Source organism: Triturus cristatus, chromosome 11 (assembly GCF_964204655.1).
Source record: "Triturus cristatus chromosome 11, aTriCri1.1, whole genome shotgun sequence".
NCBI classification, from domain to species: domain Eukaryota; kingdom Metazoa; phylum Chordata; class Amphibia; order Caudata; family Salamandridae; genus Triturus; species Triturus cristatus.
The window spans coordinates 1,151,398,549-1,151,470,637 of NC_140594.1; positions in this window are offsets into that span (position 1 = coordinate 1,151,398,549).

Below are 72,089 nucleotides of genomic sequence, written 5' to 3' on the forward strand. Positions count from 1 at the left end.
GAAGGTTTGTAAATTAAACAGATTAACATTTACCTGCGTTTGAAATCGCAATGGTTGTGCTTTCAGACTCCACATTGGTGGATGCAGTAGAAGTGGGTTCTGTATGTGTTTCTTGTTACAAGAAAATAAAACGAAATGATTAATGTTTTTAAAATGATAAAAATCGATATATTAAGGATAAATATACTGTTAAAATGTACAACGGGTAATGGACTGTTCATCTAAATACTTTGTTGCATCACAAAATAAAATATACAAGAAATATAGATACAAACATTTATGACAGAATGTTAAATGAAAGAAATGAAGAATAGGCCAATGGATAGGAGATTAGCTGATGAAAGAAACACAAATTTGGACAAAATTAAAAATTCGAAGAACAGTGGTAAAAAAAGAAAAATCCACCTTGAATTGAGAGTCACCATAAGAGGGAGTGAGAGGGAAGAATTTTATACTAAAGTGGGTAGCTTTAATTGAAGTTTTTCTGACTCTACCTTCTTGTGTCACAGTTGATGTAGAAATAATTTCTGTTGTTGCTTCTACTGCGAAAAGAACAGATTCAAAACATGAATTTCATCAGTCAGTCTAATCTGTTCAGAAAATCTTGAAACAGGCAATGAATACAGCATTGTTTTCAAAATGTAATTTTATTTTTACATTCGTTGATAAGTCACTCCAAAAACAAATTAGAATACCTATCTAGTGTGTTACAATTTGCCATAGGATATAATGGACATACATTAAAGTGGACTGGAGATCCCCTATGTTTTTTTAACAGAGATTTGTATCACACACAACTTTAAATTAGATATATAGAGTATTATAAGAGATTAGTGGACTGTGTCTTCTATCCGAAAATTGACAAATATTTTCTCTGCCATATTACAAGTACGTTATAGCTGTGGCTATTGTAATGTTGCTGATGGGACATCTGCAACGCTTGTGCTACAGTCCATGCTTGCCAAACACAAAATAAGGCCCATAGTTGTTATATTTTAATAATAAACACACATTGGTAAAACGACAGGAGATGCACAAATATATAAATTGACAGAAAAAGAGCAAATGTTAAACTGAAAGTAAAAAAATAATTCCGTAAGAAATGTGATAAAGCAACAGTTTTTGCAAGTCATGCTTTGTGAGTGTTTGAAAGGTTTATGGTTAGCTAAACACATTATCTGTAGTTGTACTTGGCAAGTTTGTACTTTCTGGTGCCACCATGATGGTTGATGTAGAAGAAGGTTCTGTTGTTGGTTCTTGTTATGGCAGTAAAATAAAGGACAGTGTGGTAAATTAAATAAAGTAATATCCCATCAATGATATCAACCATACCTATAAATTAGCTAAAAGATGAATGGCTAAAGAGGCTATTTACAATCAGAAAACTGTGATATGAAATATATGCACCAACTCAGTTATAAATGCACCTGTAGCTTGTGATGCAAACTATGTACTAATACAATGACATACAGAATGGAGACAGAGATGATTACAGCGAGTAAGCAAACATTCCATCAATAGAATGTGGGAATTGATGAAAAAGTAAGTAAGCAGAAAGAAAGATAAAAGAAAGTTTTACATATAACATATGCTTGCTTGTCAAACTTTGTAACTGTAAGAAAGAAGGTTTGTAAATTAAACAGATTAAGATTTACCTGCGTTTGAAATTGCGATGCTTGTGCTTTCAGACTCCACATTGGTGGATGCAGTAGAAGTGGGTTCTGTATGTGTTTCTTGTTACAAGAAAATAAAAAGAAATGATTAATGTTTTTTAAAATGATAAAAATCGATATATTAAGGATAAATATACTGTTAAAATGTACAACGGGTAATGGACGGTTCATCTAAATACTTTGTCGCATCACAAAATAAAATATACAAGAAATATAGATACAAACATTTATGACAGAATGTTAAATGAAAGAAATGAAGAATCGGCCAATGGATAGGAGATTAGCTGATTGAAGAAACACAAATTTGGACAAAATAAAAAATTTGAAGAACAGTGGTAAAAAAAGAAAAATCCACCTTGAATTGAGAGTCATCATAAGAAGGAGTGAGAAGGAAGAATTTTATACTAAAGTGGGTAGCTTTAATTGAAGTTTTTCTGACTCTACCTTCTTGTGTCACAGTTGATGTAGAAATAATTTCTGTTGTTGTTTCTACTGCGAAAAGAACAGATTCAAAACATAAATTTCATCAGTCAGTCTAATCTGTTCAGAAAATCTTGAAACACGCAATGAATACAGCATTGTTTTCAAAATGTAGTTTTATTTTTACATTGGTTGATAAGTCACTCCAAAAACAAATTAGAATACTTAACTGGTGTATTACAATTTGCCATAGGATATAATGGACATACGCTTAGGTGGACAGGAGATCCCCTATGTTTTTTAACAGTGATTTGTATCACATACAACTTTAAATTAGGTATACAGAGTATTATGAGAGATTAGTGGACTGTGTCTTCTATCCGAAAATTGACAAATATTTTCTCTGCCATATTACAAGTAAGTTATAGCTGTGGCTATTGTAATGTTGCTGATGGGACATCTGCAATGCTTGTGCTACAGTCCATGGTTGCCAAAAACAAAATAAGGCCCATAGTTGTCATATTTTAATAATAAAGACACATTGGTAAAACGACAGGAGATGCACAAATATATAAATTGACAGAAAAAGAGCAAATATTAAACTGAAAGTAAAAAAATAATTCCGTACGAAATATGATAAAGCAACAGTTTTTGCAAGTCACGCTTTGTGAGTGTTTGAAAGGTTTATGGTTAGCTAAACACATTACCTGTAGCTGTACTTGGCAAGTTTGTACTTTCTGTTGTCACCATGATGGTTGATGTAGAAGAAGGTTCTGTTGTTAGCTCTTGTTAAGGCAGGAAAATAAAGGATAGTGTGGTAAATTAAATAAACCAATATCCCATCAATGATGTCCACCATACCTATAAATTATCTAAAAGATGAATGGCTGAAGAGGCTAGTTACAATCAGAAACATGTGATATGAAATATAAGCACCAACGCTGTTATTAATGTACCTGTAGTTTAGGGATACAAACTATGTGCTAATACAATGACATATAGAATGGAGACAGATGATTACAGTGAGTAAGCAAACATTCCATCAGTAGAATATAGGAGTTGATGAAAAAGTAAGTAAGCAGAAAGAAAGATAAAACTAAGCTTTACATATAACATATGCTTGCTAGTCAAACTTTGTAACTGTAGTAAAGAAGGTTTGTAAATTAAACAGATTAACATTTACCTGCGTTTGAAATTGCGATGCTTGTGCTTTCAGACTCCACATTGGTGGATGCAGTAGAAGTGGGTTCTGTATGTGTTTCTTGTTACAAAAAAATAAAAAGAAATGATTAATGTTTTTAAAATGATAAAAATCGATATATTAAGGATAAATATACTGTTAAAATGTACAACGGGTAATGGACGGTTCATCTAAATACTTTGTCGCATCACAAAATAAAATATACAAGAAATATAGATACAAAAATTTATGACAGAATGTTAAATGAAAGAAATGAAGAATAGGCCAATGGATAGGAGATTAGCTGATTGAAGAAACACAAATTTGGACAAAATTAAAAATTCGAAGAACAGTGGTAAAAAAATAAAAATCCACCTTGAATTGAGAGTCCCCATAAGAAGGAGTGAGAAGGAATTACTTTATACTAAAGTGGGTAGCTTTAATTGAAGATTTTCTGACTCTACCTTCTTGTGTCACAGTTGATGTAGAAATCATTTCTGTTGTTGTTTCTACTGCGAAAAGAACAGATTAAAAACATAAATTTCATCAGTCAGTCTAATCTGTTCAGAAAATCTTGAAACACGCAATGAATACAGCATTGTTTTCAAAATGTAGTTTTATTTTTACATTGGTTGATAAGTCACTCCAAAAACAAATTAGAATACCTATCTGGTGTATTACAATTTGCCATAGGATATAATGGACATACGCTAAGGTGGACTGGAGATCCCCTATGTTTTTTAACAGAGATTTGTATCACATACAACTTTAAATTAGGTATACAGAGTATTATGAGAGATTAGTGGACTGTGTCTTCTATCCGAAAATTAACAAATATTTTCTCTGCCATATTACAAGTACGTTATAGCTGTGGCTATTGTAATGTTGCTGATGGGACATCTGCAATGCTTGTGCTACAGTCCATGGTTGCCAAACACAAAATAAGGCCCATAGTTGTCATATTTTAATAATAAACACACATTGGTAAAATGACAGGAGAGGCACAAATATATAAATTGACAGAAAAAGAGCAAATATTAAACTGAAAGTAAAAAAATAATTCCGTAAGAAATATGATAAAGCAACAGTTTTTCAAGTCACGCTTTGTGAGTGTTTGAAAGGTTTATGGTTAGCTAAACACATTACCTGTAGTTGTACTTGGCAAGTTTGTACTTTCTGGTGCCACCATGATGGTTGATGTAGAAGAAGGTTCTGTTGTTGGTTCTTGTTATGGCAGTAAAATAAAGGACAGTGTGGTAAATTAAATAAACTAATATCCCATCGATGATATCAACCATACCTATAAATTAGCTTAAAGATGAATGGCTAAAGAGGCTATTTACAATCAGAAACATGTGATATGAAATATATGCACCAACACAGTTATTAATGTACCTGTAGTTTATGATACAAACTATGTACTAATACAATGACATACAGAATGGAGACAGATGATTACAGTGAGTAAGCAAACATTCCATCAGTAGAATATATGAGTTGATGAAAAAGTAAGTAAGCAGAAAGAAAGATAAAAGAAAGTTTTACATATAACATATGCTTGCTTGTCAAACTTTGTAACTGTGAGAAAGAAGGTTTGTAAATTAAACAGATTAAGATTTACCTGCGTTTGAAATTGCGATGCTTGTGCTTTCAGACTCCACATTGGTGGATGCAGTAGAAGTGGTTTCTGTATGTGTTTCTTGTTACAAGAAAATAAAAAGAAATGATTAATGTTTTTAAAATGATAAAAATCGATATATTAAGGATAAATATACTGTTAAAATGTACAACGGGTAATGGACGGTTCATCTAAATACTTTGTCGCATCACAAAATAAAATATACAAGAAATATAGATACAAACATTTATGACAGAATGTTAAATGAAAGAAATGAAGAATAGGCCAATGGATAGGAGATTAGCTGATTGAAGAAACACAAATTTGGACAAAATAAAAAATTCGAAGAACAGTGGTAAAAAAAGAAAAATCCACCTTGAATTGAGAGTCACCATAAGAAGGAGTGAGAAGGAAGAATTTTATACTAAAGTGGGTAGCTTTAATTGAAGTTTTTCTGACTCTACCTTCTTGTGTCACAGTTGATGTAGAAATAATTTCTGTTGTTGTTTCTACTGCGAAAAGAACAGATTCAAAACATAAATTTCATCAGTCAGTCTAATCTGTTCAGAAAATCTTGAAACACGCAATGAATACAGCATTGTTTGCAAAATGTAGTTTTATTTTTACATTGGTTGATAAGTCACTCCAAAAACAAATTAGAATACTTAACTGGTGTATTACAATTTGCCATAGGATATAATGGACATACGCTAAGGTGGACAGGAGATCCCCTATGTTTTTTAACAGTGATTTGTATCACATACAACTTTAAATTAGGTATACAGAGTATTATGAGAGATTAGTGGACTGTGTCTTCTATCCGAAAATTGACAAATATTTTCTCTGCCATATTACAAGTAAGTTATAGCTGTGGCTATTGTAATGTTGCTGATGGGACATCTGCAATGCTTGTGCTACAGTCCATGGTTGCCAAACACAAAATAAGGCCCATAGTTGTCATATTTTAATAATAAAGACACATTGGTAAAACGACAGGAGATGCACAAATATATAAATTGACAGAAAAAGAGCAAATATTAAACTGAAAGTAAAAAAATAATTCCGTACGAAATATGATAAAGCAACAGTTTTTGCAAGTCGAGCTTTGTGAGTGTTTGAAAGGTTTATGGTTAGCTAAACACATTACCTGTAGCTGTACTTGGCAAGTTTGTACTTTCTGTTGTCACCATGATGGTTGATGTAGAAGAAGGTTCTGTTGTTAGCTCTTGTTAAGGCAGGAAAACAAAGGATAGTGTGTTAAATTAAATAAACCAATATCCCATCAATGATGTCCACCATACCTATAAATTATCTAAAAGATGAATGGCTGAAGAGGCTAGTTACAATCAGAAACATGTGATATGAAATATAAGCACCAACGCTGTTATTAATGTACCTGTAGTTTATGATACAAACTATGTGCTAATACAATGACATATAGAATGGAGACAGATGATTACAGTGAGTAAGCAAACATTCCATCAGTAGAATATAGGAGTTGATGAAAAAGTAAGTAAGCAGAAAGAAAGATAAAACTAATCTTTACATATAATATATGCTTGCTAGTCAAACTTTGTAACTGTAGTAAAGAAGGTTTGTAAATTAAACAGATTAACATTTACCTGCGTTTGAAATTGCGATGCTTGTGCTTTCAGACTCCACATTGGTGGATGCAGTAGAAGTGGGTTCTGTATGTGTTTCTTGTTACAAGAAAATAAAAAGAAATGATTAATGTTTTTAAAATGATAAAAATCGATATATTAAGGATAAATATACTGTTAAAATGTACAACGGGTAATGGACGGTTCATCTAAATACTTTGTCGCATCACAAAATAAAATATACAAGAAATATAGATACAAACATTTATGACAGAATGTTAAATGAAAGAAATGAAGAATAGGCCAATGGATAGGAGATTAGCTGATTGAAGAAACACAAATTTGGACAAAATTAAAAATTCGAAGAACAGTGGTAAAAAAATAAAAATCCACCTTGAATTGAGAGTCACCATAAGAAGGAGTGAGACGGAAGAATTTTATACTAAAGTGGGTAGCTTTAATTGAAGTTTTACTGACTCTACCTTCTTGTGTCACAGTTGATGTAGAAATAATTTCTGTTGTTGTTTCTACTGCGAAAAGAACAGATTCAAAACATACATTTCATCAGTCAGTCTAATCTGTTCAGAAAATCTTGAAACACGCAATTAATACAGCATTGTTTTCAAAATGTAGTTTTAATTTTACATTGGTTGATAAGTCACTCCAAAAACAAATTAGAATACCTATCTGGTGTATTACAATTTGCCATAGGATAAAATGGAAATACGCTAAAGTGGACTGGAGAGCCCCTATTTTTTTTTAACAGAGATTTGTATCACATAAAACTTTAAATTAGGTATATAGAGTATTATGAGAGATTAGTGGACTGTGTCTTCTATCCGAAAATTGATAAATATTTTCTCTGCTATATTACAAGTACGTTATAGCTGTGGCTATTGTAATGTTGCTGATGGGACATCTGCAATGCTTGTGCTACAGTCCATGCTTGCCAAACACAAAATTGGGCCCATAGTTGTCATATTTTAATAATAAAGACACATTGGTAAAACAACAGGAGATGCACAAATATATGAATTGACAGAAAAAGAGCAAATATTAAACTGAAAGTAAAAAAATAATTCCATAAGAAATATGAAAAAGAACAGTTTTTGCAAGTCACGCTTTGTGAGTGTTTGAAAGGTTTATGGTTAGCTAAACACATCACCTGTAGCTGTACTTGGCAAGTTTGTACTTTCTGTTGTCACCATGATGGTTGATGTAGAAGAAGGTTCAGTTGTTAGTTCTTGTTAAGGCAGGAAAATAAAGGATAGTGTGGTAAATTAAATAAACCAATATCCCATCAATGATGTCCACCATACCTATAAATTATCTAAAAGATGAATGGCTGAAGAGGCTATTTACAATCAGAAACATGTGATATGAAATATATGCACCAACGCAGGTATTAATGTACCTGTAGTTTATGATACAAACTATGTACTAATACAATGACATACAGAATGGAGACAGATGATTACAGTGAGTAAGCAAACATTCCATCCATAGTATATAAGAGTTGACGAAAAAGTAAGTAAGCAGCTAGAAAGATAAAACTAAGCTTTACATATAACATATGCTTGCTAGTAAAACTTTGTAACTGTAGTAAAGAAGGTTTGTAAATTAAACAGATTAACATTTACCTGCGTTTGAAATCGCAATGGTTGTGCTTTCAGACTCCGCATTGGTGGATGCAGTAGAAGTGGGTTCTGTATGTGTTTCTTGTTACAAGAAAATAAAACGAAATGATTAATGTTTTTAAAATGATAAAAATCGATATATTAAGGATAAATATACTGTTAAAATGTACAACGGGTAATGGACTGTTCATCTAAATACTTTGTTGCATCACAAAATAAAATATACAAGAAATATAGATACAAACATTTATGACAGAATGTTAAATGAAAGAAATGAAGAATAGGCCAATGGATAGGAGATTAGCTGATGAAAGAAACACAAATTTGGACAAAATAAAAAATTCGAAGAACAGTGGTAAAAAAAGAAAAATCCACCTTGAATTGAGAGTCACCATAAGAGGGAGTGAGAGGGAAGAATTTTATACTAAAGTGGGTAGCTTTAATTGAAGTTTTTCTGACTCTACCTTCTTGTGTCACAGTTGATGTAGAAATAATTTCTGTTGTTGCTTCTACTGCGAAAAGAACAGATTCAAAACATGAATTTCATCAGTCAGTCTAATCTGTTCAGAAAATCTTGAAACAGGCAATGAATACAGCATTGTTTTCAAAATGTAATTTTATTTTTACATTCGTTGATAAGTCACTCCAAAAACAAATTAGAATACCTATCTAGTGTGTTACAATTTGCCATAGGATATAATGGACATACATTAAAGTGGACTGGAGATCCCCTATGTTTTTTTAACAGAGATTTGTATCACACACAACTTTAAATTAGGTATACAGAGTATTATGAGAGATTAGTGGACTGTGTCTTCTATCCGAAAATTGACAAATAATTTCTCTGCCATATTACAAGTAAGTTATAGCTGTGGCTATTGTAATGTTGCTGATGGGACATCTGCAATGCTTGTGCTACAGTCCATGGTTGCCAAACACAAAATAAGGCCCATAGTTGTCATATTTTAATAATAAAGACACATTGGTAAAACGACAGGAGATGCACAAATATATAAATTGACAGAAAAAGAGCAAATATTAAACTGAAAGTAAAAAAATAATTCCGTACGAAATATGATAAAGCAACAGTTTTTGCAAGTCACGCTTTGTGAGTGTTTGAAAGGTTTATGGTTAGCTAAACACATTACCTGTAGCTGTACTTGGCAAGTTTGTACTTTCTGTTGTCACCATGATGGTTGATGTAGAAGAAGGTTCTGTTGTTAGCTCTTGTTAAGGCAGGAAAATAAAGGATAGTGTGGTAAATTAAATAAACCAATATCCCATCAATGATGTCCACCATACCTAAAAATTATCTAAAAGATGAATGGCTGAAGAGGCTAGTTACAATCAGAAACATGTGATATGAAATATAAGCACCAACGCTGTTATTAATGTACCTGTAGTTTATGATACAAACTATGTGCTAATACAATGACATATAGAATGGAGACAGATGATTACAGTGAGTAAGCAAACATTCCATCAGTAGAATATAGGAGTTGATGAAAAAGTAAGTAAGCAGAAAGAAAGATAAAACTAAGCTTTACATATAACATATGCTTGCTAGTCAAACTTTGTAAGTGTAGTAAAGAAGGTTTGTAAATTAAACAGATTAACATTTACCTGCGTTTGAAATTGCGATGCTTGTGCTTTCAGACTCCACATTGGTGGATGCAGTAGAAGTGGGTTCTGTATGTGTTTCTTGTTACAAGAAAATAAAAAGAAATGATTAATGTTTTTAAAATGAGAAAAATCGATATATTAAGGATAAATATACTGTTAAAATGTACAACAGGTAATGGACGGTTCATCTAAATACTTTGTCGCATCACAAAATAAAATATACAAGAAATATAGATACAAAAATTTATGACAGAATGTTAAATGAAAGAAATGAAGAATAGGCCAATGGATAGGAGATTAGCTGATTGAAGAAACACAAATTTGGACAAAATTAAAAATTCGAAGAACAGTGGTAAAAAAATAAAAATCCACCTTGAATTGAGAGTCCCCATAAGAAGGAGTGAGAAGGAAGTATTTTATACTAAAGTGGGTAGCTTTATTTGAAGATTTTCTGACTCTACCTTCTTGTGTCACAGTTGATGTAGAAATAATTTCTGTTGTTGTTTCTACTGCGAAAAGAACAGATTAAAAACATAAATTTCATCAGTCAGTCTAATTTGTTCAGAAAATCTTGAAACACGCAATGAATACAGCATTGTTTTCAAAATGTAGTTTTATTTTTACATTGGTTGATAAGTCACTCCAAAGACAAATTAGAATACCTATCTGGTGTATTACAATTTGCCATAGGATATAATGGACATACGCTAAGGTGGACTGGAGATCTCCTATGTTTTTTAACAGAGATTTGTATCACATACAACTTTAAATTAGGTATACAGAGTATTATGAGAGATTAGTGGACTGTGGCTTCTATCCGAAAATTAACAAATATTTTCTCTGCCATATTACAAGTACGTTATAGCTGTGGCTATTGTAATGTTGCTGATGGGACATCTGCAATGCTTGTGCTACAGTCCATGGTTGCCAAACACAAAATAAGGCCCATAGTTGTCATATTTTAATAATAAACACACATTGGTAAAATGACAGGAGAGGCACAAATATATAAATTGACAGAAAAAGAGCAAATATTAAACTGAAAGTAAAAAAATAATTCCGTAAGAAATATGATAAAGCAACAGTTTTTCAAGTCACGCTTTGTGAGTGTTTGAAAGGTTTATGGTTAGCTAAACACATTACCTGTAGTTGTACTTGGCAAGTTTGTACTTTCTGGTGCCACCATGATGGTTGATGTAGAAGAAGGTTCTGTTGTTGGTTCTTGTTATGGCAGTAAAATAAAGGACAGTGTGGTAAATTAAATAAACTAATATCCCATCGATGATATCAACCATACCTATAAATTATCTAAAAGATGAATGGCTAAAGAGGCTATTTACAATCAGAAACATGTGATATGAAATATATGCACCAACGCAGTTATTAATGTACCTGTAGTTTATGATACAAACTATGTACTAATACAATGTCATACAGAATGGAGACAGATGATTACAGTGAGTAAGCAAACATTCTATCAGTAGAATATAGGAGTTGATGAAAAAGTAAGTAAGCAGAAAGAAAGATAAAACTAAGCTCTACATATAACATATGCTTGCTAGTCAAACTTTGTAACTGTAGTAAAGAAGGTTTGTAAATTAAACAGATTAACATTTACCTGCGTTTGAAATTGCGATGCTTGTGCTTTCAGACTCCACATTGGTGGATGCAGTAGAAGTGGGTTCTGTATGTGTTTCTTGTTACAAGAAAATAAAAAGAAATGATCAATGTTTTTAAAATGATAAAAATCGATATATTAAGGATAAATATACTGTTAAAATGAACAACGGGTAATGGACGGTTCATCTAAATACTTTGTCGCATCACAAAATTAAATATGCAAGAAATATATATACAAAAAATTTTGACAGAATGTTAAATGAAAGAAATGAAGAATAGGCCAATGGATAGGAGATTAGCTGATTGAAGAAACACAAATTTGGACAAAATTAAAAATTGGAAGAACAGTGGTAAAAAAAGAAAAATCCACCTTGAATTGAGAGTCACCATAAGAGGGAGTGAGAGGGAAGAATTTTATACTAAAGTGGGTAGCTTTAATTGAAGTTTTTCTGACTCTACCTTCTTGTGTCACAGTTGATGTAGAAATAATTTCTGTTGTTGCTTCTACTGCGAAAAGAACAGATTCAAAACATGAATTTCATCAGTCAGTCTAATCTGTTCAGAAAATCTTGAAACAGGCAATGAATACAGCATTGTTTTCAAAATGTAATTTTATTTTTACATTCGTTGATAAGTCACTCCAAAAACAAATTAGAATACCTATCTAGTGTGTTACAATTTGCCATAGGATATAATGGACATACATTAAAGTGGAGTGGAGATCCCCTATGTTTTTTAACAGAGATTTGTATCACACACAACTTTAAATTAGATATATAGAGTATTATAAGAGATTAGTGGACTGTGTCTTCTATCCGAAAATTGACAAATATTTTCTCTGCCATATTACAAGTACGTTATAGCTGTGGCTATTGTAATGTTGCTGATGGGACATCTGCAACGCTTGTGCTACAGTCCATGCTTGCCAAACACAAAATAAGGCCCATAGTTGTTATATTTTAATAATAAACACACATTGGTAAAACGACAGGAGATGCACAAATATATAAATTGACAGAAAAAGAGCAAATGTTAAACTGAAAGTAAAAAAATAATTCCGTAAGAAATATGATAAAGCAACAGTTTTTGCAAGTCATGCTTTGTGAGTGTTTGAAAGGTTTATGGTTAGCTAAACACATTATCTGTAGTTGTACTTGGCAAGTTTGTACTTTCTGGTGCCACCATGATGGTTGATGTAGAAGAAGGTTCTGTTGTTGGTTCTTGTTATGGCAGTAAAATAAAGGACAGTGTGGTAAATTAAATAAAGTAATATCCCATCAATGATATCAACCATACCTATAAATTAGCTAAAAGATGAATGGCTAAAGAGGCTATTTACAATCAGAAAACTGTGATATGAAATATATGCACCAACTCAGTTATGAATGCACCTGTAGCTTGTGATGCAAACTATGTACTAATACAATGACATACAGAATGGAGACAGAGATGATTACAGCGAGTAAGCAAACATTCCATCAATAGAATGTGGGAATTGATGAAAAAGTAAGTAAGCAGAAAGAAAGATAAAAGAAAGTTTTACATATAGCATATGCTTGCTTGTCAAACTTTGTAACTGTAAGAAAGAAGGTTTGTAAATTAAACAGATTAAGATTTACCTGCGTTTGAAATTGCGATGCTTGTGCTTTCAGACTCCACATTGGTGGATGCAGTAGAAGTGGGTTCTGTATGTGTTTCTTGTTACAAGAAAATAAAAAGAAATGATTAATGTTTTTAAAATGATAAAAATCGATATATTAAGGATAAATATACTGTTAAAATGTACAACGGGTAATGGACGGTTCATCTAAATACTTTGTCGCATCACAAAATAAAATATACAAGAAATATAGATACAAACATTTATGACAGAATGTTAAATGAAAGAAATGAAGAATAGGCCAATGGATAGGAGATTAGCTGATTGAAGAAACACAAATTTGGACAAAATAAAAAATTCGAAGAACAGTGGTAAAAAAAGAAAAACCCACCTTGAATTGAGAGTCACCATAAGAAGGAGTGAGAAGGAAGAATTTTATACTAAAGTGGGTAGCTTTAATTGAAGTTTTTCTGACTCTACCTTCTTGTGTCACAGTTGATGTAGAAATAATTTCTGTTGTTGTTTCTACTGCGAAAAGAACAGATTCAAAACATAAATTTCATCAGTCAGTCTAATCTGTTCAGAAAATCTTGAAACACGCAATGAATACAGCATTGTTTTCAAAATGTAGTTTTATTTTTACATTGGTTGATAAGTCACTCCAAAGACAAATTAGAATACCTATCTGGTGTATTACAATTTGCCATAGGATATAATGGACATACGCTAAGGTGGACTGGAGATCCCCTATGTTTTTTAACAGAGATTTGTATCACACACAACTTTAAATTAGGTATACAGAGTATTATGAGAGATTAGTGGACTGTGTCTTGTATCCGAAAATTAACAAATATTTTCTCTGCCATATTACAAGTACGTTATAGCTGTGGCTATTGTAATGTTGCTGATGGGACATCTGCAATGCTTGTGCTACAGTCCATGGTTGCCAAACACAAAATAAGGCCCATAGTTGTCATATTTTAATAATAAACACACATTAGTAAAATGACAGGAGAGGCACAAATATATAAATTGACAGAAAAAGAGCAAATATTAAACTGAAAGTAAAAAAATAATTCCGTAAGAAATATGATAAAGCAACAGTTTTTCAAGTCACGCTTTGTGAGTGTTTGAAAGGTTTATGGTTAGCTAAACACATTACCTGTAGTTGTACTTGGCAAGTTTGTACTTTCTGGTGCCACCATGATGGTTGATGTAGAAGAAGGTTCTGTTGTTGGTTCTTGTTATGGCAGTAAAATAAAGGACAGTGTGGTAAATTAAATAAACTAATATCCCATCGATGATATCAACCATACCTATAAATTAGCTTAAAGATGAATGGCTAAAGAGGCTATTTACAATCAGAAACATGTGATATGAAATATATGCACCAACGCAGTTATTAATGTACCTGTAGTTTATGATACAAACTATGTACTAATACAATGACATACAGAATGGAGACAGATGATTACAGTGAGTAAGCAAACATTCCATCAGTAGAATATAGGAGTTGATGAAAAAGTAAGTAAGCAGAAAGAAAGATAAAACTAAGCTTTACATATAACATATGCTTGCTAGTCAAACTTTGTAACTGTAGTAAAGAAGGTTTGTAAATTAAACAGATTAACATTTACCTGCGTTTGAAATTGCTATGCTTGTGCTTTCAGACTCCACATTGGTGGATGCAGTAGAAGTGGGTTCTGTATGTGTTTCTTGTTACAAGAAAAAAAAAAGAAATGATTAATGTTTTTAAAATGATAAAAATCGATATATTAAGGATAAATATACTGTTAAAATGTACAACGGGTAATGGACGGTTCATCTAAATACTTTGTCGCATCACAAAATAAAATATACAAGAAATATAGATACAAAAATTTATGACAGAATGTTAAATGAAAGAAATGAAGAATAGGCCAATGGATAGGAGATTAGCTGATTGAAGAAACACAAATTTGGACAAAATTAAAAATTCGAAGAACAGTGGTAAAAAAAGAAAAATCCACCTTGAAATGAGAGTCACCATAAGAAGGAGTGAGAGGGAAGAATTTTATACTAAAGTGGGTAGCTTTAATTGAAATTTTTCTGACTCTACCTTCTTGTGTCACAGTTGATGTAGAAATAATTTCTGTTGTTGTTTCCACTGCGAAAAGAACAGATTCAAAACATGAATTTCATCAGTCAGTCTAATCTGTTCAGAAAATCTTGAAACAGGCAATGAATACAGCATTGTTTTCAAAATGTAATTTTATTTTTACATTCGTTGATAAGTCACTCCAAAAACAAATTAGAATACCTATCTAGTGTTTTACAATTTTCCATAGGATATAATAGACATACATTAAAGTGGACTGGAGATCCCCTATGTTTTTTTAACAGAGATTTGTATCACACACAACTTTAAATTAGATATATAGAGTATTATAAGAGATTAGTGGACTGTGTCTTCTATCCGTAAATTGACAAATATTTTCTCTGCCATATTACAAGTACGTTATAGCTGTGGCTATTGTAATGTTGCTGATGGGACATCTGCAATGCTTGTGCTACAGTCCATGGTTGCCAAACACAAAATAAGGCCCTTAGTTGTCATATTTTAATAATAAACACACATTAGTAAAATGACAGGAGAGGCACAAATATATAAATTGACAGAAAAAGAGCAAATATTAAACTGAAAGTAAAAAAATAATTCCGTAAGAAATATGATAAAGCAACAGTTTTTCAAGTCACGCTTTGTGAGTGTTTGAAAGGTTTATGGTTAGCTAAACACATTACCTGTAGTTGTACTTGGCAAGTTTGTACTTTCTGGTGCCACCATGATGGTTGATGTAGAAGAAGGTTCTGTTGTTGGTTCTTGTTATGGCAGTAAAATAAAGGACAGTGTGGTAAATTAAATAAAGTAATATCCCATCAATTATATCAACCATACCTATAAATTAGCTAAAAGATGAATGGCTAAAGAGGTTATTTACAATCAGAAAACTGTGATATGAAATATATGCACCAACTCAGTTATAAATGCACCTGTAGCTTGTGATGCAAACTATGTACTAATACAATGACATACAGAATGGAGACAGAGATGATTACAGCGAGTAAGCAAACATTCCATCAATAGAATGTGGGAATTGATGAAAAAGTAAGTAAGCAAAAAGAAAGATAAAAGAAAGTTTTACATATAACATATGCTTGCTTGTCAAACTTTGTAACTGTAAGAAAGAAGGTTTGTAAATTAAACAGATTAAGATTTACCTGCGTTTGAAATTGCGATGCTTGTGCTTTCAGACTCCACATTGGTGGATGCAGTAGAAGTGGGTTCTGTATGTGTTTCTTGTTACAAGAAAATAAAAAGAAATGATTAATGTTTTTAAAATGATAAAAATCGATATATTAAGGATAAATATACTGTTAAAATGTACAACGGGTAATGGACGGTTCATCTAAATACTTTGTCGCATCACAAAATAAAATATACAAGAAATATAGATACAAACATTTATGACAGAATGTTAAATGAAAGAAATGAAGAATAGGCCAATGGATAGGAGATTAGCTGATTGAAGAAACACAAATTTGGACAAAATAAAAAATTCGAAGAACAGTGGTAAAAAAAGAAAAATCCACCTTGAATTGAGAGTCACCATAAGAAGGAGTGAGAAGGAAGAATTTTATACTAAAGTGGGTAGCTTTAATTGAAGTTTTTCTGACTCTACCTTCTTGTGTCACAGTTGATGTAGAAATAATTTCTGTTGTTGTTTCTACTGCGAAAAGAACAGATTCAAAACATAAATTTCATCAGTCAGTCTAATCTGTTCAGAAAATCTTGAAACACGCAATGAATACAGCATTGTTTTCAAAATGTAGTTTTATTTTTACATTGGTTGATAAGTCACTCCAAAAACAAATTAGAATACTTAACTGGTGTATTACAATTTGCCATAGGATATAATGAACATACGCTAAGGTGGACAGGAGATCCCCTATGTTTTTTAACAGTGATTTGTATCACATACAACTTTAAATTAGGTATACAGAGTATTATGAGAGATTAGTGGACTGTGTCTTCTATCCGAAAATTGACAAATATTTTCTCTGCCATATTACAAGTAAGTTATAGCTGTTGCTATTTTAATGTTGCTGATGGGACATCTGCAATGCTTGTGCTACAGTCCATGGTTGCCAAACACAAAATAAGGCCCATAGTTGTCATATTTTAATAATAAAGACACATTGGTAAAACGACAGGAGATGCACCAATATATAAATTGACAGAAAAAGAGCAAATATTAAACTGAAAGTAAAAAAATAATTCCGTACGAAATATGATAAAGCAACAGTTTTTGCAATTCACGCTTTGTGAGTGTTTGAAAGGTTTATGGTTAGCTAAACACATTACCTGTAGCTGTACTTGGCAAGTTTGTACTTTCTGTTGTCACCATGATGGTTGATGTAGAAGAAGGTTCTGTTGTTAGCTCTTGTTAAGGCAGGAAAATAAAGGATAGTGTGGTAAATTAAATAAACCAATATCCCATCAATGATGTCCACCATACCTATAAATTATCTAAAAGATGAATGGCTGAAGAGGCTAGTTACAATCAGAAACATGTGATATGAAATATATGCACCAACGCAGTTATTAATGTACCTGTAGTTTATGATACAAACTATGTACTAATACAATGACATACAGAATGGAGACAGATGATTACAGTGAGTAAGCAAACATTCCATCAGTAGAATATAGGAGTTGATGAAAAAGTAAGTAAGCAGAAAGAAAGATAAAACTAAGCTCTACATATAACATATACTTGCTAGTCAAACTTTGTAACTGTAGTAAAGAAGGTTTGTAAATTAAACAGATTAACATTTACCTGCGTTTGAAATTGCGATGCTTGTGCTTTCAGACTCCACATTGGTGGATGCAGTAGAAGTGGGTTCTGTATGTGTTTCTTGTTACAAGAAAATAAAAAGAAATGATCAATGTTTTTAAAATGATAAAAATCGATATATTAAGGATAAATATACTGTTAAAATGTACAACGGGTAATGGACGGTTCATCTAAATACTTTGTCGCATCACAAAATAAAATATGCAAGAAATATATATACAAACAATTTTGACAGAATGTTAAATGAAAGAAATGAAGAATAGGCCAATGGATAGGAGATTAGCTGATTGAAGAAACACAAATTTGGACAAAATTAAAAATTGGAAGAACAGTGGTAAAAAAAGAAAAATCCACCTTGAATTGAGAGTCACCATAAGAGGGAGTGAGAGGGAAGAATTTTATACTAAAGTGGGTAGCTTTAATTGAAGTTTTTCTGACTCTACCTTCTTGTGTCACAGTTGATGTAGAAATAATTTCTGTTGTTGCTTCTACTGCGAAAAGAACAGATTCAAAACATGAATTTCATCAGTCAGTCTAATCTGTTCAGAAAATCTTGAAACAGGCAATGAATACAGCATTGTTTTCAAAATGTAATTTTATTTTTACATTCGTTGATAAGTCACTCCAAAAACAAATTAGAATACCTATCTAGTGTGTTACAATTTGCCATAGGATATAATGGACATACATTAAAGTGGACTGGAGATCCCCTATGTTTTTTTAACAGAGATTTGTATCACACACAACTTTAAATTAGATATATAGAGTATTATAAGAGATTAGTGGACTGTGTCTTCTATCCGAAAATTGACAAATATTTTCTCTGCCATATTACAAGTACGTTATAGCTGTGCCTATTGTAATGTTGCTGATGGGACATCTGCAACGCTTGTGCTACAGTCCATGCTTGCCAAACACAAAATAAGGCCCATAGTTGTTATATTTTAATAATAAACACACATTGGTAAAACGACAGGAGATGCACAAATATATAAATTGACAGAAAAAGAGCAAATGTTAAACTGAAAGTAAAAAAATAATTCCGTGAGAAATATGATAAAGCAACAGTTTTTGCAAGTCATGCTTTGTGAGTGTTTGAAAGGTTTATGGTTAGCTAAACACATTATCTGTAGTTGTACTTGGCAAGTTTGTACTTTCTGGTGCCACCATGATGGTTGATGTAGAAGAAGTTTCTGTTGTTGGTTCTTGTTATGGCAGTAAAATAAAGGACAGTGTGGTAAATTAAATAAAGTAATATCCCATCAATGATATCAACCATACCTATAAATTAGCTAAAAGATGAATGGCTAAAGAGGCTATTTACAATCAGAAAACTGTGATATGAAATATATGCACCAACTCAGTTATAAATGCACCTGTAGCTTGTGATGCAAACTATGTACTAATACAATGACATACAGAATGGAGACAGAGATGATTACAGCGAGTAAGCAAACATTCCATCAATAGAATGTGGGAATTGATGAAAAAGTAAGTAAGCAGAAAGAAAGATAAAAGAAAGTTTTACATATAACATATGCTTGCTTGTCAAACTTTGTAACTGTAAGAAAGAAGGTTTGTAAATTAAACAGATTAAGATTTACCTGCGTTTGAAATTGTGATGCTTGTGCTTTCAGACTCCACATTGGTGGATGCAGTAGAAGTGGGTTCTGTATGTGTTTCTTGTTACAAGAAAATAAAAAGAAATGATTCATGTTTTTAAAATGATAAAAATCGATATATTAAGGATAAATATACTGTTAAAATGTACAACGGGTAATGGACGGTTCATCTAAATACTTTGTCGCATCACAAAATAAAATATACAAGAAATATAGATACAAACATTTATGACAGAATGTTAAATGAAAGAAATGAAGAATAGGCCAATGGATAGGAGATTAGCTGATTGAAGAAACACAAATTTGGACAAAATAAAAAATTCGAAGAACAGTGGTAAAAAAAGAAAAATCCACCTTGAATTGAGAGTCACCATAAGAAGGAGTGAGAAGGAAGAAATTTATACTAAAGTGGGTAGCTTTAATTGAAGTTTTTCTGACTCTACCTTCTTGTGTCACAGTTGATGTAGAAATAATTTCTGTTGTTGTTTCTACTGCGAAAAGAACAGATTCAAAACATAAATTTCATCAGTCAGTCTAATCTGTTCAGAAAATCTTGAAACACGCAATGAATACAGCATTGTTTTCAAAATGTAGTTTTATTTTTACATTGGTTGATAAGTCACTCCAAAAACAAATTAGAATACCTAACTGGTGTATTACAATTTGCCATAGGATATAATGGACATACACTAAGGTGGACAGGAGATCCCCTATTTTTTTTTAACAGTGATTTGTATCACATACATCTTTAAATTAGGTATACAGAGTATTATGAGAGATTAGTGGACTGTGTCTTCTATCCGAAAATTGACAAATATTTTCTCTGCCATATTACAAGTACGTTATAGCTGTGGCTATTGTAATGTTGCTGATGGGACATCTGCAACGCTTGTGCTACAGTCCATGCTTGCCAAACACAAAATAAGGCCCATAGTTGTCATATTTTAATAATAAACACACATTGGTAAAACAACAGGAGATGCACAAATATATAAATTGACAGAAAAAGAGCAAATATTAAACTGAAAGTAAAAAAATAATTCCGTAAGAAATATGATAAAGCAACAGTTTTTGCAAGTCATGCTTTGTGAGTGTGTAACGTCCTGGCTTTCTCGGGGTTGGGACCAACAGACGACGTACCAGAGAATTGGAGGTTTATGGATGATTTAATAAACAGATAAACAATTACAGACAACAAAGAATACCGGTACTGGAATCACCAGTTAAAGTACGATACCCATTCACAGCTCTTCTAACCGTCCTCCGCATGGGAATCCATGTGCGGGAGGGGATTCCTGACAGAGTGTTGGAAAGGTTTATGGTTAGCTAAACACATTACCTGTAGTTGTACTTGGCAAGTTTGTACTTTCTGGTGCCACCATGATGGTTGATGTAGAAGAAGGTTCTGTTGTTGGTTCTTGTTATGGCAGTAAAATAAAGGACAGTGTGGTAAATTAAATAAAGTAATATCCCATCAATGATATCAACCATACCTATAAATTAGCTTAAAGATGAATGGCTAAAGAGGCTATTTACAATCAGAAAACTGTGATATGAAATATATGCACCAACTCAGTTATAAATGCACCTGTAGTTTGTGATGCAAACTATGTACTAATACAATGACATACAGAATGGAGACAGAGATGATTACAGCGAGTAAGCAAACATTCCATCAATAGAATGTGGGAATTGATGAAAAAGTAAGTAAGCAGAAAGAAAGATAAAAGAAAGTTTTACATATAACATATGCGTGCTTGTCAAACTTTGTAACTGTAAGAAAGAAGGTTTGTAAATTAAACAGATTAAGATTTACCTGCGTTTGAAATTGCGATGCTTGTGCTTTCAGACTCCATATTGGTAGATGCAGTAGAAGTGGGTTCTGTATGTGTTTCTTGTTACAAGAAAACAAAAAGAAATGATTAATGTTTTTAAAATGATAAAAAATTATATACTGAGGATAAATTTACTGTTAAAATGTACAACGGGTAATGGATGGTTCATCTAAATACTTTGTCACATCACAAAATAAAATATACAAGAAATATAGATACAAAGATTTATGACAGAATGTTAAATGAAAGAAATGAAGAATCTGCCAATGGATAGGAGATTAGCTGATTGAAGAAAACACACATTTTGACACAATTAAAATTCGAAGAAAAGTGGTAAAAAATAAAAATCCACCTTGAATTGAGAGTCACCATTAGAAGCAGTGAGAAGGAAGAATTTTATACTAAAATTGGGTAGCTTTAATTGAAGTTTTTCTGACTCTACCTTGTTGTATCACAGTTGATGTAGAAATAAATTCTGTTGTTGTTTCTACTGCGAAAAGAACAGATTCAAAACATACATTTAATCAGTCAGTCTAATCTGTTCAGAAAATCTTGAAACACGCAATTAATACAGCATTGTTTTCAAAATGTAGTTTTATTTTTACATTGGTTGATAAGTCACTCCAAAAACAAATTAGAATACCTATCTGGTGTATTACAATTTGCCATAGGATATAATGGACATACGCTAAAGTGGACTGGAGAGCCCCTATGTTTTTTTAACAGAGATTTATATCACATACAACTTTAAATTAGGTATATAGAGTATTATGAGAGATTAGTGGACTGTGTCTTCTATCCGAAAATTGACAAATATTTTCTCTGCCATATTACAAGTACGTTATAGCTGTGGCTATTGTAATGTTGCTGATGGGACATCTGCAACGCTTGTGCTACAGTCCATGCTTGCCAAACACAAAATAGGGCCCATAGTTGTCATATTTTAATAATAAAGACACATTGGTAAAACAACAGGAGATGCACAAATATATAAATTGACAGAAAAAGAGCAAATATTAAACTGAAAGTAAAAAAATAATTCCGTAAGAAATATGATAAAGCAACAGTTTTTGCAAGTCACGCTTTGTGAGTGTTTGAAAGGTTTATGGTTAGCTAAACACATTACCTGTAGCTGTACTTGGCAAGTTTGTACTTTCTGTTGTCACCATGATGGTTGATGTAGAAGAAGGTTCTGTTGTTAGCTCTTGTTAAGGCAGGAAAATAAAGGATAGTGTGGTAAATTAAATAAACCAATATCCCATCAATGATGTCCACCATACCTATAAATTAGCTAAAAGATGAATGGCTGAAGAGGCTATTTACAATCAGAAACATGTGATATGAAATATATGCACCAACACAGTTATTAATGTACCTGTAGTTTATGATACAAACTATGTACTAATACAATGACATACAGAATGGAGACAGATGATTACAGTGAGTAAGCATACATTCCATCAGTAGAATATAGGAGTTGATGAAAAAGTAAGTAAGCAGAAAGAAAGATAAAACTAAGCTTTACATATAACATATGCTTGCTAGTCAAAATTTGTAACTGTAGTAAAGAAGGTTTGTAAATTAAACAGATTAACATTTACCTGCGTTTGAAATTGCGATGCTTGTGCTTTCAGACTCCACATTGGTGGATGCAGTAGAAGTGGGTTCTGTATGTGTTTCTTGTTACAAGAAAATAAAAAGAAATGATCAATGTTTTTAAAATGATAAAAATCGATATATTAAGGATAAATATACTGTTAAAATGTACAACGGGTAATGGACGGTTCATCTAAATACTTTGTCGCATCACAAAATAAAATATGCAAGAAATATATATACAAACAATTTTGACAGAATGTTAAATGAAAGAAATGAAGAATAGGCCAATGGATAGGAGATTAGCTGATTGAAGAAACACAAATTTGGACAAAATTAAAAATTGGAAGAACAGTGGTAAAAAAAGAAAAATCCACCTTGAATTGTGAGTCACCATAAGAGGGAGTGAGAGGGAAGAATTTTATACTAAAGTGGGTAGCTTTAATTGAAGTTTTTCTGACTCTACCTTCTTGTGTCACAGTTGATGTAGAAATAATTTCTGTTGTTGCTTCTACTGCGAAAAGAACAGATTCAAAACATGAATTTCATCAGTCAGTCTAATCTGTTCAGAAAATCTTGAAACAGGCAATGAATACAGCATTGTTTTCAAAATGTAATTTTATTTTTACATTCGTTGATAAGTCACTCCAAAAACAAATTAGAATACCTATCTAGTGTGTTACAATTTGCCATAGGATATAATGGACATACATTAAAGTGGACTGGAGATCCCCTATGTTTTTTTAACAGAGATTTGTATCACACACAACTTTAAATTAGATATATAGAGTATTATAAGAGATTAGTGGACTGTGTCTTCTATCCGAAAATTGACAAATATTTTCTCTGCCATATTACAAGTACGTTATAGCTGTGCCTATTGTAATGTTGCTGATGGGACATCTGCAACGCTTGTGCTACAGTCCATGCTTGCCAAACACAAAATAAGGCCCATAGTTGTTATATTTTAATAATAAACACACATTGGTAAAACGACAGGAGATGCACAAATATATAAATTGACAGAAAAAGAGCAAATGTTAAACTGAAAGTAAAAAAATAATTCCGTAAGAAATATGATAAAGCAACAGTTTTTGCAAGTCATGCTTTGTGAGTGTTTGAAAGGTTTATGGTTAGCTAAACACATTATCTGTAGTTGTACTTGGCAAGTTTGTACTTTCTGGTGCCACCATGATGGTTGATGTAGAAGAAGGTTCTGTTGTTGGTTCTTGTTATGGCAGTAAAATAAAGGACAGTGTGGTAAATTAAATAAAGTAATATCCCATCAATGATATCAACCATACCTATAAATTAGCTAAAAGATGAATGGCTAAAGAGGCTATTTACAATCAGAAAACTGTGATATGAAATATATGCACCAACTCAGTTATAAATGCACCTGTAGCTTGTGATGCAAACTATGTACTAATACAATGACATACAGAATGGAGACAGAGATGATTACAGCGAGTAAGCAAACATTCCATCAATAGAATGTGGGAATTGATGAAAAAGTAAGTAAGCAGAAAGAAAGATAAAAGAAAGTTTTACATATAACATATGCTTGCTTGTCAAACTTTGTAACTGTAAGAAAGAAGGTTTGTAAATTAAACAGATTAAGATTTACCTGCGTTTGAAATTGTGATGCTTGTGCTTTCAGACTCCACATTGGTGGATGCAGTAGAAGTGGGTTCTGTATGTGTTTCTTGTTACAAGAAAATAAAAAGAAATGATTAATGTTTTTAAAATGATAAAAATCGATATATTAAGGATAAATATACTGTTAAAATGTACAACGGGTAATGGACGGTTCATCTAAATACTTTGTCGCATCACAAAATAAAATATACAAGAAATATATATACAAACAATTTTGACAGAATGTTAAATGAAAGAAATGAAGAATAGGCCAATGGATAGGAGATTAGCTGATTGAAGAAACACAAATTTGGACAAAATTAAAAATTGGAAGAACAGTGGTAAAAAAAGAAAAATCCACCTTGAATTGAGAGTCACCATAAGAGGGAGTGAGAGGGAAGAATTTTATACTAAAGTGGGTAGCTTTAATTGAAGTTTTTCTGACTCTACCTTCTTGTGTCACAGTTTTGTTTTTTTTTTTTTTTTTTTTTTTTTGAAACCGTTTATTGCAGTTCGTAAAAGTTACAGGTATGGGCCTACAACCATCCGGCCGGCCGCTAGAATGACAAAAACATATTGCACACATACAGTAAAAGTCTCTAGGCAGTGCAGAGCAGTGAAACAGGAGTAATCGATGGTGCAGGCCACACAGCTCCAAGCCCACAGTACGGTTCCCTTTTCTTGAAACAAAACAACACCAAAAAACCACACCCGCAAGGCAACCCGCGATCCAAAATAACAGCACGTGCTCCATAAGTGGGGGATCCAAACCAGCAGCAGAACTCTGGAGGGGGGGATGGGAATAGATCAGGGACTGGGGGACCGCGCGCCCGCGGCTGAGGGAGGGGGGCTGTCTAGGGAGACGGAGCAGGCGAGGCAGCCGGTAGCAGTGGTGGCTCACAAATACCCCCGCGGTAGGCGTTCCAGGGGCCCCAGAGTTTCACCCACGCCCCAGGCTTACCTCTCGCCACATACACCACCTTTTCACGAAACATACACCAATCCATATGCTCTTTCCAGGCCGACACCGCAGGGGGCCTCTGGGATCCCCACAATTGAGCAATGTCGCGCTTGGCTATCATGTATCCCAGAGTCACCCACCGCGTCTGCGGGACCGAATAGTCATTCGGTTCCCATACATTCAGCAAGCATCTCCTCGCTTCAGGCAGCAGCGCAACACGCGTCACCACACGCAGGACCTCATGCACACCACGCCAGAATCGCTCCACCTTCGGGCACTCCCACAGTATATGCATGAAAGTCGCCAACGCACCACAGCCACGCTTACACATTCCGTCACCAGCAAAACCCATACGCAGAAGCCTTGGCCCCGTCACGTAAACCCGGTGAAGGATCTTGAGCTGGACGAAACGAAGGCGAGCCGGGATGGCCACCTCTTTCGGAGAGGCCACCGCGGAAATCCAATCCTCATCGTCCAGCTCCAGCCCGTCGGCAACCCAAGCCTCGCGGAGATTAGTCAGCAGGCACGATCTATCGTTGATCAGTTTTTTGTATATGAGGGAGATCGTGCTGTCCGGGACATGGCCATCTAGGACTCTGTCCTCCAGGGGGGAAGACTCCGGAATGGATGCGACATCCGGGAAGACGGAGCCCAGCGCATGGCGGACCTGTAGGTACCGAAAGTACTCACTGCCCTGCAGCTGGAACTCCGCCTGCAGCGTCTCAAAAGTTTTGAATCCCCCCCTCGTCCAGAGATCTCCCACCGTGCTGATTCCGATCGTGTCCCACTTCTCGAAGCCCTTCGACGTCCACAGGGAGCCCAACCTCTCAGACGCATACAGCGGTGACGCCCGGGTCAAACGGTCCTTCCACCCCATAGCTGCATTAGCCGCGTGCCAGACACGCACCATGACACGCGTCGGTCCCGTCAAACGGGAGTCGGGCGCGCCCGCGTAGAGCGCTCGATTGTAATCGCCACCGGGCAGGAGCATCTTATCCATCTCAAATGCCGGGTTCAAGGCGGGCCCGTAAAGGCCATGATTAATTGCAGATAGTTGGGAGGCCCAGTAATACCGTTTAATGTCAGGGAGGGCGACCTCCCCATCGTACCACGGGAGCGTCAATTTAGCCAGAGCAATACGCGGCCTCCCGTCCCAGAACAGGCGCCGCTGGAGGCCCTCCACCTCACGGAAATAGCGTGCCGGGACCAAGTCCATAGTATTCTGGAGGGCGTAGAGGAAGCGTGGCAGGGACATCATTTTAAACAAGGCCGCTCGGCCGAGCGGCGAGAGCGGCAGACGCCGCCAGCGCACCACGTCCTCCCTCAAACGCCGGAGGGGGGGTAACAAATTCCGCTCATAGCGGGCCTCCGGGTCAAGAGTGATATAGATACCCAGGTACCGAAAACCTTGGGAGGCAATCTGGATCAGACAGTCCCGTGGTAAGGCTGGAGCCTCCCCGGAAAGCACATATACACAGGATTTCGCCCAATTGATGACCAGGCCTGAGTTGCGACCGAATGAGCGCAAAACATCAACCAGGACGATCAGTGATTTACGCGGGGAGGCGAGATACAGAAGGATATCGTCAGCATAGAGGGACACACGGTCCTCATGCTCGGGGGTCCAGCGGAGACCACGGATAGAAGGGTGCCACCGCAGCCACTCCGCCAGGGGCTCCAGGGCCAGAGCAAACAGGAGAGGCGACAGGGGGCAGCCCTGTCGCGTACCCCTCCCCAGCACGAATGGGGCCGAGACTCGCCCATTCACTACCACCTGCGCCAATGGGCCCGAATATAGCAATTTGACCCAGCTAATGAAACCCGGGCCAAACCCGAATTTTGCCAGCATCGCCCAGATGTATGGCCATTCAAGCGTATCAAACGCCATGGTGGCGTCCAAGGACGCCAAGATGGCCGGCTCCCGCACAAATGGGACACGCGCGAGCACCCCGTGCAAGCGCCGCAGATTGAGCGCCGTGTTGCGGTGCGGTATAAAGCCAGATTGGTCTTGGTGGACCAAATCGCCTACCACGCCAACCAACCTGTTGGCCAACACCTTGGCGAGGATTTTGGGCTCCGCGTTCAAAAGCGAAATCGGCCTATAGGATGTGACCCGTTCACGGGGCCTCCCCTCCTTGTGGATCACCACAATTGTGGCTAGACGCTGGTCCGGCGGGAGGGAACCCAGCGAGTGGGCCGCCAGGAACATCGCGCGCAGGTGGGGCGCCAACACATCCGGGCGTAGCTTGTAGAGCTCGATGGGAATACCATTGGGGCCCATGGCCTTGCCGGATGCAACCGAGCGAATGGCCAAGGCAATTTCGTCCGAGGTGGGAGGGGCGTCCAGCGAATCCCTGTCCTCCACCGTTAGGGAGGGCAGTGCGATGTCCCGAAGCAGGGCATGGGAGTCTGTCTTGTGTCACAGTTGATGTAGAAATAATTTCTGTTGTTGCTTCTACTGCGGAAAGAACAGATTCAAAACATGAATTTCATCAGTCAGTCTAATCTGTTCAGAAAATCTTGAAACAGGCAATGAATACAGCATTGTTTTCAAAATGTAATTTTATTTTTACATTCGTTGATAAGTCACTCCAAAAACAAATTAGAATACCTATCTAGTGTGTTACAATTTGCCATAGGATATAATGGACATACATTAAAGTGGACTGGAGATCCCCTATGTTTTTTTAACAGAGATTTGTATCACACACAACTTTAAATTAGATATATAGAGTATTATAAGAGATTAGTGGACTGTGTCTTCTATCCGAAAATTGACAAATATTTTCTCTGCCATATTACAAGTACGTTATAGCTGTGCCTATTGTAATGTTGCTGATGGGACATCTGCAACGCTTGTGCTACAGTCCATGCTTGCCAAACACAAAATAAGGCCCATAGTTGTTATATTTTAATAATAAACACACATTGGTAAAACGACAGGAGATGCACAAATATATAAATTGACAGAAAAAGGGCAAATGTTAAACTGAAAGTAAAAAAATAATTCCGTAAGAAATATGATAAAGCAACAGTTTTTGCAAGTCATGCTTTGTGAGTGTTTGAAAGGTTTATGGTTAGCTAAACACATTATCTGTAGTTGTACTTGGCAAGTTTGTACTTTCTGGTGCCACCATGATGGTTGATGTAGAAGAAGGTTCTGTTGTTGGTTCTTGTTATGGCAGTAAAATAAAGGACAGTGTGGTAAATTAAATAAAGTAATATCCCATCAATGATATCAACCATACCTATAAATTAGCTAAAAGATGAATGGCTAAAGAGGCTATTTACAATCAGAAAACTGTGATATGAAATATATGCACCAACTCAGTTATAAATGCACCTGTAGCTTGTGATGCAAACTATGTACTAATACAATGACATACAGAATGGAGACAGAGATGATTACAGCGAGTAAGCAAACATTCCATCAATAGAATGTGGGAATTGATGAAAAAGTAAGTAAGCAGAAAGAAAGATAAAAGAAAGTTTTACATATAACATATGCTTGCTTGTCAAACTTTGTAACTGTAAGAAAGAAGGTTTGTAAATTAAACAGATTAAGATTTACCTGCGTTTGAAATTGTGATGCTTGTGCTTTCAGACTCCACATTGGTGGATGCAGTAGAAGTGGGTTCTGTATGTGTTTCTTGTTACAAGAAAATAAAAAGAAATGATTAATGTTTTTAAAATGATAAAAATCGATATATTAAGGATAAATATACTGTTAAAATGTACAACGGGTAATGGACGGTTCATCTAAATACTTTGTCGCATCACAAAATAAAATATACAAGAAATATAGATACAAACATTTATGACAGAATGTTAAATGAAAGAAATGAAGAATAGGCCAATGGATAGGAGATTAGCTGATTGAAGAAACACAAATTTGGACAAAATAAAAAATTCGAAGAACAGTGGTAAAAAAAGAAAAATCCACCTTGAATTGAGAGTCACCATAAGAAGGAGTGAGAAGGAAGAAATTTATACTAAAGTGGGTAGCTTTAATTGAAGTTTTTCTGACTCTACCTTCTTGTGTCACAGTTGATGTAGAAATAATTTCTGTTGTTGTTTCTACTGCGAAAAGAACAGATTCAAAACATAAATTTCATCAGTCAGTCTAATCTGTTCAGAAAATCTTGAAACACGCAATGAATACAGCATTGTTTTCAAAATGTAGTTTTATTTTTACATTGGTTGATAAGTCACTCCAAAAACAAATTAGAATACCTAACTGGTGTATTACAATTTGCCATAGGATATAATGGACATACGCTAAGGTGGACAGGAGATCCCCTATTTTTTTTTAACAGTGATTTGTATCACATACAACTTTAAATTAGGTATACAGAGTATTATGAGAGATTAGTGGACTGTGTCTTCTATCCGAAAATTGACAAATATTTTCTCTGCCATATTACAAGTACGTTATAGCTGTGGCTATTGTAATGTTGCTGATGGGACATCTGCAACGCTTGTGCTACAGTCCATGCTTGCCAAACACAAAATAAGGCCCATAGTTGTCATATTTTAATAATAAACACACTTTGGTAAAACAACAGGAGATGCACAAATATATAAATTGACAGAAAAAGAGCAAATATTAAACTGAAAGTAAAAAAATAATTCCGTAAGAAATATGATAAAGCAACAGTTTTTGCAAGTCATGCTTTGTGAGTGTGTAACGTCCTGGCTTTCTCGGGGTTGGGACCAACAGACGACGTACCAGAGAATTGGAGGTTTATGGATGATTTAATAAACAGATAAACAATTACAGACAACAAAGAATACCGGTACTGGAATCACCAGTTAAAGTACGATACCTATTCACAGCTCTTCTAACCGTCCTCCGCATGGGAATCCATGTGCGGGAGGGGATTCCTGACAGAGTGTTTGAAAGGTTTATGGTTAGCTAAACACATTACCTGTAGTTGTACTTGGCAAGTTTGTACTTTCTGGTGCCACCATGATGGTTGATGTAGAAGAAGGTTCTGTTGTTGGTTCTTGTTATGGCAGTAAAATAAAGGACAGTGTGGTAAATTAAATAAAGTAATATCCCATCAATGATATCAACCATACCTATAAATTAGCTTAAAGATGAATGGCTAAAGAGGCTATTTACAATCAGAAAACTGTGATATGAAATATATGCACCAACTCAGTTATAAATGCACCTGTAGTTTGTGATGCAAACTATGTACTAATACAATGACATACAGAATGGAGACAGAGATGATTACAGCGAGTAAGCAAACATTCCATCAATAGAATGTGGGAATTGATGAAAAAGTAAGTAAGCAGAAAGAAAGATAAAAGAAAGTTTTACATATAACATATGCGTGCTTGTCAAACTTTGTAACTGTAAGAAAGAAGGTTTGTAAATTAAACAGATTAAGATTTACCTGCGTTTGAAATTGCGATGCTTGTGCTTTCAGACTCCATATTGGTAGATGCAGTAGAAGTGGGTTCTGTATGTGTTTCTTGTTACAAGAAAACAAAAAGAAATGATTAATGTTTTTAAAATGATAAAAAATTATATACTGAGGATAAATTTACTGTTAAAATGTACAACGGGTAATGGATGGTTCATCTAAATACTTTGTCACATCACAAAATAAAATATACAAGAAATATAGATACAAAGATTTATGACAGAATGTTAAATGAAAGAAATGAAGAATCTGCCAATGGATAGGAGATTAGCTGATTGAAGAAAACACACATTTTGACACAATTAAAATTCGAAGAAAAGTGGTAAAAAATAAAAATCCACCTTGAATTGAGAGTCACCATTAGAAGCAGTGAGAAGGAAGAATTTTATACTAAAATTGGGTAGCTTTAATTGAAGTTTTTCTGACTCTACCTTGTTGTATCACAGTTGATGTAGAAATAAATTCTGTTGTTGTTTCTACTGCGAAAAGAACAGATTCAAAACATACATTTAATCAGTCAGTCTAATCTGTTCAGAAAATCTTGAAACACGCAATTAATACAGCATTGTTTTCAAAATGGAGTTTTATTTTTACATTGGTTGATAAGTCACTCCAAAAACAAATTAGAATACCTATCTGGTGTATTACAATTTGCCATAGGATATAATGGACATACGCTAAAGTGGACTGGAGAGCCCCTATGTTTTTTTAACAGAGATTTGTATCACATACAACTTTAAATTAGGTATATAGAGTATTATGAGAGATTAGTGGACTGTGTCTTCTATCCGAAAATTGACAAATATTTTCTCTGCCATATTACAAGTACGTTATAGCTGTGGCTATTGTAATGTTGCTGATGGGACATCTGCAACGCTTGTGCTACAGTCCATGCTTGCCAAACACAAAATAGGGCCCATAGTTGTCATATTTTAATAATAAAGACACATTGGTAAAACAACAGGAGATGCACAAATATATAAATTGACAGAAAAAGAGCAAATATTAAACTGAAAGTACAAAAATAATTCCGTAAGAAATATGATAAAGCAACAGTTTTTGCAAGTCACGCTTTGTGAGTGTTTGAAAGGTTTATGGTTAGCTAAACACATTACCTGTAGCTGTACTTGGCAAGTTTGTACTTTCTGTTGTCACCATGATGGTTGATGTAGAAGAAGGTTCTGTTGTTAGCTCTTGTTAAGGCAGGAAAATAAAGGATAGTGTGGTAAATTAAATAAACCAATATCCCATCAATGATGTCCACCATACCTATAAATTAGCTAAAAGATGAATGGCTGAAGAGGCTATTTACAATCAGAAACATGTGATATGAAATATATGCACCAACACAGTTATTAATGTACCTGTAGTTTATGATACAAACTATGTACTAATACAATGACATACAGAATGGAGACAGATGATTACAGTGAGTAAGCATACATTCCATCAGTAGAATATAGGAGTTGATGAAAAAGTAAGTAAGCAGAAAGAAAGATAAAACTAAGCTTTACATATAACATATGCTTGCTAGTCAAACTTTGTAACTGTAGTAAAGAAGGTTTGTAAATTAAACAGATTAACATTTACCTGCGTTTGAAATTGCGATGCTTGTGCTTTCAGACTCCACATTGGTGGATGCAGTAGAAGTGGGTTCTGTATGTGTTTCTTGTTACAAGAAAATAAAAAGAAATGATCAATGTTTTTAAAATGATAAAAATCGATATATTAAGGATAAATATACTGTTAAAATGTACAACGGGTAATGGACGGTTCATCTAAATACTTTGTCGCATCACAAAATAAAATATGCAAGAAATATATATACCAACATTTTTTACAGAATGTTAAATGAAAGAAATGAAGAATAGGCCAATGGATAGGAGATTAGCTGATTGAAGAAACACAAATTTGGACAAAATTAAAAATTCGAAGAACAGTGGTAAAAAAAGAAAAATCCACCTTGAATTGAGAGTCACCATAAGAGGGAGTGAGAGGGAAGAATTTTATACTAAAGTGGGTAGCTTTAATTGAAATTTTTCTGACTCTACCTTCTTGTGTCACAGTTGATGTAGAAATAAATTCTGTTGTTGTTTCTACTGCGAAAAGAACAGATTCAAAACATACATTTAATCAGTCAGTCTAATCTGTTCAGAAAATCTTGAAACACGCAATTAATACAGCATTGTTTTCAAAATGTAATTTTATTTTTACATTCGTTGATAAGTCACTCCAAAAACAAATTAGAATACCTATCTGGTGTATTACAATTTGCCATAGGATATAATGGACATACGCTAAAGTGGACTGGAGAGCCCCTATGTTTTTTTAACAGAGATTTGTATCACATACAACTTTAAATTAGGTATATAGAGTATTATGAGAGATTAGTGGACTGTGTCTTCTATCCGAAAATTGACAAATATTTTCTCTGCCATATTACAAGTACGTTATAGCTGTGGCTATTGTAATGTTGCTGATGGGACATCTGCAACGCTTGTGCTACAGTCCATGCTTGCCAAACACAAAATAGGGCCCATAGTTGTCATATTTTAATAATAAAGACACATTGGTAAAACAACAGGAGATGCACAAATATATAAATTGACAGAAAAAGAGCAAATATTAAACTGAAAGTAAAAAAATAATTCCGTAAGAAATATGATAAAGCAACAGTTTTTGCAAGTCACGCTTTGTGAGTGTTTGAAAGGTTTATGGTTAGCTAAACACATTACCTGTAGCTGTACTTGGCAAGTTTGTACTTTCTGTTGTCACCATGATGGTTGATGTAGAAGAAGGTTCTGTTGTTAGCTCTTGTTAAGGCAGGAAAATAAAGGATAGTGTGGTAAATTAAATAAACCAATATCCCATCAATGATGTCCACCATACCTATAAATTAGCTAAAAGATGAATGGCTGAAGAGGCTATTTACAATCAGAAACATGTGATATGAAATATATGCACCAACACAGTTATTAATGTACCTGTAGTTTATGATACAAACTATGTACTAATACAATGACATACAGAATGGAGACAGATGATTACAGTGAGTAAGCATACATTCCATCAGTAGAATATAGGAGTTGATGAAAAAGTAAGTAAGCAGAAAGAAAGATAAAACTAAGCTTTACATATAACATATGCTTGCTAGTCAAACTTTGTAACTGTAGTAAAGAAGGTTTGTAAATTAAACAGATTAACATTTACCTGCGTTTGAAATTGCGATGCTTGTGCTTTCAGACTCCACATTGGTGGATGCAGTAGAAGTGGGTTCTGTATGTGTTTCTTGTTACAAGAAAATAAAAAGAAATGATCAATGTTTTTAAAATGATAAAAATCGATATATTAAGGATAAATATACTGTTAAAATGTACAACGGGTAATGGACGGTTCATCTAAATACTTTGTCGCATCACAAAATAAAATATGCAAGAAATATATATACCAACATTTTTTACAGAATGTTAAATGAAAGAAATGAAGAATAGGCCAATGGATAGGAGATTAGCTGATTGAAGAAACACAAATTTGGACAAAATTAAAAATTCGAAGAACAGTGGTAAAAAAAGAAAAATCCACCTTGAATTGAGAGTCACCATAAGAGGGAGTGAGAGGGAAGAATTTTATACTAAAGTGGGTAGCTTTAATTGAAATTTTTCTGACTCTACCTTCTTGTGTCACAGTTGATGTAGAAATAATTTCTGTTGTTGTTTCCACTGCGAAAAGAATAGATTCAAAACATGAATTTCATCAGTCAGTCTAATCTGTTCAGAAAATCTTGAAACACGCAATGAATACAGCATTGTTTTCAAAATGTAATTTTATTTTTACATTCGTTGATAAGTCAGTCCAAAAACAAATTAGAATACCTATCCGGTGTGTTACAATTTGCCATAGGATATAATGGGCATACATTAAAGTGGACTGGAGATCCCCTATGTTTTTTTAACAGAGATTTGTATCACACACAACTTTAAATTAGATATATAGCGTATTATAAGAGATTAGTGGACTGTGTCTTCTATCCGAAAATTGACAAATATTTTCTCTGCCATATTACAAGTACGTTATAGCTGTGGCTATTGTAATGTTGCTGATGGGACATCTGCAACGCTTGTGCTACAGTCCATGCTTGCCAAACACAAAATAAGGCCCATAGTTGTCATATTTTAATAATAAACACACATTGGTAAAACAACAGGAGATGCACAAATATATAAATTGACAGAAAAAGAGCAAATATTAAACTGAAAGTAAAAAAATAATTCCGTAAGAAATATGATAAAGCAACAGTTTTTGCAAGTCATGCTTTGTGAGTGTGTAACGTCCTGGCTTTCTCGGGGTTGGGACCAACAGACGACGTACCAGAGAATTGGAGGTTTAAGGATGATTTAATAAACAGATAAACAATTACAGACAACAAAGAATACCGGTACTGGAATCACCAGTTAAAGTACGATACCCATTCACAGCTCTTCTAACCGTCCTCCGCATGGGAATCCATGTGCGGGAGGGGATTCCTGACAGAGTGTTTGAAAGGTTTATGGTTAGCTAAACACATTACCTGTAGTTGTACTTTGCAAGTTTGTACTTTCTGGTGCCACCATGATGGTTGATGTAGAAGAAGGTTCTGTTGTTGGTTCTTGTTATGGCAGTAAAATAAAGGACAGTGTGGTAAATTAAATAAAGTAATATCCCATCAATGATATCAACCATACCTATAAATTAGCTTAAAGATGAATGGCTAAAGAGGCTATTTACAATCAGAAAACTGTGATATGAAATATATGCACCAACTCAGTTATAAATGCACCTGTAGTTTGTGATGCAAACTATGTACTAATACAATGACATACAGAATGGAGACAGAGATGATTACAGCGAGTAAGCAAACATTCCATCAATAGAATGTGGGAATTGATGAAAAAGTAAGTAAGCAGAAAGAAAGATAAAAGAAATTTTTACATTTAACATATGCTTGCTTGTCAAACTTTGTAACTGTAAGAAAGAAGGTTTGTAAATTAAACAGATTAAGATTTACCTGCGTTTGATATTGCGATGCTTGTGCTTTCAGACTCCATATTGGTAGATGCAGTAGAAGTGGGTTCTGTATGTGTTTCTTGTTACAAGAAAACAAAAAGAAATGATTAATGTTTTTAAAATGATAAAAAATTATATACTGAGGATAAATTTACTTTTAAAATGTACAACGGGTAATGGATGGTTCATCTAAATACTTTGTCGCATCACAAAATAAAATATACAAGAAATATAGATACAAAGATTTATGACAGAATGTTAAATGAAAGAAATGAAGAATCGGCCAATGGATAGGAGATTAGCTGATTGAAGAAAAAAAGAAAAATCCACCTTGAATTGAGAGTCACCATAAGAAGGAGTGAGAAGGAAGAATTTTATACTAAAGTGCGTAGCTTTAATTGAAGTTTTTCTGACTCTACCTGCTTGTGTCACAGTTGATGTAGAAATAATTTCTGTTGTTGTTTCTACTGCGAAAACAACAGATTCAAAACATACATTTCATCAGTCAGTCTAATCTGTTCAGAAAATCTTGAAACACGCAATGAATACAGCATTGTTTTCAAAATGTAATTTTATTTTTACATTCGTTGATAAGTCACTCCAAAAACAAATTAGAATACCTATCTGGTGTTTTACAATTTGCCATAGGATATAATGGACATACATTAATGTGGACTGGAGATCCCCTATGTTTTTTAACAGAGATTTGTATCACACACAACTTTAAATTAGATATATAGAGTATTATAAGAGATTAGTGGACTGTGTCTTCGATCCGAAAATTGACAAATATTTTTTCTGCCATATTACATTGTGGCTATTGTAATGTTGCTGATGGGACATCTGCAACACTTGTGCTACAGTCCATGCTTGGCTAACACAAAATAAGGCCCATAGTTGTCATATATATTATTAATATACACATGTTGGTAAAATGACAGTAGATGCAGAAATAGATAAATTGACAGAAAAAGAGCAAATAATAAACTGAAAGTAAGAAAATTAGTTCCTCAAGAATTATGATAAAGCAACAGTTTTTGCAAGTCACGCTTTGTGAGTGTTTGAAATGTTTATGGTTAGCTAAACACATTACCTGTAGTTGTACTTGGCAAGTTTGTACTTTCTGGTGCCACCATGATGGTTGATGTAGAAGAAGGTTCTGTTGTTGATTCTTGTTATGGCAGTAAAATAAAGGACAGTGTGGTAAATTAAATAAACTAATTTCCCATCGATGATATCAACCATACCTATAAATTAGCTTAAAGATGAATGGCTAAAGAAGCTATTTACAATCAGAAAACTGTGATATGAAATATATGCACCAACTCAGTTATAAATGCACCTGTAGTTTGTGATGCAAACTATGTACTAATACAATGACATACAGAATGGAGACAGAGATGATTACAGCGAGTAAGCAAACATTCCATCAATAGAATGTGGGGATTGACAAAAAAGTAAGTAAGCAGAAAGAAAGATAAAAGAAAGTTTTACATATAACATATGCTTGCTTGTCAAAATTTGTAACTGTAAGAAAGAAGGTTTGTAAATTAAACAGATTAACATTTACCTGCGGTTGAAATTGCGATGCTTGCGCTTTCAGACCCCATATTGGTATATGCAGTAGAAGTGGGTTCTGTATGTGTTTCTTGTTACAAGAAAACAAAAAGAAATGATTAATGTTTTTAAAATGATAAAAATCGATATATTAAGCATAAATATACTGTTAAAATGTACAACGGGTAATGGACAGTTCATCTAAATACTTTGTCGCATCACAAAATAAAATATAGAGGAAATATAGATACAAACATTTATGACAAAATGTTAAATGAAATTAATGAGGAATAGGCCAGTGGATAGGAGATTAGCTGATTGAAGAAACACAAATTTGGACAAAATTAAAAATTCGAAGAACAGTGGTAAAAAAAGAAAAATCCACCTTGAATTGAGAGTCACCATAAGAAGGAGTGAGAAGGAAGAATGTTATACTAAAGTGGGTAGCTTTAATTGAAGTTTTTCTGAATCTACCTTCTTGTGTCACAGTTGATGTAGAAATAATTTCTGTTGTTGTTTCTACTGCGAAAACAACAGATTCAAAACATAAATTTCATCAGTCAGTCTAATCTGTTCAGAAAATCTTGAAACACGCAATGAATACATCATTGTTTTCAAAATGTAATTTTATTTTTACATTTGTTGATAAGTCACTCCAAAAACAAATTAGAATACCTATCTGGTGTTTTACAATTTGCCATAGGATATAATGGACATACACTAATGTGGACTGGAGATCCCCTATGTTTTTTAACAGAGATTTGTATCACACACTACTTTAAATTAGATATATAGAGTATTATAAGAGATTAGTGGACTGTGTCTTCGATCCGAAAATTGACAAATATTTTTTCTGCCATATTACAAGTATATTATAGCTGTGGCTATTGTAATGTTGCTGATGGGACATCTGCAACACTTGTGCTACAGTCCATGCTTGCCTAACACAAAATAAGGCCCATAGTTGTCATATTTTACTAATAAACACATGTTGGTAAAATGACAGTAGATGCACAAATAGATAAATTGACAGACAAAGTGCAAATAATAAACTGAAAGTAAGAAAATAATTCTTCAAGAAATATGATAAAGCAACAGTTTTTGCAAGTCACGCTTTGTGAGTGTTTGAAATGTTTATGGTTAGCTAAACACATTACCTGTAGTTGTACTTGGCAAGTTTGTACTTTCTGGTTCCACCATGATGGTTGATGTAGAAGACGGTTCTGTTGTTGATTCTTGTTATGGCAGTAAAATAAAGGACAGTGTGGTAAATTAAATAAACTAATATCCCATCGATGATATCAACCATACCTATAAATTAGCTTAAAGATGAATGGCTAAAGAGGCTATTTACAATCAGAAAACTGTGATATGAAATATATGCACCAACTCAGTTATAAATGCACCTGTAGTTTGTGATGCAAACTATGTACTAATACAATGACATACAGAATGGAGACAGAGATGATTACAGCGAGTAAGCAAACATTCTATCAAAAGAATGTGGGAATTGATGAAAAAGTAAGTAAGCAGAAAGAAAGATAAAACAAAGTTTTACATATAACATATGCTTGCTTATCAAACTTTGTAACTGTAAGAAAGAAGGTTTGTAAATTAAACAGATTAAGATTTACCTGCGTTTGAAATTGCGATGCTTGTGCTTTCAGACTCCACCTTGGTGGATGCAGTAGAAGTGGGTTCTGTATGTGTTCCTTGTTACAAGAATATAAAAAGAAATGATTAATGTTTTTAAAATGATAAATATTGATATACTAAGGATAAATATACTGTTAAAATGTACAACGGGTAATAAACAGTTCATCTAAATACTTTGTCGCATCACAAAATAAAATATAGAGGAAATATAGATACAAACATTTATGGCAGAATGTTAAATGAAAGAAATGAAGAATAGGCCAATGGATAGGAGATTAGCTGATTGAAGAAACACAAATTTGGACAAAATTAAAATTTCGAAGAACAGTGGTAAAAAAAGAAAAATCCACCTTGAATTGAGAGTCACCATAAGAAGGAGTGAGAAGGAAGAATTTTATACTAAAGTGGGTAGCTTTAATTGAAGTTTTTCTGAATCTACCTTCTTGTGTCACAGTTGATGTAGAAATAATTTCTGTTGTTGTTTCTACTGCGAAAACAGCAGATTCAAAACATAAATTTCATCAGTCAGTCTAATCTGTTCAGAAAATCTTGAAACACGCAATGAATACATCATTGTTTTCAAAATGTAATTTTATTTTTACATTCGTTGATAAGTCACTCCAAAAACAAATTAGAATACCTATCTGGTGTTTTACAATTTGCCATAGGATATAATGGACATACACTAATGTGGACTGGAGATCCCCTATGTTTTTTAACAGAGATTTGTATCACACACAACTTTAAATTAGATATATAGAGTATTATAAGAGATTAGTGGACTGTGTCTTCAATCCGAAAATTGACAAATATTTTTTCTGCCATATTACAAGTATATTATAGCTGTTGCTATTGTAATGTTGCTGATGGGACATCTGCAACACTTGTGCTACAGTCCATGCTTGCCTAACACAAAATAAGGCCCATAGTTGTCATATTTTACTAATAAACACATGTTGGTAAAATGACAGTAGATGCACAAATAGATAAATTGACAGAAAAAGTGCAAATAATAAACTGAAAGTAAGAAAATAATTCTTCAAGAAATATGATAAAGCAACAGTTTTTGCAAGTCACGCTTTGTGAGTGTTTGAAATGTTTATGGTTAGCTAAACACATTACCTGTAGTTGTACTTGGCAAGTTTGTACTTTCTGGTTCCACCATGATGGTTGATGTAGAAGACGGTTCTGTCGTTGATTCTTGTTATGGCAGTAAAATAAAGGACAGTGTGGTAAATTAAATAAACTAATATCCCATCGATGATATCAACCATACCTATAAATTAGCTTAAAGATGAATGGCTAAAGAGGCTATTTACAATCAGAAAACTGTGATATGAAATATATGCACCAACTCAGTTATAAATGCACCTGTAGTTTGTGATGCAAACTATGTACTAATACAATGACATACAGAATGGAGACAGAGATGATTACAGCGAGTAAGCAAACATTCTATCATTAGAATGTGGGAATTGATGAAAAAGTAAGTAAGCAGAAAGAAAGATAAAACAAAGTTTTACATATAACATATGCTTGCTTATGAAACTTTGTAACTGTAAGAAAGAAGGTTTGTAAATTAAACAGATTAAGATTTACCTGCGGTTGAAATTGCGATGCTTGTGCTTTCAGACTCCATATTGGTAGATGCAGTAGAAGTGGCTTCTGTATGTGTTTCTTGTTACAAGAAAACAAAAAGAAATGATTAATGTTTTTAAAATGATAAAAAATGATATACTGAGGATACATTTACTGTTAAAATGTACAACGGGTAATGGATGGTTCATCTAAATACTTTGTCGCATCACAAAATAAAATATACAAGAAATATAGATACAAAGATTCATGACAGAATGTTAAATGAAAGAAATGAAGAATCAGCCAAAGGATAGGAGGTTAGCTGATTGAAGAAAACACAAATTTTGACAAAATTAAAATTCGAAGAAAAGTGGTAAAAAATAAAAATCCACCTTGAATTGAGAGTCACCATTAGAAGCAGGGAGAAGGAAGAATTTTATACTAAAATTGGGTAGCTTTAATTGATGTTTTTCTGAATCTACCTTGTTGTATCACAGTTGATGTAGAAATCATTTCTGTTGTTGTTTCTACTGCGAAAAGAACAGATTCAAAACATAAATTTCATCTGTCAGTCTAATCATTTCAGAAAATCTTGAAACACGCAATGAATGCAGCATTGTTTTCAAAATGTAGTTTTATTTTTACATTGGTTGATAAGTCACTCCAAAAACAAATTAGAATACCTATCTGGTGTATTACAATTTGCCATAGGATATAATGGACATACGCTAAGGTGGACTGGAGATCCCCTATGTTTTTTTAACAGAGATTTGTATCACATACAACTTTAAATTAGGTATATAGAGTATTATAAGAGGTTAGTGGACTGTGTCTTCTATCCGAATATTGACAAATATTTTCTCTGCCATATTACAAGTACCTTATAGCTGTGGCTATTGTAATGTTGCTAATGGGACATCTGCAACACTTGTGCTACAGTCCATGCTTGCCAAACACAAAATATGGCCCATAGTGGTCATATTTTAATAATAAACACACATTGGAAAAACGACAGGAGATGCACAAATATATAAATTGACAGAAAAAGAGCAAATATTAAACTGAAAGTAAAAAAATAATTCTGTAAGTAATATGATAAAGCAACAGTGTTTTCAAGTCACGCTTTGTGAGTGTTTGAAAGGTTTATGGTTAGCTAAACACATTACCTGTAGCTGTACTTGGCAAGTTTGTACTTTCTGTTGTCACCATGATGGCTGATGTAGAAGAAGGTTCTGTTGTTAGTTCTTGTTAAGGCAGGAAAATAAAGGATAGTGTGGTAAATTAAATAAACCAATATCCCATCAATGATATCCACCATACCCATAAATTAGCTAAAAGATGAATGGCTGAACAGGCTATTTACAATCAGAAACATGTGATATGAAATATATGCACCAACTCAGTTATTAATGTACCTGTAGTTTATGATACAAACTATGTACTAATACAATGACATACAGAATGGAGACAGATGATTACAGTGAGTAAGCAAATATTCCATCTTAGAAAATAGGAGTTGATGAAAAAGTAAGTAAGCAGAAAGAAAGATAAAACTAAGCTTTACATATAACATATGCTTGCTAGTCAAACTTTGTAACTGTAGTAAAGAAGGTTTGTAAATTAAACAGATTAACATTTACCTGCGTTTGAAATTGCTATGCTTGTGCTTTCAGACTCCACATTGGTAGATGCAGTAGAAGTGGGTTCTGTATGTGTTTCTTTTTACAAGAAAACAAAAAGAAATGATTAATGTTTTTAAAATGATAAAAATCGATATATTAAGGATAAATATACTGTTTAAATGTACAACGGGTAATGGACGGTTCATGTAAATACTTTGTCGCATCACAAAATAAAATATACAAGAAATATAGATACAAAAATTTATGACACAATGTTAAATGAAAGAAATGAAGAATAGGCCAATGGACAGGGGATTAGCTGATTGAAGAAAGCACAAATTTTGCCAAAATTAAAATTCGAAGAAAAGTGGTAAAAAATAAAAATCCACCTTGAATTGAGAGTCACCATTAGAAGCAGTGAGAAGGAAGAATTTTATACTAAAATTGGGTAGCTTTAATTGAAGTTTTCCTGACTCTACCTTGTTGTATCACAGTTGATGTAGAAATATTTTCTGTTGTTTTTTCTACTGCGAAAAGAACAGATTCAAAACATAAATTTCATCAGTCAGTCTAATCTGTTCAGAAAATCTTGAAACACACAATGAATGCAGCATTTTTTTCAAAATGTAGTTTTATTTTTACATTGGTTGATAAGTCACTCCAAAAACAAATTAGAATACCTATCTGGTGTATTACAATTTGCCATAGGATATAATGGACATACGCTAAGGTGGACTGGAGATCCCCTATGTTTTTTTAACGGAGATTTGTATCACATACAACTTTAAATTATGTATATAGAGTATTATAAGAGGTTAGTGGACTGTGTCTTCTATCCGAAAATTGACAAATATTTTCTCTGCCATATTACAAGTACCTTATAGCTGTGGCTATTGTAATGTTGCTAATGGGACATCTGCAACACTTGTGCTACAGTCCATGCTTGCCAAACACAAAATAAGGCCCATAGTGGTCATATTTTAATAATAAACACACATTGGTAAAACGACAGGAGATGCACAAATATATAAATTGACAGAAAAAGAGCAAATATTAAACTGAAAGTAAAAAAATAATTCCGTAAGTAATATGATAAAGCAACAGTTTTTTCAAGTCACGCTTTGTGAGTGTTTGAAAGGTTTATGGTTAGCTAAACACATTACCTGTAGCTGTACTTGGCAAGTTTGTACTTTCTGTTGTCACCATGATGGTTGATGTAGAAGAAGGTTCTGTTGTTAGTTCTTGTTAAGGCAGGAAAAGAAAGGGTAGTGTGGTAAATTAAATAAACCAATATCCCATCAATGATGTCCACCATACCTATAAATTAGCTAAAAGACGAATTGCTAAAGAGGCTATTTACAATCAGAAACATGTGATATGAAATATATGCACCAACGCAGTTATTAATGTACATGTAGGTTATGATACAAACTATGTACTAATACAATGACATACAGAATGGAGACAGATGATTACAGTGAGTAAGCAAACATTCCATCAGTAGAATATAGGAGTTGATGAAAGAGTAAGTAAGCAGAAAGAAAGATAAAACTAAGCTTTACAAAAACATATGCTTGCTAGTCAAACTTTGTAACTGTAGTAAAGAAGGTTTGTAAATTAAACAGATTAACAATTACCTGCGTTTGAAATTGCGATGCTTGTGCTTTCAGACTCCACATTGGTGGATGCAGTAGTAGTGGGTTCCGTATGTGTTTCTTGTTACAAGAAAATAAAAAGAAATGATTAATGTTTTTAAAATGATAAAAATCGATATATTAAGCAAAAATATACTGTTAAAATGTACAACGGGTAATGGACAGTTCATCTAAATACTTTGTCGCATCACAAAATAAAATATAGAGGAAATATAGATACAAACATTTATGACAAAATGTTAAATGAAAGAAATGAAGAATAGGCCAGTGGATAGGATATTAGCTGATTGAAGAAACACAAATTTAGACAAAATTAAAAATTCGAAGAACAGTGGTAAAAAAAGAAAAATCCACCTTGAATTGAGAGTCACCATAAGAAGGAGTGAGAAGGAAGAATTTTATACTAAAGTGGGTAGCTTTAATTGAAGTTTTTCTGAATCTACCTTCTTGTGTCACAGTTGATGTAGAAATATTTTCTGTTGTTGTTTCTACTGCGAAAACAACAGATTCAAAACATAAATTTCATCAGTCAGTCTAATCTGTTCAGAAAATCTTGAAACACGCAATGAATACATCATTGTTTTCAAAATGTAATTTTATTTTTACATTTGTTGATAAGTCACTCCAAAAACAAATTAGAATACCTATCTGGTGTTTTACAATTTGCCATAGGATATAATGGACATACACTAATGTGGACTGGAGATCCCCTATGTTTTTTAACAGAGATTTGTATCACACACTACTTTAAATTAGATATATAGAGTATTATAAGAGATTAGTGGACTGTGTCTTCGATCCGAAAATTGACAAATATTTTTTCTGCCATATTACAAGTATATTATAGCTGTGGCTATTGTAATGTTGCTGATGGGACATCTGCAACACTTGTGCTACAGTCCATGCTTGCCTAACACAAAATAAGGCCCATAGTTGTCCTATTTTACTAATAAACACATGTTGGTAAAATGACAGTAGATGCACAAATAGATAAATTGACAGACAAAGTGCAAATAATAAACTGAAAGTAAGAAAATAATTCTTCAAGAAATATGATAAAGCAACAGTTTTTGCAAGTCACGCTTTGTGAGTGTTTGAAATGTTTATGGTTAGCTAAACACATTACCTGTAGTTGTACTTGGCAAGTTTGTACTTTCTGGTTCCACCATGATGGTTGATGTAGAAGACGGTTCTGTCGTTGATTCTTGTTTTGGCAGTAAAATAAAGGACAGTGTGGTAAATTAAATAAACTAATATCCCATCGATGATATCAACCATACCTATAAATTAGCTTAAAGATGAATGGCTAAAGAGGCTATTTACAATCAGAAAACTGTGATATGAAATATATGCACCAACTCAGTTATAAATGCACCTGTAGTTTGTGATGCAAACTATGTACTAATACAATGACATACAGAATGGAGACAGAGATGATTACAGCGAGTAAGCAAACATTCTATCAATAGAATGTGGGAATTGATGAAAAAGTAAGTAAGCAGAAAGAAAGATAAAACAAAGTTTTACATATAAATTATGCTTGCTTATCAAACTTTGTAACTGTAAGAAAGAAGGTTTGTAAATTAAACAGATTAAGATTTACCTGCGGTTGAAATTGCGATGCTTGTGCTTTCAGACTCCATATTGGTAGATGCAGTAGAAGTGGCTTCTGTATGTGTTTCTTGTTACAAGAAAACAAAAAGAAATGATTAATGTTTTTAAAATGATAAAAAATGATATACTGAGGATACATTTACTGTTAAAATGTACAACGGGTAATGGATGGTTCATCTAAATACTTTGTCGCATCACAAAATAAAATATACAAGAAATATAGATACAAAGATTTATGACAGAATGTTAAATGAAAGAAATGAAGAATCGGCCAATGGATAGGAGGTTAGCTGATTGAAGAAAACACAAATTTTGACAAAATTAAAATTCGAAGAAAAGTGGTAAAAAATTAAAAATCCACCTTGAATTGAGAGTCACCATTAGAAGCAGGGAGAAGGAAGAATGTTATACTAAAATTGGGTAGCTTTAATTGATGTTTTTCTGAATCTACCTTGTTGTATCACAGTTGATGTAGAAATAATTTCTGCTGTTGTTTCTACTGCGAAAACTACAGATTCAAAACATAAATTTCATCAGTCAGTCTAATCTGTTCAGAAAATCTTGAAACACGCAATGAATACATAATTGTTTTCAAAATGTAATTTTATTTTTACATTTGTTGATAAGTCACTCCAAAAACAAATTAGAATACCTATCTGGTGTTTTACAATTTGCCATAGGATATAATGGACATACACTAATGTGGACTGGAGATCCCCTATGTTTTTTAACAGAGATTTGTATCACACACTACTTTAAATTAGATATATAGAGTATTATAAGAGATTAGTGGACTGTGTCTTCGATCCGAAAATTGACAAATATTTTTTCTGCCATATTACAAGTATATTATAGCTGTGGCTATTGTAATGTTGCTGATGGGACATCTGCAACACTTGTGCTACAGTCCATGCTTGCCTAACACAAAATAAGGCCCATAGTTGTCATATTTTACTAATAAACACATGTTGGTAAAATGACAGTAGATGCACAAATAGATAAATTGACAGACAAAGTGCAAATAATAAACTGAAAGTAAGAAAATAATTCTTCAAGAAATATGATAAAGCAACAGTTTTTGAAAGTCACGCTTTGTGAGTGTTTGAAATGTTTATGGTTAGCTAAACACATTACCTGTAGTTGTACTTGGCAAGTTTGTACTTTCTGGTTCCACCATGATGGTTGATGTAGAAGACGGTTCTGTTGTTGATTCTTGTTATGGCAGTAAAATAAAGGACAGTGTGGTAAATTAAATAAACTAATATCCCATCGATGATATCAACCATACCTATAAATTAGCTTAAAGATGAATGGCTAAAGAGGCTATTTACAATCAGAAAACTGTGATATGAAATATATGCACCAACTCAGTTATAAATGCACCTGTAGTTTGTGATGCAAACTATGTACTAATACAATGACATACAGAATGGAGACAGAGATGATTACAGCGAGTAAGCAAACATTCTATCAATAGAATGTGGGAATTGATGAAAAAGTAAGTAAGCAGAAAGAAAGATAAAACAAAGTTTTACATATAACATATGCTTGCTTATCAAACTTTGTAACTGTAAGAAAGAAGGGTTGTAAATTAAACAGATTAAGATTTACCTGCGTTTGAAATTGCGATGCTTGTGCTTTCAGACTCCACCTTGGTGGATGCAGTAGAAGTGGGTTCTGTATGTGTTCCTTGTTACAAGAATATAAAAAGAAATGATTAATGTTTTTAAAATGATAAATATTGATATACTAAGGATAAATATACTGTTAAAATGTACAACGGGTAATAAACAGTTCATCTAAATACTTTGTCGCATCACAAAATAAAATATAGAGGAAATATAGATACAAACATTTATGGCAGAATGTTAAATGAAAGAAATGAAGAATAGGCCAATGGATAGGAGATTAGCTGATTGAAGAAACACAAATTTGGACAAAATTAAAATTTCGAAGAACAGTGGTAAAAAAAGAAAAATCCACCTTGAATTGAGAGTCACCATAAGAAGGAGTGAGAAGGAAGAATTTTATACTAAAGTGGGTAGCTTTAATTGAAGTTTTTCTGAATCTACCTTCTTGTGTCACAGTTGATGTAGAAATAATTTCTGTTGTTGTTTCTTCTGCGAAAACAGCAGATTCAAAACATAAATTTCATCAGTCAGTCTAATCTGTTCAGAAAATCTTGAAACACGCAATGAATACATCATTGTTTTCAAAATGTAATTTTATTTTTACATTCGTTGATAAGTCACTCCAAAAACAAATTAGAATACCTATCTGGTGTTTTACAATTTGCCATAGGATATAATGGACATACACTAATGTGGACTGGAGATCCCCTATGTTTTTTAACAGAGATTTGTATCACACACAACTTTAAATTAGATATATAGAGTATTATAAGAGATTAGTGGACTGTGTCTTCAATCCGAAAATTGACAAATATTTTTTCTGCCATATTACAAGTATATTATAGCTGTGGCTATTGTAATGTTGCTGATGGGACATCTGCAACACTTGTGCTACAGTCCATGCTTGCCTAACACAAAATAAGGCCCATAGTTGTCATATTTTACTAATAAACACATGTTGGTAAAATGACAGTAGATGCACAAATAGATAAATTGACAGAAAAAGTGCAAATAATAAACTGAAAGTAAGAAAATAATTCTTCAAGAAATATGATAAAGCAACAGTTTTTGCAAGTCACGCTTTGTGAGTGTTTGAAATGTTTATGGTTAGCTAAACACATTACCTGTAGTTGTACTTGGCAAGTTTGTACTTTTTGGTTCCACCATGATGGTTGATGTAGAAGACGGTTCTGTCGTTGATTCTTGTTATGGCAGTAAAATAAAGGACAGTGTGGTAAATTAAATAAACTAATATCCCATCGATGATATCAACCATACCTATAAATTAGCTTAAAGATGAATGGCTAAAGAGGCTATTTACAATCAGAAAACTGTGATATGAAATATATGCACCAACTCAGTTATAAATGCACCTGTAGTTTGTGATGCAAACTATGTACTAATACAATGAAATACAGAATGGAGACAGAGATGATTACAGCGAGTAAGCAAACATTCTATCAATAGAATGTGGGAATTGATGAAAAAGTAAGTAAGCAGAAAGAAAGATAAAACAAAGTTTTACATATAAATTATGCTTGCTTATCAAACTTTGTAACTGTAAGAAAGAAGGTTTGTAAATTAAACAGATTAAGATTTACCTGCGGTTGAAATTGCGATGCTTGTGCTTTCAGACTCCATATTGGTAGATGCAGTAGAAGTGGCTTCTGTATGTGTTTCTTGTTACAAGAAAACAAAAAGAAATGATTAATGTTTTTAAAATGATAAAAAATGATATACTGAGGATACATTTACTGTTAAAATGTACAACGGGTAATGGATGGTTCATCTAAATACTTTGTCGCATCACAAAATAAAATATACAAGAAATATAGATACAAAGATTTATGACAGAATGTTAAATGAAAGAAATGAAGAATCGGCCAATGGATAGGAGGTTAGCTGATTGAAGAAAACACAAATTTTGACAAAATTAAAATTCGAAGAAAAGTGGTAAAAAATTAAAAATCCACCTTGAATTGAGAGTCACCATTAGAAGCAGGGAGAAGGAAGAATGTTATACTAAAATTGGGTAGCTTTAATTGATGTTTTTCTGAATCTACCTTGTTGTATCACAGTTGATGTAGAAATAATTTCTGTTGTTGTTTCTACTGCGAAAACAACAGATTCAAAACATAAATTTCATCAGTCAGTCTAATCTGTTCAGAAAATCTTGAAACACGCAATGAATACATCATTGTTTTCAAAATGTAATTTTATTTTTACATTTGTTGATAAGTCACTCCAAAAACAAATTAGAATACCTATCTGGTGTTTTACAATTTGCCATAGGATATAATGGACATACACTAATGTGGACTGGAGATCCCCTATGTTTTTTAACAGAGATTTGTATCACACACTACTTTAAATTAGATATATAGAGTATTATAAGAGATTAGTGGACTGTGTCTTCGATCCGAAAATTGACAAATATTTTTTCTGCCATATTACAAGTATATTATAGCTGTGGCTATTGTAATGTTGCTGATGGGACATCTGCAACACTTGTGCTACAGTCCATGCTTGCCTAACACAAAATAAGGCCCATAGTTGTCATATTTTACTAATAAACACATGTTGGTAAAATGACAGTAGATGCACAAATAGATAAATTGACAGACAAAGTGCAAATAATAAACTGAAAGTAAGAAAATAATTCTTCAAGAAATATGATAAAGCAACAGTTTTTGCAAGTCACGCTTTGTGAGTGTTTGAAATGTTTATGGTTAGCTAAACACATTACCTGTAGTTGTACTTGGCAAGTTTGTACTTTCTGGTTCCACCATGATGGTTGATGTAGAAGACGGTTCTGTTGTTGATTCTTGTTATGGCAGTAAAATAAAGGACAGTGTGGTAAATTAAATAAACTAATATCCCATCGATGATATCAACCATACCTATAAATTAGCTTAAAGATGAATGGCTAAAGAGGCTATTTACAATCAGAAAACTGTGATATGAAATATATGCACCAACTCAGTTATAAATGCACCTGTAGTTTGTGATGCAAACTATGTACTAATACAATGACATACAGAATGGAGACAGAGATGATTACAGCGAGTAAGCAAACATTCTATCAATAGAATGTGGGAATTGATGAAAAAGTAAGTAAGCAGAAAGAAAGATAAAACAAAGTTTTACATATAACATATGCTTGCTTATCAAACTTTGTAACTGTAAGAAAGAAGGGTTGTAAATTAAACAGATTAAGATTTACCTGCGTTTGAAATTGCGATGCTTGTGCTTTCAGACTCCACCTTGGTGGATGCAGTAGAAGTGGGTTCTGTATGTGTTCCTTGTTACAAGAATATAAAAAGAAATGATTAATGTTTTTAAAATGATAAATATTGATATACTAAGGATAAATATACTGTTAAAATGTACAACGGGTAATAAACAGTTCATCTAAATACTTTGTCGCATCACAAAATAAAATATAGAGGAAATATAGATACAAACATTTATGGCAGAATGTTAAATGAAAGAAATGAAGAATAGGCCAATGGATAGGAGATTAGCTGATTGAAGAAACACAAATTTGGACAAAATTAAAATTTCGAAGAACAGTGGTAAAAAAAGAAAAATCCACCTTGAATTGAGAGTCACCATAAGAAGGAGTGAGAAGGAAGAATTTTATACTAAAGTGGGTAGCTTTAATTGAAGTTTTTCTGAATCTACCTTCTTGTGTCACAGTTGATGTAGAAATAATTTCTGTTGTTGTTTCTACTGCGAAAACAGCAGATTCAAAACATAAATTTCATCAGTCAGTCTAATCTGTTCAGAAAATCTTGAAACACGCAGCATTGTTTTCAAAATGTAGTTTTATTTTTACATTGGTTGATAAGTCACTCCAAAAACAAATTAGAATACCTATCTGGTGTATTACAATTTGCCATAGGATATAATGGACATACGCTAAGGTGGACTGGAGATCCCCTATGTTTTTTTAACAGAGATTTGTATCACATACAACTTTAAATTAGGTATATAGAGTATTATAAGAGGTTAGTGGACTGTGCCTTCTATCCGAAAATTGACAAATATTTTCTCTGCCATATTACAAGTACCTTATAGCTGTGGCTATTGTAATGTTGCTAATGGGACATCTGCAACACTTGTGCTACAGTCCATGCTTGCCAAACACAAAATATGGCCCATAGTGGTCATATTTTAATAATAAACACACATTGGTAAAACGACAGGAGATGCACAAATATATAAATTGACAGAAAAAGAGCAAATATTAAACTGAAAGTAAAAAAATAATTCCGTAAGTAATATGATAAAGCAACAGTTTTTTCAAGTCACGCTTTGTGAGTGTTTGAAAGGTTTATGGTTAGCTAAACACATTACCTGTAGCTGTACTTGGCAAGTTTGTACTTTCTGTTGTCACCATGATGGTTGATGTAGAAGAAGGTTCTGTTGTTAGTTCTTGTTAAGGCAGGAAAATAAAGGATAGTGTGGTAAATTAAATAAACCAATATCCCATCAATGATATCCACCATACCCATAAATTAGCTAAAAGATGAATGGCTGAACAGGCTATTTACAATCAGAAACATGTGATATGAAATATATGCACCAACTCAGTTATTAATGTACCTGTAGTTTATGATACAAACTATGTACTAATACAATGACATACAGAATGGAGACAGATGATTACAGTGAGTAAGCAAATATTCCATCTTAGAAAATAGGAGTTGATGAAAAAGTACGTAAGCAGAAAGAAAGATAAAACTAAGCTTTACATATAACATATGCTTGCTAGTCAAACTTTGTAACTGTAGTAAAGAAGGTTTGTAAATTAAACAGATTAACATTTACCTGCGTTTGAAATTGCTATGCTTGTGCTTTCAGACTCCACATTGGTAGATGCAGTAGAAGTGGGTTCTGTATGTGTTTCTTTTTACAAGAAAACAAAAAGAAATGATTAATGTTTTTAAAATGATAAAAATCGATATATTAAGGATAAATATACTGTTTAAATGTACAACGGGTAATGGACGGTTCATGTAAATACTTTGTCGCATCACAAAATAAAATATACAAGAAATATAGATACAAAAATTTATGACACAATGTTAAATGAAAGAAATGAAGAATAGGCCAATGGACAGGGGATTAGCTGATTGGAGAAAGCACAAATTTTGCCAAAATTAAAATTCGAAGAAAAGTGGTAAAAAATAAAAATCCACCTTGAATTGAGAGTCACCATTAGAAGCAGTGAGAAGGAAGAATTTTATACTAAAATTGGGTAGCTTTAATTGAAGTTTTCCTGACTCTACCTTGTTGTATCACAGTTGATGTAGAAATAATTTCTGTTGTTTTTTCTACTGCGAAAAGAACAGATTCAAAACATAAATTTCATCAGTCAGTCTAATCTGTTCAGAAAATCTTGAAACACACAATGAATGCAGCATTGTTTTCAAAATGTAGTTTTATTTTTACATTGGTTGATAAGTCACTCCAAAAACAAATTAGAATACCTATCTGGTGTATTACAATTTGCCATAGGATATAATGGACATACGCTAAGGTGGACTGGAGATCCCCTATGTTTTTTTAACAGAGATTTGTATCACATACAACTTTAAATTATGTATATAGAGTATTATAAGAGGTTAGTGGACTGTGTCTTCTATCCGAAAATTGACAAATATTTTCTCTGCCATATTACAAGTACCTTATAGCTGTGGCTATTGTAATGTTGCTAATGGGACATCTGCAACACTTGTGCTACAGTCCATGCTTGCCAAACACAAAATATGGCCCATAGTGGTTATATTTTAATAATAAACACACATTGGTAAAACGACAGGAGATGCACAAATATATAAATTGACAGAAAAAGAGCAAATATTAAACTGAAAGTAAAAAAATAATTCCGTAAGTAATATGATAAAGCAACAGTTTTTTCAAGTCACGCTTTGTGAGTGTTTGAAAGGTTTATGGTTAGCTAAACACATTACCTGTAGCTGTACTTGGCAAGTTTGTACTTTCTGTTATCACCATGATGGTTGATGTAGAAGAAGGTTCTGTTGTTAGTTCTTGTTAAGGCAGGAAAATAAAGGATAGTGTGGTAAATTAAATAAACCAATATCCCATCAATGATATCCACCATACCCATAAATTAGCTAAAAGATGAATGGCTGAACAGGCTATTTACAATCAGAAACATGTGATATGAAATATATGCACCAACTCAGTTATTAATGTACCTGTAGTTTATGATACAAACTATGTACTAATACAATGACATACAGAATGGAGACAGATGATTACAGTGAGTAAGCAAATATTCCATCTTAGAAAATAGGAGTTGATGAAAAAGTAAGTAAGCAGAAAGAAAGATAAAACTAAGCTTTACATATAACATATGCTTGCTAGTCAAACTTTGTAACTGTGGTAAAGAAGGTTTGTAAATTAAACAGATTAACATTTACCTGCGTTTGAAATTGCTATGCTTGTGCTTTCAGACTCCACATTGGTAGATGCAGTAGAAGTGGGTTCTGTATGTGTTTCTTTTTACAAGAAAACAAAAAGAAATGATTAATGTTTTTAAAATGATAAAAATCGATATATTAAGGATAAATATACTGTTTAAATGTACAACGGGTAATGGACGGTTCATGTAAATACTTTGTCGCATCACAAAATAAAATATACAAGAAATATAGATACAAAAATTTATGACACAATGTTAAATGAAAGAAATGAAGAATAGGCCAATGGACAGGGGATAAGCTGATTGAAGAAAGCACACATTTTGCCAAAATTAAAATTCGAAGAAAAGTGGTAAAAAATAAAAATCCACCTTGAATTGAGAGTCACCATTAGAAGCAGTGAGAAGGAAGAATTTTATACTAAAATTGGGTAGCTTTAATTGAAGTTTTCCTGACTCTACCTTGTTGTATCACAGTTGATGTAGAAATAATTTCTGTTGTTTTTTCTACTGCGAAAAGAACAGATTCAAAACATAAATTTCATCAGTCAGTCTAATCTGTTCAGAAAATCTTGAAACACGCAATGAATGCAGCATTGTTTTCAAAATGTAGTTTTATTTTTACATTGGTTGATAAGTCACTCCAAAAACAAATTAGAATACCTATCTGGTGTATTACAATTTGCCATAGGATATAATGGACATACGCTAAGGTGGACTGGAGATCCCCTATGTTTTTTTAACAGAGATTTGTATCACATACAACTTTAAATTAGGTATATAGAGTATTATAAGAGGTTAGTGGACTGTGTCTTCTATCCGAAAATTGACAAATATTTTCTCTGCCATATTACAAGTACCTTATAGCTGTGGCTATTGTAATGTTGTTAATGGGACATCTGCAACACTTGTGCTACAGTCCATGCTTGCCAAACACAAAATGTGGCCCATAGTGGTCATATTTTAATAATAAACACACATTGGTAAAACGACAGGAGATGCACAAATATATAAATTGACAGAAAAAGAGCAAATATTAAACTGAAAGTAAAAAAATAATTCCGTAAGTAATATGATAAAGCAACAGTTTTTTCAAGTCACACTTTGTGAGTGTTTGAAAGGTTTATGGTTAGCTAAACACATTACCTGTAGCTGTACTTGGCAAGTTTGTACTTTCTGTTGTCACTATGATGGTTGATGTAGAAGAAGGTTCTGTTGTTAGTTCTTGTTAAGGCAGGAAAATAAAAGATAGTGTGGTAAATTAAATAAACCAATATCCCATCAATGATATCCACCATACCCATAAATTAGCTAAAAGATGAATGGCTGAACAGGCTATTTACAATCAGAAACATGTGATATGAAATATATGCACCAACTCAGTTATTAATGTACCTGTAGTTTATGATACAAACTATGTACTAATACAATGACATACAGAATGAAGACAGATGATTACAGTGAGTAAGCAAACATTCCATCAGTAGAATATAGGAGTTGATGAAAAAGTAAGTAAGCAGAAAGAAAGATAAAACTAAGCTTTACATATAACATATGCTTGCTAGTCAAACTTTGTAACTGTAGTAAAGAAGGTTTGTAAATTAAACAGATTAACATTTACCTGCGTTTGAAATTGCGATGCTTGTGCTTTCAGACTCCACATTGGTGGATGCAGTAGAAGTGGGTTCCGTATGTGTTTCTTGTTACAAGAAAATAAAAAGAAATGATTAATGTTTTTAAAATGATAAAAATCGATATATTAAGCAAAAATATACTGTTAAAATGTACAACGGGTAATGGACAGTTCATCTAAATACTTTGTCGCATCACAAAATAAAATATAGAGGAAAAATAGATACAAACATTTATGACAAAATGTTAAATGAAAGAAATGAAGAATAGGCCAGTGGATAGGATATTAGCTGATTGAAGAAACACAAATTTAGACAAAATTAAAAATTCGAAGAACAGTGGTAAAAAAAGAAAAATCCACCTTGAATTGAGAGTCACCATAAGAAGGAGTGAGAAGGAAGAATTTTATACTAAAGTGGGTAGCTTTAATTGAAGTTTTTCTGAATCTACCTTCTTGTGTCACAGTTGATGTAGAAATATTTTCTGTTGTTGTTTCTACTGCGAAAACAACAGATTCAAAACATAAATTTCATCAGTCAGTCTAATCTGTTCAGAAAATCTTGAAACACGCAATGAATACATCATTGTTTTCAAAATGTAATTTTATTTTTACATTTGTTGATAAGTCACTCCAAAAACAAATTAGAATACCTATCTGGTGTTTTACAATTTGCCATAGGATATAATGGACATACACTAATGTGGACTGGAGATCCCCTATGTTTTTTAACAGAGATTTGTATCACACACTACTTTAAATTAGATATATAGAGTATTATAAGAGATTAGTGGACTGTGTCTTCGATCCGAAAATTGACAAATATTTTTTCTGCCATATTACAAGTATATTATAGCTGTGGCTATTGTAATGTTGCTGATGGGACATCTGCAACACTTGTGCTACAGTCCATGCTTGCCTAACACAAAATAAGGCCCATAGTTGTCCTATTTTACTAATAAACACATGTTGGTAAAATGACAGTAGATGCACAAATAGATAAATTGACAGACAAAGTGCAAATAATAAACTGAAAGTAAGAAAATAATTCTTCAAGAAATATGATAAAGCAACAGTTTTTGCAAGTCACGCTTTGTGAGTGTTTGAAATGTTTATGGTTAGCTAAACACATTACCTGTAGTTGTACTTGGCAAGTTTGTACTTTCTGGTTCCACCATGATGGTTGATGTAGAAGACGGTTCTGTCGTTGATTCTTGTTATGGCAGTAAAATAAAGGACAGTGTGGTAAATTAAATAAACTAATATCCCATCGATGATATCAACCATACCTATAAATTAGCTTAAAGATGAATGGCTAAAGAGGCTATTTACAATCAGAAAACTGTGATATGAAATATATGCACCAACTCAGTTATAAATGCACCTGTAGTTTATGATGCAAACTATGTACTAATACAATGACATACAGAATGGAGACAGAGATGATTACAGCGAGTAAGCAAACATTCTATCAATAGAATGTGGGAATTGATGAAAAAGTAAATAAGCAGAAAGAAAGATAAAACAAAGTTTTACATATGAATTATGCTTGCTTATCAAACTTTGTAACTGTAAGAAAGAAGGTTTGTAAATTAAACAGATTAAGATTTACCTGCGGTTGAAATTGCGATGCTTGTGCTTTCAGACTCCATATTGGTAGATGCAGTAGAAGTGGCTTCTGTATGTGTTTCTTGTTACAAGAAAACAAAAAGAAATGATTAATGTTTTTAAAATGATAAAAAATGATATACTGAGGATACATTTACTGTTAAAATGTACAACGAGTAATGGATGGTTCATCTAAATACTTTGTCGCATCACAAAATAAAATATACAAGAAATATAGATACAAAGATTTATCACAGAATGTTAAATGAAAGAAATGAAGAATCGGCCAATGGATAGGAGGTTAGCTGATTGAAGAAAACACAAATTTTGACAAAATTAAAATTCGAAGAAAAGTGGTAAAAAATTAAAAATCCACCTTGAAATGAGAGTCACCATTAGAAGCAGGGAGAAGGAAGAATGTTATACTAAAATTGGGTAGCTTTAATTGATGTTTTTCTGAATCTACCTTGTTGTATCACAGTTGATGTAGAAATAATTTCTGTTGTTGTTTCTACTGCGAAAACAACAGATTCAAAACATAAATTTCATCAGTCAGTCTAATCTGTTCAGAAAATCTTGAAACACGCAATGAATACATCATTGTTTTCAAAATGTAATTTTATTTTTACATTTGTTGATAAGTCACTCCAAAAACAAATTAGAATACCTATCTGGTGTTTTACAATTTGCCATAGGATATAATGGACATACACTAATGTGGACTGGAGATCCCCTATGTTTTTTAACAGAGATTTGTATCACACACTACTTTAAATTAGATATATAGAGTATTATAAGAGATTAGTGGACTGTGTCTTCGATCCGAAAATTGACAAATATTTTTTCTGCCATATTACAAGTATATTATAGCTGTGGCTATTGTAATGTTGCTGATGGGACATCTGCAACACTTGTGCTACAGTCCATGCTTGCCTAACACAAAATAAGGCCCATAGTTGTCATATTTTACTAATAAACACATGTTGGTAAAATGACAGTAGATTCACAAATAGATAAATTGACAGACAAAGTGCAAATAATAAACTGAAAGTAAGAAAATAATTCTTCAAGAAATATGATAAAGCAACAGTTTTTGCAAGTCACGCTTTGTGAGTGTTTGAAATGTTTATGGTTAGCTAAACACATTACCTGTAGTTGTACTTGGCAAGTTTCTACTTTCTGGTTCCACCATGATGGTTGATGTAGAAGACGGTTCTGTTGTTGATTCTTGTTATGGCAGTAAAATAAAGGACAGTGTGGTAAATTAAATAAACTAATATCCCATCGATGATATCAACCATACCTATAAATTAGCTTAAAGATGAATGGCTAAAGAGGCTATTTACAATCAGAAAACTGTGATATGAAATATATGCACCAACTCAGTTATAAATGCACCTGTAGTTTGTGATGCAAACTATGTACTAATACAATGACATACAGAATGGAGACAGAGATGATTACAGCGAGTAAGCAAACATTCTATCAATAGAATGTGGGAATTGATGAAAAAGTAAGTAAGCAGAAAGAAAGATAAAACAAAGTTTTACATATAACATATGCTTGCTTATCAAACTTTGTAACTGTAAGAAAGAAGGTTTGTAAATTAAACAGATTAAGATTTACCTGCGTTTGAAATTGCGATGCTTGTGCTTTCAGACTCCACCTTGGTGGATGCAGTAGAAGTGGGTTCTGTATGTGTTCCTTGTTACAAGAATATAAAAAGAAATGATTAATGTTTTTAAAATGATAAATATTGATATACTAAGGATAAATATACTGTTAAAATGTACAACGGGTAAAAACAGTTCATCTAAATACTTTGTCGCATCACAAAATAAAATATAGAGGAAATATAGATACAAACATTTATGGCAGAATGTTAAATGAAAGAAATGAAGAATAGGCCAATGGATAGGAGATTAGCTGATTGAAGAAACACAAATTTGGACAAAATTAAAATTTCGAAGAACAGTGGTAAAAAAAGAAAAATCCACCTTGAATTGAGAGTCACCATAAGAAGGAGTGAGAAGGAAGAATTTTATACTAAAGTGGGTAGCTTTAATTTAAGTTTTTCTGAATCTACCTTCTTGTGTCACAGTTGATGTAGAAATATTTTCTGTTGTTGTTTCTACTGCGAAAACAACAGATTCAAAACATAAATTTCATCAGTCAGTCTAATCTGTTCAGAAAATCTTGAAACACGCAATGAATACATCATTGTTTTCAAAATGTAATTTTATTTTTACATTTGTTGATAAGTCATTCCAAAAACAAATTAGAATACCTATCTGGTGTTTTACAATTTGCCATAGGATATAATGGACATACACTAATGTGGACTGGAGATCCCCTATGTTTTTTAACAGAGATTTGTATCACACACTACTTTAAATTAGATATATAGAGTATTATAAGAGATTAGTGGACTGTGTCTTCGATCCGAAAATTGACAAATATTTTTTCTGCCATATTACAAGTATATTATAGCTGTGGCTATTGTAATGTTGCTGATGGGACATCTGCAACACTTGTGCTACAGTCCATGCTTGCCTAACACAAAATAAGGCCCATAGTTGTCCTATTTTACTAATAAACACATGTTGGTAAAATGACAGTAGATGCACAAATAGATAAATTGACAGACAAAGTGCAAATAATAAACTGAAAGTAAGAAAATAATTCTTCAAGAAATATGATAAAGCAACAGTTTTTGCAAGTCACGCTTTGTGAGTGTTTGAAATGTTTATGGTTAGCTAAACACATTACCTGTAGTTGTACTTGGCAAGTTTGTACTTTCTGGTTCCACCATGATGGTTGATGTAGAAGACGGTTCTGTCGTTGATTCTTGTTATGGCAGTAAAATAAAGGACAGTGTGGTAAATTCAATAAACTAATGTCCCATCGATGATATCAACCATACCTATAAATTAGCTTAAAGATGAATGGCTAAAGAGGCTATTTACAATCAGAAAACTGTGATATGAAATATATGCACCAACTCAGTTATAAATGCACCTGTAGTTTATGATGCAAACTATGTACTAATACAATGACATACAGAATGGAGACAGAGATGATTACAGCGAGTAAGCAAACATTCTATCAATAGAATGTGGGAATTGATGAAAAAGTAAGTAAGCAGAAAGAAAGATAAAACAAAGTTTTACATATGAATTATGCTTGCTTATCAAACTTTGTAACTGTAAGAAAGAAGGTTTGTAAATTAAACAGATTAAGATTTACCTGCGGTTGAAATTGCGATGCTTGTGCTTTCAGACTCCATATTGGTAGATGCAGTAGAAGTGGCTTCTGTATGTGTTTCTTGTTACAAGAAAACAAAAAGAAATGATTAATGTTTTTAAAATGATAAAAAATGATATACTGAGGATACATTTACTGTTAAAATGTACAACGGGTAATGGACGGTTCATGTAAATACTTTGTCGCATCACAAAATAAAATATACAAGAAATATAGATACAAAAATTTATGACACAATGTTAAATGAAAGAAATGAAGAATAGGCCAATGGACAGGGGATTAGCTGATTGAAGAAAGCACAAATTTTGCCAAAATTAAAATTCGAAGAAAAGTGGTAAAAAATAAAAATCCACCTTGAATTGAGAGTCACCATTAGAAGCAGTGAGAAGGAAGAATTTTATACTAAAATTGGGTAGCTTTAATTGAAGTTTTCCTGACTCTACCTTGTTGTATCACAGTTGATGTAGAAATAATTTCTGTTGTTTTTTCTACTGCGAAAAGAACAGATTCAAAACATAAATTTCATCAGTCAGTCTAATCTGTTCAGAAAATCTTGAAACACACAATGAATGCAGCATTGTTTTCAAAATGTAGTTTTATTTTTACATTGGTTGATAAGTCACTCCAAAAACAAATTAGAATACCTATCTGGGGTATTACAATTTGCCATAGGATATAATGGACATACGCTAAGGTGGACTGGAGATCCCCTATGTTTTTTTAACAGAGATTTGTATCACATACAACTTTAAATTATGTATATAGAGTATTATAAGAGGTTAGTGGACTGTGTCTTCTATCCGAAAATTGACAAATATTTTCTCTGCCATATTACAAGTACCTTATAGCTCTGGCTATTGTAATGTTGCTAATGGGACATCTGCAACACTTGTGCTACAGTCCATGCTTGCCAAACACAAAATAAGGCCCATAGTGGTCATATTTTAATAATAAACACACATTGGTAAAACGACAGGAGATGCACAAATATATAAATTGACAGAAAAAGAGCAAATATTAAACTGAAAGTAAAAAAATAATTCCGTAAGTAATATGATAAAGCAACAGTTTTTTCAAGTCACGCTTTGTGAGTGTTTGAAAGGTTTATGGTTAGCTAAACACATTACCTGTAGCTGTACTTGGCAAGTTTGTACTTTCTGTTGTCACCATGATGGTTGATGTAGAAGAAGGTTCTGTTGTTAGTTCTTGTTAAGGCAGGAAAATAAAGGATAGTGTGGTAAATTAGATACTGATGATCATTCGCGTTAACGCTTTCCTCTGGTCTCCTCGCTTGTAAGATACTTGCTTGGGAACTCCTGAATGCGCTTTTAAGCCACCTGTGTTCTACTCTTATGCTGCTATTTATTTCAGACTGATGGTGTATTATTTTAATGTATTGCTGTGTGCTGTGTAACTTTGAGGAATCCGCGCTGTTTTAAATCAGTTTTAATAGCGTTTTCGTTTTATTATTTGTGCTGTGTGTTTGCCTTTACTTACCTACTTCGTATTGCTTCACACTTCCCTTCTGAGCCGCTTTCCTTTCCATCACAGCTGGTGCTGATTGTGTGGAGAAAGCTTTGGCTCTGTCCCCGCCCCCTCAGGGTGACGCTCTAGTTCCCTCGTGCCTACATAACCCATGCTGCAACGGACGCGCAGCGGATTAGATACTGACGATCATTCGCGTTAACGCTTTCCTCTGGTCTCCTCGCTTGTAAGATACTTGCTTGGGAACTCCTGAATGCGCTTTTAAGCCACCTGTGTTCTACTCTTATGCTGCTATTTATTTCAGACTGATGCTGTATTATTTTAATGTATTGCTGTGTGCTGTGTAACTTTGAGGAATCCGCGCTGTTTTAAATCAGTTTTAATAGCGTTTTCGTTTTATTACTTGTGCTGTGTGTTTGCCTTTACTTACCTACTTCGTATTGCTTCACACTTCCCTTCTGAGCCGCTTTCCGTTCCATCACAGCTGGTGCTGATTGTGTGGAGAAAGCTTTGGCTCTGTCCCCGCCCCCTCAGGGTGATGCTCCAGTTCCCTCGTGCCTACATAACCCATGCTGCAACGGACGCGCAGCGGACGCGCGCAGCGGGCGCGCCGCGGGCGCGCCGAAGGCGCGCCTAAGGCAAGCCCGTCTGTGCCCGTCCGCGCCCGACCGAGCCCAGAGGCCAGGACCCCTGGCCGGTTAATATCTTACTCTAAGAGGGACTTGTTGCAGCTAAGACCTCCATCTCTGGGGACTGTCCTTTCAGCTCAGATGGGTAAGGCTCTGGCAGATGAGAATTTACTGCGGTATTCAGTCGATAAGCTATACCAGGTGCAACCAGCTGCCCCGCTGGGCCTGAAGACTGCCCTTTTAAACACAAGATCTCTTACCAAACACTGCCTTGAGGTCTTTACTCTGCTGCAAGATTCTGATGTGGACATCCTTGCACTTTCTGAGACTTGGTTGAATGACTCTACGCTACCTGATTTAGTGGCTTCCCTCCCCCCTGAGTTTACCGTTCTGACGAGTAATCGCCGAGGTAACAAAAGGGGTGGTGGGGTTGCACTGTTTAGTCGTGGTACCTTCTCCTCGGAAAGCATTGTGGAGGAATGCCTGGACGGGGCGGAAGTGTTGGGCATTAAGCTTAATCTTACTTCGTATTGCCTGATAGTGATAGTGGTGTACCGCCCCCCCCAACCTTCACCTTTGTTTAATGATTTATTTTTTGAAATCATGAGTGATCTCCGGACCAGATATCAACATATCCTGGTTCTCGGAGATTTTAATTATCATTGGGATGTATTGCCAAGAGAAGGTGCGGCCAGCAGACTGGACGACGATTTGTCGTCCTTAGGTTTGCAGCAAGTTGTGAAATCCCCCACACATGAGAAGGGCCACATTTTAGATTTGATTTGGACTACGTCGGTGGCCGATCTGCGGGCCGACTGTACTCCCTGCAGCTGGTCTGATCATTTATTGGTCAGCCTTCTGCTCCCTCTTGAGCACCACCCTAAGCGAGCGCCAGTGGGGTGGAAATCGTTTCGGAACTGGAAGGCTTTAGACCCTACTACCCTAGAAGACGCCCTGAGGTTGATGTCTGCACTCAGGCCGGGGTCCACAGACCCAGATTTGGCTTTGGCTGAGTTTTCTACCTGGCTGACGACAGCCATAGATGCAGTCATCCCCATCCAGAGGACCAAGTCTCTGTACAAAACTGCTAGAGTCCCATGGTACACCTGTGAGCTTAAAGGAGAAAAACAGGTCCTCCGTCGGGCGGAACGACTTTGGAGGAAATCACTAGCCCCAGGTGATAAGGAGAACTTTAAATCCAAATTAGCCCACTATAAGGATTCCCTTATCAAAACTAAATCAGCTTTTTATGAAGACAGGATTTGTAAGGCTAGTAATAAGCAAAAAGAGATCTTTACTATTCTCAAAGAACTGTGTAGGTTGCCTGAACAGAAACCTACTTCCATTCAAGCCGACTGTGATAAAATCCAGAACTATTTCTTAACTAAAGTTGAAGATATTATGTTGGCAATTAAAAACACATGTGTCGCTCCGTGCCCATTACCAGTGGTGGAGGGGCCCTTTGATCTACCAAAGACCTCTTTCAATCAGCTCCCACTGCTTGAACCAGGGGCCCTTGCCCGTATAATGTCTAAGGTGAAATCAGGGTCCCCGGAGGACTTCTGCCCCCCTAAAGTGTTTAAAACGCTTTTCCCTCTGGTTGAGACCGAGGTCCTGGCCGTTCTAAACCTATCCCTTAGTTCCGGACTGGTTCCCCGGAAGTTTAAGGAAGCCATAGTACTCCCATTGCTGAAGAAAGCAGGCACTGACGCAAAAAATCTGAAGAACTTTCGCCCTATTTCTCAACTTCCGTTTTTGGCTAAAGTCCTTGAACAGCACGTGCTCAGAGCCCTGACATTGTATACCGAGCAGCACAACCTACTGCATCATCGGCAAGCAGGGTTCCGTGCGCATAACAGCACCGAGCTGGTCATGCTTTCAGTTCTGGATGACCTGCGGCTTGCAGCCGATAGAAAGGCTCACTCTGCTCTGATCCTGCTTGATCTCTCAGCCGCCTTTGATACGGTGAATCATGGGCGACTACTTTCCCGTATGCAGCGGCTGGGAGTTACAGGTACGGCTCTCCAATGGTTTTCTTCCTTTCTGGAAGATCGCCAGCAGAAGGTCCAGCTAGGGGCTCTTATGTCCAAACAGGGCTCTCTGCCTTGGGGGGTCCCGCAGGGTTCGGCGTTGTCCCCCCTGCTTTTCAATATCTATCTCCAACCCTTGATCGAGGCCCTGGCTGGGCTAGACTGTCAGGTATTCAATTATGCGGACGATACTCAGCTAATAGTTCGCATTAACCACTCCTGTGATTCACAACGGAATGTTCAGAACGTCCTTAGGTACACCATGAACTGGATGACTCTGAACTCGTTAAAAGTAAATCCTGACAAAACTGAAGTCTTGGTACTCTTCCCAGACTCCTCTCCTTGGTCTGATTTGTTCTGGCCTCTAGAGTTGGGCCCTGCCCCCACTCCAGTACCTACCGTGAAGAGCCTAGGGATTATATTGGATTCCGGAGTGACAATGAAGAACCAGGTTTCTGCTGTGGTGGGAAGCTGTGTCGGACTACTGCGTCAGCTCCGGAAACTATCAGCCCTCTTATCATTCACTACCATGCAAACGGTGGTAACTGCCTCGGTACTGTCTCGGCTTGATTATGGAAATACAGTCTATATTGGGCTTCCTGGATCACTTCTGAAGAAACTCCAGGTGGTCATGAACGACGCAGCTAGATTGATTTTTAAGCTGCCACGAAAAACACATGCTACCCCTTTGCTGCGGCAGTTACATTGGCTCCCCATTAAACAAAGGATATGCTTCAAGGGCTTGTGCATCGCTCATAAGTCCCTATTCGGTGAAGCCCCTACCTATATCAAAGACCGTCTGAAGCCCTACATTCCCGGTCGCCACCTCCGTTCTTCGCAGGCCAGTCTTCTTACCTGCCCCCGTTTCAACTTATCGACACTCGGGGGTCGTGCCTTTTCTGTCTGTGTCCCGCAGCTGTGGAACAAACTCCCTGAGGTGCTCCGAAAGGACACTCATCTACTCTCATTTCGCAGGAGGCTGAAGACTATGCTATTCTCTGAGGCCTTTGTGTAGGCTTACGGGATGGGGCCGTGTTCAGAATATACTGTTAAAATGTACAACGGGTAAAAACAGTTCATCTAAATACTTTGTCGCATCACAAAATAAAATATAGAGGAAATATAGATACAAACATTTATGGCAGAATGTTAAATGAAAGAAATGAAGAATAGGCCAATGGATAGGAGATTAGCTGATTGAAGAAACACAAATTTGGACAAAATTAAAATTTCGAAGAACAGTGGTAAAAAAAGAAAAATCCACCTTGAATTGAGAGTCACCATAAGAAGGAGTGAGAAGGAAGAATTTTATACTAAAGTGGGTAGCTTTAATTAAAGTTTTTCTGAATCTACCTTCTTGTGTCACAGTTGATGTAGAAATAATTTCTGTTGTTGTTTCTACTGCGAAAACAGCAGATTCAAAACATAAATTTTATCAGTCAGTCTAATCTGTTCAGAAAATCTTGAAACACGCAATGAATACATCATTGTTTTCAAAATGTAATTTTATTTTTACATTCGTTGATAAGTCACTCCAAAAACAAATTAGAATACCTATCTGGTGTTTTACAATTTGCCATAGGATATAATGGACATACACTAATGTGGACTGGAGATCCCCTATGTTTTTTAACAGAGATTTGTATCACACACAACTTTAAATTAGATATATAGAGTATTATAAGAGATTAGTGGACTGTGTCTTCAATCCGAAAATTGACAAATATTTTTTCTGCCATATTACAAGTATATTATAGCTGTGGCTATTGTAATGTTGCTGATGGGACATCTGCAACACTTGTGCTACAGTCCATGCTTGCCTAACACAAAATAAGGCCCATAGTTGTCATATTTTACTAATAAACACATGTTGGTAAAATGACAGTAGATGCACAAATAGATAAATTGACAGAAAAAGTGCAAATAATAAACTGAAAGTAAGAAAATAATTCTTCAAGAAATATGATAAAGCAACAGTTTTTGCAAGTCACGCTTTGTGAGTGTTTGAAATGTTTATGGTTAGCTAAACACATTACCTGTAGTTGTACTTGGCAAGTTTGTACTTTCTGGTTCCACCATGATGGTTGATGTAGAAGACGGTTCTGTCGTTGATTCTTGTTATGGCAGTAAAATAAAGGACAGTGTGGTAAATTAAATAAACTAATATCCCATCGATGATATCAACCATACCTATAAATTAGCTTAAAGATGAATGGCTAAAGAGGCTATTTACAATCAGAAAACTGTGATATGAAATATATGCACCAACTCAGTTATAAATGCACCTGTAGTTTGTGATGCAAACTATGTACTAATACAATGACATACAGAATGGAGACAGAGATGATTACAGCGAGTAAGCAAACATTCTATCAATAGAATGTGGGAATTGATGAAAACGTAAGTAAGCAGAAAGAAAGATAAAACAAAGTTTTACATATAAATTATGCTTGCCTATCAAACTTTGTAACTGTAAGAAAGAAGGTTTGTAAATTAAACAGATTAAGATTTACCTGTGGTTGAAATTGCGATGCTTGTGCTTTCAGACTCCATATTGGTAGATGCAGTAGAAGTGGCTTCTGTATGTGTTTCTTGTTACAAGAAAACAAAAAGAAATGATTAATGTTTTTAAAATGATAAAAAATGATATACTGAGGATACATTTACTGTTAAAATGTACAACGGGTAATGGATGGTTCATCTAAATACTTTGTCGCATCACAAAATAAAATATACAAGAAATATAGATACAAAGATTCATGACAGAATGTTAAATGAAAGAAATGAAGAATCGGCCAATGGATAGGAGGTTAGCTGATTGAAGAAAACACAAATTGTGACAAAATTAAAATTCGAAGAAAAGTGGTAAAAAATAAAAATCCACCTTGAATTGAGAGTCACCATTAGAAGCAGGGAGAAGGAAGAATGTTATACTAAAATTGGGTAGCTTTAATTGATGTTTTTCTGAATCTACCTTGTTGTATCACAGTTGATGTAGAAATAATTTCTGTTGTTGTTTCTACTGCGAAAAGAACAGATTCAAAACATAAATTTCATCAGTCAGTCTAATCTGTTCAGAAAATCTTGAAACACGCAATGAATGCAGCATTGTTTTCAAAATGTAGTTTTATTTTTACATTGGTTGATAAGTCACTCCAAAAACAAATTAGAATACCTATCTGGTGTATTACAATTTGCCATAGGATATAATGGACATACGCTAAGGTGGACTGGAGATCCCCTATGTTTTTTTAACAGAGATTTGTATCACATACAACTTTAAATTAGGTATATAGAGTATTATAAGAGGTTAGTGGACTGTGTCTTCTATCCGAAAATTGACAAATATTTTCCCTGCCATATTACAAGTACCTTATAGCTGTGGCTATTGTAATGTTGCTAATGGGACATCTGCAACACTTGTGCTACAGTCCATGCTTGCCAAACACAAAATATGGCCCATAGTGGTCATATTTTAATAATAAACACACATTGGTAAAACGACAGGAGATGCACAAATATATAAATTGACAGAAAAAGAGCAAATATTAAACTGAAAGTAAAAAAATAATTCCGTAAGTAATATGATAAAGCAACAGTTTTTTCAAGTCACGCTTTGTGAGTGTTTGAAAGGTTTATGGTTAGCTAAACACATTACCTGTAGCTGTACTTGGCAAGTTTGTACTTTCTGTTATCACCATGATGGTTGATGTAGAAGAAGGTTCTGTTGTTAGTTCTTGTTAAGGCAGGAAAATAAAGGATAGTGTGGTAAATTAAATAAACCAATATCCCATCAATGATATCCACCATACCCATAAATTAGCTAAAAGATGAATGGCTGAACAGGCTATTTACAATCAGAAACATGTGATATGAAATATATGCACCAACTCAGTTATTAATGTACCTGTAGTTTATGATACAAACTATGTACTAATACAATGACATACAGAATGGAGACAGATGATTACAGTGAGTAAGCAAATATTCCATCTTAGAAAAAAGGAGTTGATGAAAAAGTAAGTAAGCAGAAAGAAAGATAAAACTAAGCTTTACATATAACATATGCTTGCTAGTCAAACTTTGTAACTGTGGTAAAGAAGGTTTGTAAATTAAACAGATTAACATTTACCTGCGTTTGAAATTGCTATGCTTGTGCTTTCAGACTCCACATTGGTAGATGCAGTAGAAGTGGGTTCTGTATGTGTTTCTTTTTACAAGAAAACAAAAAGAAATGATTAATGTTTTTAAAATGATAAAAATCGATATATTAAGGATAAATATACTGTTTAAATGTACAACGGGTAATGGACGGTTCATGTAAATACTTTGTCGCATCACAAAATAAAATATACAAGAAATATAGATACAAAAATTTATGACACAATGTTAAATGAAAGAAATGAAGAATAGGCCAATGGACAGGGGATTAGCTGATTGAAGAAAGCACAAATTTTGCCAAAATTAAAATTCGAAGAAAAGTGGTAAAAAATAAAAATCCACCTTGAATTGAGAGTCACCATTAGAAGCAGTGAGAAGGAAGAATTTTATACTAAAATTGGGTAGCTTTAATTGAAGTTTTCCTGACTCTACCTTGTTGTATCACAGTTGATGTAGAAATAATTTCTGTTGTTTTTTCTACTGCGAAAAGAACAGATTCAATACATAAATTTCATCAGTCAGTCTAATCTGTTCAGAAAATCTTGAAACACACAATGAATGCAGCATTGTTTTCAAAATGTAGTTTTATTTTTACATTGGTTGATAAGTCACTCCAAAAACAAATTAGAATACCTATCTGGGGTATTACAATTTGCCATAGGATATAATGGACATACGCTAAGGTTGACTGGAGATCCCCTTTGTTTTTTTAACAGAGATTTGTATCACATACAACTTTAAATTATGTATATAGAGTATTATAAGAGGTTAGTGGACTGTGTCTTCTATCCGAAAATTGACAAATATTTTCTCTGCCATATTACAAGTACCTTATAGCTGTGGCTATTGTAATGTTGCTAATGGGACATCTGCAACACTTGTGCTACAGTCAATGCTTGCCAAACACAAAATAAGGCCCATAGTGGTCATATTTTAATAATAAACACACATTGGTAAAACGACAGGAGATGCACAAATATATAAATTGACAGAAAAAGAGCAAATATTAAACTGAAAGTAAAAAAATAAATCCGTAAGTAATATGATAAAGCAACAGTTTTTTCAAGTCACACTTTGTGAGTGTTTGAAAGGTTTATGGTTAGCTAAACACATTACCTGTAGCTGTACTTGGCAAGTTTGTACTTTCTGTTGTCACCATGATGGTTGATGTAGAAGAAGGTTCTGTTGTTAGTTCTTGTTAAGGCAGGAAAATAAAGGATAGTGTGGTAAATTAAATAAACCAATATCCCATCAATGATGTCCACCATACCTATAAATTAGCTAAAAGACGAATGGCTAAAGAGGCTATTTACAATCAGAAACATGTGATATGAAATATATGCACCAACGCAGTTATTAATGTACATGTAGTTTATGATACAAACTATGTACTAATACAATGACATACAGAATGGAGACAGATGATTACAGTGAGTAAGCAAACATTCCATCAGTAGAATATAGGAGTTGATGAAAAAGTAAGTAAGCAGAAAGAAAGATAAAACTAAGCTTTACATATAACATATGCTTGCTAGTCAAACTTTGTAACTGTAGTAAAGAAGGTTTGTAAATTAAACAGATTAACATTTACCTGCGTTTGAAATTGCGATGCTTGTGCTTTCAGACTCCACATTGGTGGATGCAGTAGAAGTGGGTTCCGTATGTGTTTCTTGTTACAAGAAAATAAAAAGAAATGATTAATGTTTTTAAAATGATAAAAATCGATATATTAAGCATAAATATACTGTTAAAATGTACAACGGGTAATGGACAGTTCATCTAAATACTTTGTCGCATCACAAAATAAAATATAGAGGAAATATAGATACAAACATTTATGACAAAATGTTAAATGAAAGAAATGAAGAATAGGCCAGTGGATAGGAGATTAGCTGATTGAAGAAACACAAATTTGGACAAAATTAAAAATTCGAAGAACAGTGGTAAAAAAAGAAAAATCCACCTTGAATTGAGAGTCACCATAAGAAGCAGTGAGAAGGAAGAATTTTATACGAAAGTGGGTAGCTTTAATTGAAGTTTTTCTGAATCTACCTTCTTGTGTCACAGTTGATGTAGAAATATTTTCTGTTGTTGTTTCTACTGCGAAAACAACAGATTCAAAACATAAATTTCATCAGTCAGTCTAATCTGTTCAGAAAATCTTGAAACACGCAATGAATACATCATTGTTTTCAAAATGTAATTTTATTTTTACATTTGTTGATAAGTCACTCCAAAAACAAATTAGAATACCTATCTGGTGTTTTACAATTTGCCATAGGATATAATGGACATACACTAATGTGGACTGGAGATCCCCTATGTTTTTTAACAGAGATTTGTATCACACACTACTTTAAATTAGATATATAGAGTATTATAAGAGATTAGTGGACTGTGTCTTCGATCCGAAAATTGACAAATATTTTTTCTGCCATATTACAAGTATATTATAGCTGTGGCTATTGTAATGTTGCTGATGGGACATCTGCAACACTTGTGCTACAGTCCATGCTTGCCTAACACAAAATAAGGCCCATAGTTGTCATATTTTACTAATAAACACATGTTGGTAAAATGACAGTAGATGCACAAATAGATAAATTGACAGACAAAGTGCAAATAATAAACTGAAAGTAAGAAAATAATTCTTCAAGAAATATGATAAAGCAACAGTTTTTGCAAGTCACGCTTTGTGAGTGTTTGAAATGTTTATGGTTAGCTAAACACATTACCTGTAGTTGTACTTGGCAAGTTTGTACTTTCTGGTTCCACCATGATGGTTGATGTAGAAGACGGTTCTGTTGTTGATTCTTGTTATGGCAGTAAAATAAAGGACAGTGTGGTAAATTAAATAAACTAATATCCCATCGATGATATCAACCATACCTATAAATTAGCTTAAAGATGAATGGCTAAAGAGGCTATTTACAATCAGAAAACTGTGATATGAAATATATGCACCAACTCAGTTATAAATGCACCTGTAGTTTTTGATGCAAACTATGTACTAATACAATGACATACAGAATGGAGACAGAGATGATTACAGCGAGTAAGCAAACATTCTATCAATAGAATGTGGGAATTGATGAAAAAGTAAGTAAGCAGAAAGAAAGATAAAACAAAGTTTTACATATAAATTATGCTTGCTTATCAAACTTTGTAACTGTAAGAAAGAAGGTTTGTAAATTAAACAGATTAAGATTTACCTGCGGTTGAAATTGCGATGCTTGTGCTTTCAGACTCCATATTGGTAGATGCAGTAGAAGTGGCTTCTGTATGTGTTTCTTGTTACAAGAAAACAAAAAGAAATGATTAATGTTTTTAAAATGATAAAAAATGATATACTGAGGATACATTTACTGTTAAAATGTACAACGGGTATGGGATGGTTCATCTAAATACTTTGTCGCATCACAAAATAAAATATACAAGAAATATAGATACAAAGATTTATGACAGAATGTTAAATGAAAGAAATGAAGAATCGGCCAATGGATAGGAGGTTAGCTGATTGA